This window comes from Gossypium arboreum, chromosome 6 (assembly GCF_025698485.1).
Source record: "Gossypium arboreum isolate Shixiya-1 chromosome 6, ASM2569848v2, whole genome shotgun sequence".
NCBI classification, from domain to species: Eukaryota; Viridiplantae; Streptophyta; class Magnoliopsida; order Malvales; family Malvaceae; genus Gossypium; species Gossypium arboreum.
Window position 1 is genome coordinate 43,773,739 of NC_069075.1, and position 72,089 is coordinate 43,845,827.

At 35.9% G+C, this 72,089-nt stretch overlaps 1 protein-coding gene and 1 long non-coding RNA gene across 2 annotated transcripts; one reads left to right on the forward strand and one right to left on the reverse strand.

Annotated features, from left to right (window-relative positions):
- Nucleotides 1–21,178: 21,178 nt before the first annotated feature.
- On the reverse strand, nt 21,179–22,219 carry LOC128294001 (uncharacterized). The gene is made up of 2 exons (XR_008284168.1): nt 21,980–22,219; nt 21,179–21,211 (listed from the first exon to the last, which is right to left on the reverse strand). It is a non-coding gene; the product is annotated as an uncharacterized LOC128294001 (long non-coding RNA).
- A 12,821-nt stretch (nt 22,220–35,040) lies between these two features.
- On the forward strand, nt 35,041–41,713 carry LOC108486457 (uncharacterized). Its single transcript, XM_017790517.2, has 18 exons — nt 35,041–35,400; nt 35,719–35,838; nt 35,927–36,055; nt 36,160–36,222; nt 36,531–36,638; nt 37,164–37,241; nt 37,419–37,511; nt 37,672–37,758; nt 38,358–38,459; nt 38,543–38,662; nt 38,792–38,854; nt 39,346–39,488; nt 39,730–39,811; nt 39,909–39,967; nt 40,050–40,095; nt 40,420–40,511; nt 40,626–40,695; nt 41,206–41,713. The coding sequence occupies exons 1-18, from the start codon at nt 35,128–35,130 to the stop codon at nt 41,275–41,277; spliced, it is 1,800 nt and encodes a 599-aa protein (XP_017646006.1). The 5' UTR covers nt 35,041–35,127; the 3' UTR covers nt 41,278–41,713.
- The last annotated feature ends 30,376 nt before the right edge of the window (nt 41,714–72,089 follow it).

Here is a 72,089-nt window from a genome sequence, read left to right on the forward strand (position 1 = left end):
CTTGTTGCGATTAAAAATGAGCATGACCATTGTGTATTTGAGCTAAAGGATGGCCATATGACCATTTAAACTCCTTGTCATATTCGGCCATAAACTATCATAATAAGACTTTAATAAGTTAAATTTGTGTGAATTAAGCTCAAGAGCAAAGGGAACTAAATGCGATAAAGGAAAGGAAAAAGTAGTCGAGTAGTCAGTCGAAGCGCTCGACCACGTCCGAGGTAAGTCTTCGAGTAATGACCCTACTTGAATTATATTGAAATCATGCTCCTTGTGTGTGGCTATTGAGCCGAAATTGTAAAGGTTTGATAAATATTTTGTGTTTGAGCCTTAGTAACGAAAATGAAATATGGATGTGTCGTGATTATTGATATATGTGTACATGAGCAATTGAATGAAACCCGGGCTAAGTCCTGAAGGCATTTATACTAGTGATTATATCCGGGCTAAGACCGAAGGCATTCGTATGAGTTGTTAAATCCGGGCTAAGACCAAGGCATTCGTATGAAGTTGTTATATCCGGCTAAGACCAAGGCATTTGTGCAAGTTACCAAATCCGGGTTAAGACCGAAGGCAATTGTGCTTGTGGTTATATCCGGTTAGATTCCGAAGGTACGTGATTCGGAAATGAGCAATCTTGCTGCAAAAATTTCAGTTGATGCGCTTGCAAAAATTCCAGCAATGAGGTATGTTCATATGTGCGTGAATTAGTGAGCCCTTACAAGTAAGAATTCGCTCGATCGATGAGCGAGCTAGCGACCTTTGGCTAAGTTGATCTTTTGTGTATGAATATAAGGGTGGTAATGTGAAGTAAGTATGATATTGAGGTTGTGTGCATATGAAATTATCCGTTTAGCTATATGAATGCCATGCTTTTGTTGTGCTGGAATTCCTTGCTCAAACTTACTAAGCATAAATTGCTTACTCTGTTTCTCTGTTTCTCTGTTTTATAGATTTTGCTCGTTAGCTATCGGATTCGGGATCATCGAAGTCGAAGTCATCCACACTATCAAAACCCGTTTGGTACTCTTTAGTTGAACTCTGGATATGGCATGTATAGGACTACCCTTTGCTGTTTTTTTTCAAGTATGTTTTGTGATGTACGTGTGTACAGCCATGCGAAAATGGCTCGTAAAAGTGGAGTATGGCATTAGACCATTTGTGTTTATGTATATATATATGTATGGTTTCATGATGTGATTATGGACTGAATGGAAGTGTTGGGCAAATGATCAGCCATTGGAATGGCTAAATATGTTTATATGTGGACCTATGTATGACAAAACTCTAGCTGGTCCATGAAAACCGCGAGATAGGTAAAGTTTACCTTGAAAACAGATGCTGGCAGCAGCAGTGGTGAGGATTTGAAAAATCATTAAAATTTTTAGGAATGGAATTAAATAGTGAATAAATTATGTAAATTATCCTTGATGAATCTACTTTCATATGGAAGAAACGAAACGGTCATATGAGTTATATGTTAAGAGATATTAAAGTTCTCGTGAAACAGGGCCAGAATGGTTTCTGGATTCCCTGTTCCGATTTTGGAAATTCATTGTAAATTAACCAGAGATAATTAGGAGTCATGCCATATATTTATAGATTCCTCTCTGAGTCTAGTTTCTATAGAAACAAACGGCATCAGTATTAAAGCCCTGTACAAGGAGATATTCAATTCGTAACGCACGAAGGTCAGTGTAGTCGAACCCTGGAATAGGGGAGACTTTAACTAATAAACTGTACTAATTGGCTTGACCAAAAATTCTAGAAAAAAATCTGTAGATGGACATATGAGTCTAGTTTCAGGGAAAAATTACGAAACTAATTTTCGAGCTTTGAAACTCAAGATATGATTTTTAAGGCGACAGTGATGCAGTAACCAGCTTGTCTGGAAATTTCTAAATGGACTGTGAAAATAGTTAAGTCTGTGTGCACCTTGTGTTCGATTCCGGTAACGGACTTGGGTACGGGGTGTTACAGGGAGTACATGTGTCGAGTTCATCATCATCATCAACTCTAGCCCCAAATTCTATATTGACGGGTACACCACCTCTCGATCAACATGCTTCATATATTTTTGGTGCTTTTACTAGCCTCATGTTTTTCACACAAGCACCACATTATGCACCATTATTCTTGTAACAACACAAGTATGTAATTCTTGTAACAACATAAGTATGTGAAGTGTTATTTCTTAATTGTCTAAAACTCCGTCTTCTTTCTTACAGATGCCAAGATTTTCCATGGACATCTATTGTAATGCATTGCGCACTTCGCCTTATTTTTTTGGCTCGTGATTTTCTAACATGGAAGTTGACCTCATGCTTTATGCTATACCACTTCAATGTAGCAACAAAAGCATCTTTGGGGGAAAAGTTCATTCCAACTTGTAAATCGTTGAAATTTGTAGAAGAACTTGGGTGACCTAATCTTTTATAAGGAAGTTCTAGAAATCCTAACCCACCTTTAACATCAAGGTCGACATTAAGCATGTGGGGTGGAGGTGCATATGTTGTAAAATTTGGTTCCTCAAGCATTGTCTTAACCTTTGCCGTCAGAACCACTCCCTTCAATAGGAGCAACCTCTGGTTCAGAAAATAATGCAATTTCTGAACCATTCGACCCAGACTCCCGGATTGAATCATGATCGATTTCAGACTCCTCAAGGTTTTCAACTTCCTCTTCGTTATCAACCATAGTTGTATGTCTTTCACCGGTACAGGTTGTAAAGAGTACATTATCCGTTGTTAAAACCAATATTACCTGTAACACCCCTACCCGTATCTGTCACCAGATTAGAGTTATGAGGCATTACCAATCAAAAGCACAATTCCAAACATTGACATATAACATGAACGAGTCCCGGAAATCAGTCAAAATTTATTTCATGAACTGGCATAACACTTATATATTTGAAACATTTCATATCATACTTATTCATACAGTTATATCATTCACATGAAATAAAATGTATTATAACATTCAAATACTAAAAACATTTATAGACTTCAACAAGCGAGTATGGTATAATATAAATGATTATTAAGCTATTATAAATACATGAGTATACACTGACTTTCCAAATTAAGCGCTAATGATATCATTACTCAACCCAAACTCAAACATCATTCAAATATGTAATATCAAATGAATTTATACTTAATATCAATGACAACACATTATAAAAATAAATATCCTAATAAATAATTGCAACATGACTAATCCAATTTGTACTGAATATTTAATTACAAAGAAAACAATCACATAAGTCACATAAGTTTTGCCAAACATTTAAGCATGTTAATACCATGAAATAGATCATTAATGAAACTAATCTTTAAAACTTAATGAATGTTTTATCTTAGTGACCGAATATTCACAACTATATATATAAACTTCATACTTATCAAAGAACATAAATCTTAACCAATTTCCAATACCCATATTGTAAATCATTTTATAGTATAAGCATATAATTCAAATGATACATCAAACCACTTCAATACATGCCTAATCACAATGCCGAACCATATATAGCTCAAAAAGAAATATTCATATCTCCTATCTCATAACCGAATGACCTTAATTCATTTACAGTCATTTAACTAACATATATACTTATATTAATAGCGTAAATATTATCATATCAAATAATAACCATATCATGACAAGATTATTTCATGTTCGAACATAATAATCAACCTGTAATTGCTGAAACAAATATAATTCATTGACTTAATACAACTATCTCAATCACATATAACCTATTCTATGAATACCTTAGCCGAGTCACCCATACATTCATTCAAAATCATTAACCATTTCCAAAACATAAAAATACCTATCATGAACAACATCACTTCATAACACTTAGCAATATAACCAAAACGGTTTCAAGCCACATCCAAACATAACCGAAATCAAACATAGAAATTAAGCCATTTTCGCATGGCCTTTATACAAAACCAAATCACCATTTCAAAAGTATGTTCCAGCCTATACATGCCATAGTTCAGGTTTAACTATATAATTACCGAAACAGTGGATAGTGTAATAAACTTTGCTGACGATCCCTGAGCTCGTACTTGATCCAAAATCTATAAAACGGAAACACACATATACACAGAGTAAGCTTTTATAGCTTAGTAAGTCATAAGCAAATAAACAATCCAAAATATATAATCAATTCATTTTAAACTAACCAAATTATAATAACATTATCATTACTTAAATTCAAACTATAAATTTCATATATAATATGTTTTATACTCAATTTTCCACCTTGACCGAATGCTCAAGTAATCAAATTTACCAAATGTTATTTAATTTTCATAGTCAAAATGTCATTAAATGACCAAATATACATATGCTCAAATACACAAACTCAAGGATCAATATATAACATCTTGTACATCTATTACTTATTTGGCCAAATATACATACTATAATCACATATGTCTTTTATTTGCATCAAATGTAATTTATAAGAAATAATCAAGTTATTCACTTACCTTAAATCAAATAAGTAACAAGCTAGCTCATACCCGGCCAATTAGCTCGTTTTACACATTTGATCACAATTATCGTTGCCTGATGAACCATTCAGAATTGGATAGGACACTCGGAAAATCACACATATCGTCCAATGCCAACATCCCAGACGTGGTCTTACATGTAATCACATATCGATGCCACTATCCCAGACAGGGTCTTACTCGCACACATATATCAGAATCACATATCGATGCCATGGTCTTACTCGCACACATAAGTCGGAATCCTATGTCATGACATATGTATCCTAACTATTCCTAAGGTTCATACGAGGTTTTCAGACGTCGTAACTCGATCGAAACGAACACGTGAACATGGTTACCAAGCTTATATACATTCGACATTTGCAATTAAATATTCTCATATTTCATTTCGTCATATATAATTTGCATTTAATTATAATTAAGTACATCTATTTGCTTATAAACTTACCTCGAACGATGAAAAACCGGTACGGATCGGCTAGTCGACAATTTTAGTTTTCCCCCGATCTAAATCCGATTTTCTCTTTTCTTGATCTAAATTAATATAAATTAAAATTATTAAATCAATTATTCAATCAAAATCATCCAAAAACACACAAATGGGAAATTACACTTTTACCCTTGATATTTCACATTTTTCACAATTTAGTCACTATTGCACAAAACACAAAATATGCAAAATCTCACAACAACATAGTTAGGCCGAACCTTCCTTATATACATACAAGTCCTTACATTTCATTTATTTCACATTTTAGTCCTTCAAATTATTATTTTTGCAAATTTACCCTAATTACTCCAATTCATCAAAAATTCCAATACAAAACATATTAATCCAAAACATATCTTCCAAAATTCATCATCAAACATCACAAAACACAAATATTCATCAATGACATAACTCCAATATTCATCAAAATCAAAAATTCTAGCATGGGTCAGATAGTATTCGAAGCAACGATCTCAAAAACGTAAAAATTATCAAAAACCGAAACCAAACTAACCTTGAATTTGAATCAACAATGGCCGAATACCTAACTTGTCTTTCTTCTCTTTTATTTTCGGCAAGAGAAAATATAAACACTAATATATGGCTTTGTTTTATGATATGTTTATAATATAATAACTTATTAACTAATTTACCTAATTAACCTTTGATTTAAAATATAAAATCATGTTATAATAAGGCCATTACCGTCCATTGCATGTTATCATGGGCTAATTACCACATAAATACCTCCATTTACAAAGAAAAAAACATTTCAGCCCTTACACATTAAACCATTAAATTTTTACTTTACGCGATTAAGTCCTTTTATTTAGTTGAGCACCTAAACGTCAAAATTAAATCACAAAAATTTCACGAATATAAATTCACACAAAATAAACACAGAAAATAATTTTTAAATATTTTTCTAACTCAAATTCATGGTCTCGAAAATATCGTTCCAATTAGGGTCTAAATCGGGTTGTTACACTACTTGCAGATTGCCCACCCTTGTAACTTGATGGCTGACTTGCTGCTAATTGTAGTGGTAGTTTAGATACATTTCGACATTTAAGAAGCTTTTTTTCCAGGTATTTTAGTATTAATTATTGCATTTCATTATTTAGTAGTTTAGAATTAAATATTAATAAAATAAGTGTTTTTCCACAGTTTTGAATGTTAGTGACCTATTAGGCTGACACAGGCCTTAGGTAGTTCTAATTTGTGTAATTGAGTGTGTAGGACACTGAATTTAGGGCCAAACAGATGTAAGGATTTGGGATGAGTGATGTACAAACTTCCCGAGCCGCGAAAGCATGACAAGGATTTCCAAGCCCACAAAATGCATGTCGTGTTGCGCCATAGCTTGTGTATGGCGTGACATAGGACCAACGTGAAGCCAAGCATTACAAGACTATTTTCGTTCGTGCAATCAACTTTATGTGAAGACCTAGGATGTGCTGAAGACCTAATTCAGGCTGCTAACACTTCTATAAATAAAACCTTAGGGTTTTGATGTAACTAAGTCGTCTTAGATGCATCCAAAAACCTTCGTAGATTAGGAGTAGGATTTAGACTTAATTTTCTTTTATTTTTTTAAACGCTTTGTTCTTTTCTCTTGGAATTGATTTTGATCTAAGATTTATTTTATTCAATCAAAGATATTTGATTTATTTTCCTTTGCAAGTGACGATTCTTGTTATCTCAAGCGAGAGATTTCTTACTCCACGCTTCAATCGACATCAACCAGATTATTTCTTTATCTCTTTTCTCTTTAGATTTAATTGTATTTATTTACATGTTTATTGTAACACCCCTTACCAGTATCCATCGCCGGAACAGGGCACGAGGTATTACCGAATCATAATACATACCATTAAATAAAACCAAAACAAAAAAATATGGCATACAATTAGATCATGAATCATTATAACATATGTCTTTAATAATATTAGCCAATTTCAAAATAATCGGTCAAATACTATACTTAATATTTTAAAACCTAGACAATTATGACACGTAACAAAATAACTAAGTCTACTATACATGCCATAATTCAAAATGTTTAGTTCAAATACCCAAAAATATTGATAGTGCAGGCAGATCTTCAACGATCCTTGACTCCTGTGCAAGCTGGACGACACTATAAGACAAAAGAGAGAAAAGAGGGTAAGCTTATAGCTTAGTAAGCAAGTATGTAAATAATGAATAAGAATCTAATATGTTTACACAATAACTCAAGTGTATCTACTTTTAATTTCACCATTTACTCCACTTTGGTCAAGCTGACTCTACTGCGTCATACTCACTAAATAAATCATAACTCGAGTTACAAAACTCGAAATTCAATTCCGTAAAATTTTCCTGAAATTAGACTCATATTACTTTTTACTAATTGTTTTCTAGAATTTTTGGTCTAGCCAATTAGTACATTTTATTAGTTAAAGTTTCCCCTGTTATACAGCTCGACTAATCTGACCTCTGTTCACTACGAATTGAATTTCTCCCAGTACACAATTCAAATAGCCATGAAATCTATTTCATTTAAAACTAGACTCAATAAGGAATCTAGACATATAAACTATATTTCTTAATTAGTTTTTTACAATTTTTAATGATTTTTCAAAGTAAGAACAGGGGATCACATAGTCATTTTGAGCAAGTCACACGCAATTATAAATATCTCCAATTATAGAGTTCCTTTACTTGTTCTGTTTCTTTTACATGAATATATACTCATTAAGCTTTAAATTCATATCTCATTCAGCCTCTAATTAAATTCCTACTATTTTTGGTGTTTTTTCAAATTCACGTCACTGCAACCGTCCAAAACAGTATTATTGCTAATTCACTCTTTCCACTTTCTTTATATTTACCTCATTTAGCCTACATGTCACAATCCACTTTCACCACATCTCATACATCACAAGTGTAGGTTCATGATTACAATGTCACTATAAAATCATCCCGTTGAACAATTCGGATCAATCCTCGATACTTAGTGGTTTCAGCACACATCTCCACCATCATATTTCATATAATTCGGCTCTCTTGTACACATGGTGAACACTTAGTACCACCCATGTGACCTATCCAATTTATCTCGTAGCTCTCTTGTCTACATGGTGTCCTTCACTTGGAATCACACATGCGACCTAGCTACATTTATCCTCTCCCGTAGCTCTCTTGTCTACATGGGATACATCCCATATCACACATGTGACCTAGCACCATACATGTGACCTAGCTACATTTCATCTATATTATTCAATCTTCCGAAAGTTCAACCGGGATTTCTCTCACTATTACTTATTTCCATTCTTCCAATATTTGGTTTATGATTCAAAATCAACTAAAATCTATAAAATAGGCTGAAATATAGAAATGTAAATGAAGTTAATGTATTATTTACATACAAACTTACCTCGGTGCAAAATATGGAAATTTTGCAATTTAGTCCAAAACCTTTTCCTTCCCTCGTTCGAGGTCGATTCCATGCCTTGCTTGATCTATAACAACACATTTAGCTCATTTAACACTCATAATATTTATTTCAATCCAAAAATCACATTATGTAAAAATTACATTTTTGCCCCCTAACTTTTACAAAATTACAATTTTGCCCCTAGGCTCGGAAATTTAATTTCAGCCCTTATTCTTATGTTTTCTGACATGCTGAACATTTTTCTCTTCTATAACAACATCAAATTCTCACTCTAACATGTACTTATGAGCATTAGATATTTTTAGCGATTATACCGTTTTGCTCGTTTTCGCTAAAAATCGCTTAGAAAAGATCGTTCTCCTAACCTCAAACATTCATATTCTACCATAAAACATCAAAATACATGCATATCATTCATGGGTAAATTTTTAAACATAAACCCTAACTCGAAATAATGGTAGAAATAGGTAAACCGAGCTACGAGGATTTCAAAAATGTAAAGAACATTAAAAACGGGGCTTGAATGCAGTTACTATTGAGCTTGAAAGCTTGAAACAAACCCTAGCTATGGAGAATATGCAAGTTTCGGCCAAGTTAAATGAGGATGAACACATTTTTGTGTTATTTTTCCCATTTTATTTCATTTATTATGCAAATGACCAAAATGCCCTTACTACTAAACTTTCTAAAAATTCCTTCCATGTCCAAATTTTTGTCCATATAAAGTATAATGGTCTAATTTCCATTTAAGGACCTCTAATTAAAACCCCCATTTCAATCAAGTACTTTATGAACTAGAACACACACATTTTTCACCTATTTCAATTTAGTTCTAAACGTCAAATTAAACACCCAATCGATAAAATTTCGTAACGAAATTCTCACACGATTATGCAATCATAATATAAACACTAAAACTTAATCAAAATAATAAATTCTCGAATTCGTGGTTTCAAAATCACTATTCCATTTTGGCCCTAAATCGGGCTACTACAACTCTCCCCCCTTTAGGGATTTTCGTCCCTGAATATCTTACCGGTAAAAAGGTTTTGTAACACCCCGAACCCGAGACCGTCGCCGGAGTCGAACACGAGGTGTTAACAGACTTCAACCCACTTATTGAGAGTTTCCAGACAAGCTGCCAATCTGTGTACTAGTCGCTCCAAAATTCATAACTTGAGTTTTACAACTCGAAAATCAGTTTTGCAATTTTTCCTGAAACTAGACTCATATTTCCATCTACATATTTTTTCTAGAATTTTGGTCAAGCCAATTAGTACAGTTTATTAGTTAAAGTCTCCCCTGTTGCAGGGATCGACTACACTGACCTTTGTGCATTACGAATTGGATATCTCCTGTACAGGGCTTCAATACTGATGCCGTTTGTTTCTATAGAAACTAGACTCAGAGAGGAATCTACACATATATGGCATGACTCCTAATTATCTCTGGTTAATTTACAATGATTTTCCAAAGTCGGGACAGGGGATCCAGAAACCGTTCTGGCCCTGTTTCACAAGAACTTTAATATCTGTTAACTTATAACTCATATGACCATTTCGTTTCTTCTATATAAAAGTAGATTCATCAAGGTACATTTACATAATTTATTTACTATTTAATACCATTCCTACTATTTTTAGTGATTTTTCAATCTCACGTTACTGCTGCTGCCAGCACCTGTCACTAAAGCAACTATGCCTATTTCATGATTTCCCTTTGATCTAACTAGTGATTCATCATACATGTCACAAATCATGATCATGACTAGCCATACCAGAGGCTAATCATTATCCAACCTCTCCCTACTACACTATTGCCATAACATGCATTTTAACACCAAAATAATCAACCATGGCATAAGGCATGGAAATCGAATTACCAAGACTTGTGACTTAACATTGGAGAACTAAATCCAACCGAGCATTTATGCCATTTTCGCATGGCTAAAAGTTTACATACCAAAGTTCAACAAAGCATATTAGCCTATACATGCCAAAATGTTCTCCTAAACTGACTACACAAAAAAATACCAAAAGTTGCTAGCCGGTGTGATGACTCCAATGACGATCACGAGCACGCAAAAAGGACGAGTCAGAAACCTAAAATGGTGACAAGCAAACACCGGGTGAGTATATAACTCAGTAAGCCATAAGCATTATATTGCCGTTCAGTAATAATATACCATAAAAGAAAATAATTAATGCGGATTAAAATCCTCCATCCACACCCCAAACGGTACTATAATTCTTTAGGCATTTCGGTTTGGTCACATACCAAGCCCTACTTGATATTTCATACATTACGCCATATGACATTGCATGCATTTATTTTCGAGCATAATCACCACATAGATCAAGACTTACCAAACCAAAATTCCAAATATAAATAAAATGTCCATTCCTCATGAGCTCAAGGTGTTTACTCGTACCGCTGTCCATGATTGACTCGGTAAGGCCGCGCACATAGAACATGTACGTTTATTAGAGGATGTGCAATAAGCCCGCACACTTAGTGCTTAATAGTCGAACTCGCACACTTAGTGCTATATAATCAAACTTGCACACTTAGTGCTGTATAATTTGAACCCGCACACTTAGTGCCAATTTGTGATTATAAATGTTTACACCCGCACACTTGGTGCGAAACCGATCATTCAATACATCTCACATCTTTTCTTTCAATTCAATATTTTATCACCACATACATACATGTTTATATATATATTCTACCATTCCATTCAGCATCATTACTTGGACATTACGACCCTTTAAATTAGTACAAAATAAGTGCTTAATGACTTACCTTATATCGGATGAAATGATTCCCAATCTACTACTCGATTATCTTTGCTTTGCCTTTGCTTGGTTCTCCCTCTTTGATGTCTTGATCTAAAATGAATACATTTAGTAGTTTAATCTTCTTGCTGGATTTTTATGTGTATAACTTAATGGTTTTCACCCCATTTCACAACTATCTTTGTTCAAAATATCAAAATCTCAACCAACATTTGTTTAATGCTTCAAGGCCGAATGTAACACCCCAAACCCGTGACCGTCACCAGATTTGACCACGAGGTGTTACCGGGCTTACTTTACTTATTCCTCTCTTGGAAAATTTTTTTTTTGTTTTCCTTTTTCTGTTCCAGGCAGGCTAGTTAACTGCGTCACTGTCACCTTAAAAATCATATCTCGAGTTCCAGAACTCGAAAATGAGTTCCGTCAATTTTTCCTGAAACTAGACTCATATATCCATCCATGGATTTATTTCTAGAATTTTTGGTCGGGCCAATTGGTACAGTTTATTAGTTAAAGTCACCCCTGTTTCAGGGTTCGACTACACTGACCTTTGCGCATTACGACCTGGATATCATCTCGTACAGAGCTCTAATGCTCATGCCGTTTGTTTCTAATGAAACTAGACTCAAAGGGGAATATATGCATATAAGGCCTGACTTCTAATTGTTTCTGGATAATTTATGGTAAATTTTCCAAGTCGGAGCAGGGGATCCAGAAACCGTTCTGGCCCTGTTTCGCGAAAACCTGAATATCTCTTAAAATACAGCTCATACGGTCGTTTCGTTTTGTCCATATGAAAATAGATTCATCAAGGTTCAATTTCATAATTTATTCACTATTTAATTCTATTTCTACTATTTTAGTGATTTTTCCATCTCACCTCACTGCTGCTGGCAGCATCTGGTACTAAAGCAAACAATGACTATTTCATAATTCTTCCATGGCCAACTATTTCATCATACATAATACAAACTATGGCCACCCTATCAAAATTAAGGTTTCTAAGGCTCGTGCCTATAGGTTTTAGATTCACACTCAACCGACCACATAGGCCATCTTCGCATGGCTTAAAGTTTACAACCGAGATTCAACAAAACAAAATAGCCTATACATGCCAAATGTTCTCCTAGTTCAACTACGAAGACAATACCAAAAGATTTCCAGCCGGTGTGATGACTTCAACGACGGTTCCGAAACACGCATAAACGATACGAGTCCAAGAGACCTAAAATGGGTGACAAGAAAACACCGAGTGAGTTTATAACTCGAGTAAGTCATAAGCATTCGACAACCATCCATTAATAAAATTATCACAACATGAAACAATAAGCGAGGCTAGGTACTCCATCCATATCGAAACTATACCATAATTCCTCGGACCTTTCGGTTCAATCTCATACCAAGTTATACATCCACATTTCATATTCTATACAATACGATATTTGAGGCATTTTACACACCAACTCATTTTCACCACAATCATACAATTGCAATCATCACATAGATTTAAAGCTTACCAAGCTCAACCCGAGCATGAACATATTGCCCATTCGTCATGAGCTCAAGGTACTTACCCGATCCGCTGTCCGGGATTAACTCGATAATGTCGCACACTCAGTGCCAATTGTAATGCAAGAGCATATAGTGAATCCGCACACTTAGTGCTATATATATTCAGCTCGCACACTTAGTGCTATATAATCAAACTCGCACACTTAGTGCTGTACAATTTAAACCCTTTTTTCGGTGCCAATCTTGTCACCGTGTCCATTTATACCCACACACTTAGTGCCGAGACCAATACCTTATGCATTTTGCTGCCTTTATACATTCAACAATGACATCATTCCATACACATACATTTGAATTTACACATCAACTCATTTAAACACAATTGCATAAATATTATGATCATTTAAATCAATACCAAATATATGCTTAATGACTTACCTTGTGTTGGGTAAAATGGTTCCAACTCGGCTATTCGATGTTCTTTCCTTTGCTTTTGCTTGATTCTCCCCCTCTAGCTTCTTGAGCTAATCAATAAATTAACTAGTATAACCGTCTTGCCAAATATTTATACATATATACATGACATCAACAATACTATCATCATTAATTCATCAATTCACAAAGTTTTATTTCACGAACATTTGACCCATTTTTACCCCATATGGCCGAATGCTACATTCATTACCCAACTAGCCATTCAACAATTTTCAGCCTCATTACCACCCTTTTTATGTCTAATCGTCTAAATGAGATCATAAACATGCCTAACTATAGCCGAATGTGCAACATTAATCTAGCATTTCCATTGCATTTAACGCTTAACATTTACCCCATCTAGGCCAAATTTTGCTAGCACACAAGCCTTTGGCGAATGTCCTTGACCTCTAGTCACCCAAAATTTCTTTGTTCTTTAAAATTCATCCAAGACTACATTCGCACTTCCAACTAATAATTTAGGTGCTCTCAAGCTCATTCACAAGTACTATTATATATCACATTAAGCATTAAATCATTTTGCAACATAAATTTTATAGCATGGCGAATACTCATGCACATACACACATAACAACAAGAACTCAATGGCACAAAATCTCCTTTTTGTTAAACATTCTAACTCACTCATCTCCATGCTTTCATCACAACAACATCAAAACACTAATTAGGAAATACAACATTCTTGGCTGAAATTTAACTCACCTAACAACTTAGTTTCGATCCAAGATTCAAGGAAAAATTTGAACCAATCCTCCAAACTATGCATGCATTTTCAAGAGTGGCATAAAACATACCTTCTTGTATCAAAACACCTTAGTCTAGTAAGCTCCCATGGCTGATTTTCTCAAGCTTCCCCCTTTCTTCTTAGTACATTCGGCCATGCAAAGAAAAATGAGAGAATGGACACTTTTTTTTCTTCTTCTCAAGTCATGGCAATTGTAACAAAATGAGAAAGGATGAACAACAAAATTTTTCTCCTTTCTTTTCCTCAACTCACGGCAACAAGGAGGGCCATCCACACTCTTTTTTTCATCATTTTCCTTTTTTTTTTCATTTCTTTATTTTCCTTCCATAATGCACTAGGCCAACATGTCTAGGACATGTTTTCTTTGCCCATCATCATGTCATGGCCAGCCACTAACCTTAGGAAATGGGTTATTTGACATGCAACTCCACCTTTGTGTTAACATGCACTAATAAGCCATTTAAAATTAGCCTATCATATTTCACCATGTTTCACATTGATCCCTATTTAATAATTTCTCATAAAATTGGTAAAATTAGAGAATGAAACTTCCACATATGCATGCACACACATAGTAAGCATAGAATATAACAATTAATTATTTTATGACTTCGGTTTAGTGGTCCCGAAACCACTTTTTGACTAGGGTCAATTTAGGGTGTCACAACTCTCCCTCACTTAAGAAATTTTCGTCCGAAAATCTTACTGATAAATAGGCTCGGTATCGCTCTCTCATAGAGTCCTCAAGTTCCCAAGTGGCTTCTTCAATTCGTGTTTATGCCACAACACCTTCACTAATGGGATTTTCTTATTGCGCAACTCTTTTACTTAGCGCATCAGAATGCGAACCGGCTCTTCTTCATAACTTAAATTAGGCTGAACCTCGACCTCAGATGGAGTAATTACGTGTGTCGCGTCAGACCTATATCGTCGAAGCATCGAGACATGGAAAACGTTGTGAATCCTTTCAAGCTCAGGGGGTAACATTAATTGGTACGCTACTGGTCCAACTCGTTCGGATACTTCATACGGACCGATGAACCTCGGACTCAATTTTCCCTTACGGCCAAATCTAAGCACCTTCTTCCGGGTGAGACTTTGAGAAATACCTTGTCTCCAACACGATATTCAATGTCTTTCCTTTTCAAATCCGCATACGACTTTTGGCGATCCGAAGTAGCCTTCAAACTTTCACGAATTACTCGAACTTTCGCTCGGCATCCTTAATCAAATCAACCTCAAGATTTTACCTTGATGAAGTTCATCCAGAATAATGGGGTACGGCATTTACGACCGTATAAAGCCTCGTAAGGCGCCATCTTAAAACTTGATTGAAAGCTATTGTTGTGCGAATTCAATCAAAGGCAAATATCTTTCCCATGAACCACTAAACTCAAGGATGCAACATCTCAACATATCCTCAAGGATTTGAATTATCCGTTCGGATTGACCATCGGTTTGGGGATGAAAGCGAGTGCTAAAATGCGACTTGGTACCCAAAGCCTCTTGCAATTTCTTCCAAAATCGCGATGTAAATCTTGGGTCTCTATCCGTCTGATAGAAACAGTACCCCATGCAATCGAACAATTTGGGAGACGATAATTACGCCAATTTATCGAGCAAAAATCCGTGCGACAGGATAAAATGAGCGAGACTTGGTCGATCTATCAACAATGACCCAAATCGCATCTTTCTTACTTGCAGACACTAGTAATCCAGATATAAAATCCATTGTCACTCGATCCCATTTCCATTCGGTATCATGATTGGTCAAGTAATCCCGATGGCACTTGATGTTCGCTTTCACTTGTTGACATATCGACACCTTGAAACAAATTGAAATGTCTCGTTTCATACCGGCCACCAAAATTGGCGTTTGGTCATTTTACATTTTAGTACTACCCGGTGGATTGACATTCGACTCTCGTGAGCCTCGCTCAAAATCATCGAAACAAGTTCAATTCCTTGGAATACATAATCGACCCTTAAACGTCAAGCAGTCATTGTCGTCAATCTGAAATTCCGATTCTTCATCCGAAACACATTCGGCTCGCTTAGTGACCAATTCAGCGTCGACCTTCTAAGATTCAAGTATTTGATGAATCAATAACGGTTTGGCCTCTAATTCGACTACTAGCACCTCCTCGGGTGAAACGGATAAATGAGCATCCATCGCTCTCAAAGCAGACAGTGCCTTGCGACTTAAAGCATCGGCCACCACGTTGGCCTTTCCCGGGTGATAATCAATGATGAGTTCATAGTCTTTCAACAACTCAAGCCAACGTCTTTGTCGCAGGTTTAAATCTCTCTGAGTCATCAAATATTTTAGACTCTTGTGGTCCGAATAAATATGACACCTTTCTCCAAACAAGTAATGCCGCCATATCTTCAAGGCGAACACTATGGTCGCTAGTTCAAGGTCATGGGTCGGATAGTTTCTCTCATGCGGCTTTAGTTTTCTCGACGCGTAAGCCACAACTCGACCTTCTTGCATCAACACACAACCTAACCCAAGCAAGGATGCGTCATCAGATATGACAAACTCTTTCTGGGACTCACTTTGTACTAGCATGGGGCCTCGGTTAAACAAGTTTTAGTCGATCGAAACTTTCTTGACAGCGTTCGACCACTCGAACTTAACATCTTTTTGGAGTAGTTTCACATCGATGCAGCTATCATCGAAAAACCTTTCACAAATCGTCGATAGTATCTCGCAAGCCCCAAAAGCTCCTAACTTGGTAACATTCCTTGGAGGTTTCCAATCGACTATGGCTAAAATTTTGTTCGGGTCCACCTCGACACCGATCACGGACACCACGTGCCCCAAAAAGCTAACCTCTCTCAACCAAAATTCACATTCTTGAACTTTGCGTATAATCGCTTATCTCGTAAAATTTGCAACACTAGCCTCGGGGTTCAAGATGTTCGGTTTCATCTCTCGAATAGACAAAATGTCATCGATAAATACAACTACGAACCGATCCAAGTATGGCCTGAAAATTCTATTCATTAAATCCATAAATACCGCAGGGGCATTAGTGAGCCCAAACGGCATCACCAAGAATTCGTAGTGACCGTACCTCGTTCTAAAAGCGGTTTTGGGTATGTCCGATTCTCGGACCCTCAACTGATAGTACCCCGACCTCAAATCTATCTTTGAAAACACTGAGGCTCCCTTTAATTGATCAAACAAATCGTCAATTCGTGGCAACGGATATTTATTCTTTATCGTCACTTTATTCAAATGACGATAGTCGATGCACAATCTCATAGTTCCATCCTTCTTCTTCACAAACAATCTTGTGCGCCCATGGAGAAAAACTCGTCGAGCGAAACCTCTATCCGTCAATTCTTGCAATTGAACCTTCAATTCCTTTAATTCCGTTAATGCCATACGATACGGGGCTATTGAAATCGGCGTAATCTGGGTACAACCGATGTCAATTCCACTTCTCGAACCGGTGGCAATCCCGGTAACTCCTCAGGAAAAACATCTGAATACTCACAAACCACTGGTACCGATTCGAGTTTCCTTTCCGTCTCTTTACTTTTAAACACATACGCAAGGTATGTTTCACACCCCTTTTTCACATACCTCCGAGCGGTCATAGAAGATATTATCACTGGCACTCCTTTTAAATCAGTAGACTCGACTCGGACTACCTCGTTATTTACACTCCTCAAATCAATGGTTTTCCTTTTGCAGTCCACCACTGCATCATGTACGGTCAGCCAATCCATACCAAGAATAACATCGAATTCATCAAATGGTAGAAGCATCGGATCGGTAAAAAAGCAGATTCTCGAATTATTAGGGGCATCTCTTGCACACTTTATCAACGAATGCGTATTGACCCAAAGGGTTTGACACCGATTACGAACTCGATGACTCAACAGTAGAGTCTTCTTGGATGCTAAGGTTTCACATACATACGAATGAGTAGAGCCGGGGTCAATCAATGCAATCACACTAGTATCAAAGAGAGTAAAAGTACCAGTGATAACGTCAGGGGAGGATGCCTCCTCTCGTGCGCGGATGGCATATGCTCTAGCAGGAGCACGGGTCTCGGATCGGACAGCCAGATTAGAGGTTCCTCTCGATTACCACCCCTACCTCCGAAATTCTCGGGTCCTACCTCCAAATAGTCGTTCCACTAGGTCTTGCACCTTGCGTCTTATTCCTCTCATCTAGCTCGTGCAATCTCTAATGAAGTGGTCCCTCGAACCGCATCCATAACAGCCCTATTAATGAGACTTACCCCAACATTCACCTAGGTGTCGTCTTCCACATTGGGGCATTCAGGTTTCTCTTGACGATTATTGCCCACACTAGCTACCAAGTAGCTCGAGTCCGTCGATGGTCGGGCTCGATGGAAATTCCCGATCGCCTCGACTTACTAGTGTCCTCCCGAATTTCTTTACGGTCGAGAATGGAGCTTTACTCACGATCTTTTACGATAATCTCTTGCTTCAAATTCAGCCTTCTTCTTCTCCTTTCCAAGTTCTTCCGCCTTGCGGGCTCGTTCGACTAGTGTTACGAACTCCTTTATCTCCAAAATACCCACTAGCGACTTTAAATCTTCATTCAATCCTTCTTCAAATCTTTTGCACATAGCAACCTCATCACCACACACTCCGAGCATACCGACTAAGTCTTACGAACTCATGTTCAGATTCGAATCTTGTCATACGACCTTGCTTGAGCTCCAAAAATTCCTTACGCTTCGATCGATGAACCGTTGACTAATATATTTCTTCCGAAATTCCGTTTGAAAGAAATCCCAAGTAACTTGTTCCTTTGGGACTATGGAAATCAAGGTCCTCCACCAATAGTAGGTGAGTCTCGCAACAAAGATATAGCACACTTAAGACATTCATCGGGTGTGCGTGGCATTCATCAAACACTCTAATGGCGTTATCAAGCGAACTCGGCCCTTCGGCATCATCGGTAACTATGGCCTTAAACTCCTCGACCCCACGCTTCCTAATCAAGTCCACGGTGGTTTACTCAACCTCACGGGATCGATGAATCGATGGCATTATGGGCTCTTGGGGTGGATTATTTAAATTCGGGAATGGTTGGACAGCCGGATTGGTTCGCATATTGCGCGACCTACTCATTCATCATGGTGAAGAAGGCTTGTTTAGCCCTTCATTTTGATTATTCGCGGATGAATGAGGCTCAACAGCGGTGTCCCTTGCGCAGAGCAGCCGCTACACTTTCAACGTTATCGCCAAGGGTCTCTCTACCGGGTTCCATTGCTAATCAAAACAAAGTTTCAACCGTCAAGTCATCACATTATTAAGCACTAACGATTTGGCATGTATAGCTAGACTCACACGCGCTATGGTAGTCCTAGAACCGACTAAACCATAGCTCGATACCAATTAAATGTAACACCCCAAACCCGTGACCGTCACCGGATTTGACCACGAGGTGTTACCGGCTTACTTTACTTATTCCTCTCTTGGAAATTTTTTTTTTTTTCCTTTTTACATTCAGGCAGGCTAGTTAACTGCGTCACTGTCACCTTAAAATCATATCTCGAGTTCCAGAACTCGAAAATGAGTTCCGTCAATTTTTCCTGAAACTAGACTCATATATCCATCCATGGATTTATTTCTAGAATTTTGGTCGGGCCAATTGGTACAGTTTATTAGTTAAAGTCACCCCTGTTTCAGGGTTCGACTACACTGACCTTTGCGCATTACGACCTGGATATCATCTCGTACAGAGCTCTAATGCTCGTGCCGTTTGTTTCTAATGAAACTAGACTCAAAGGGGAATATATGCATATAAGGCCTGACTTCTAATTGTTTCTGGATAATTTATGGTAAATTTTCCAAGTCGGAGTAGGGGATCCAGAAACCGTTCTGGCCCTGTTTCATGAAAACCTGAATATCTCTTAAAATACAGCTCATACGGTCGTTTCGTTTTGTCCATATGAAAATAGATTCATCAAGGTTCAATTTCATAATTTATTCACTATTTAATTCTATTTCTACTATTTTTAGTGATTTTCCATCTCACCTCACTGCTGCTGGCAGCATCTGGTACTAAAGCAAACAATGACTATTTCATAATTCTTCCATGGCCAACTATTTCATCATACATAATACAAACTATGGCCACCCTATCAAAATTAAGGTTTCTAAGGCTCGTGCCTATAGGTTTTAGATTCACACTCAACCGACCACATAGGCCATCTTCGCATGGCTTAAAGTTTACAACCCGAGATTCAACAAAACAAAATAGCCTATACATGCCAAATGTTCTCCTAGTTCAACTACGAAGACAATACCAAAAGATTTCCAGCCGGTGTGATGACTTCAACGACGGTTCCGAGCACGCAAAAACGATACGAGTCCAAGAGACCTAAAATGGGTGACAAGAAAACACCGAGTGAGTTTATAACTCAGAAGTCATAAGCATTCGACAACCATCCATTAATAAAATTATCACAACATGAAACAATAAACGAGGCTAGGTACTCCATCCATATCGAAACTATACCATAATTCCTCGGACCTTTCGGTTCAATCTCATACCAAGTTATACATCCACATTTCATATTCTATACAATACGATATTTGAGGCATTTTACACACCAACTCATTTTCACCACAATCATACAATTGCAATCATCACATAGATTTAAAGCTTACCAAGCTCAACCCCGAGCATGAACATATTGCCCATTCGTCATGAGCTCAAGGTACTTACCCGATCCGCTGTCCGGGATTAACTCGATAATGTCGCACACTCGGTGCCAATTGTAATGCAAGAGCATATAGTGAATCCGCACACTTAGTGCTATATATATTCAGCTCGCACACTTAGTGCTATATAATCAAACTCGCACACTTAGTGCTTGTACAATTTTAAACCCGCACACTTTCAATGCCAATCTTGTCACCGTGTCCATTTATACCCACACACTTAGTGCCGAGACCAATACCTTATGCATTTTGCTGCCTTTATACATTCAACAATGGCATCATTCCATACACATACATTTGAATTTACACATCAACTCATTTAAACACAATTGCATAAATATTATGATCATTTAAATCAATACCAAATATATGCTTAATGACTTACCTTGTGTTGGGTAAAATGGTTCCAACTCGGCTATTCGATGTTCTTTCCTTTGCTTTTGCTTGATTCTCCCCCTCTAGCTTCTTGAGCTAATCAATAAATTAACTAGTATAACCGTCTTGCCAAATATTTATACATATATACATGACATCAACAATACTATCATCATTAATTCATCAATTCACAAAGTTTTATTTCACGAACATTTGACCCATTTTTACCCCATATGGCGAATGCTACATTCATTACCCAACTAGCCATTCAACAATTTTCAGCCTCATTACCACCCTTTTTATGTCTAATCGTCTAAATGAGATCATAAACATGCCTAACTATAGCCGAATGTGCAACATTAATCTAGCATTTCCATTGCATTTAACGCTTAACATTTACCCCATCTAGGCCAAATTTTGCTAGCACACAAGCCTTTGGCCGAATGTCCTTGACCTCTAGTCACCCAAAATTTCTTTGTTCTTTAAAATTCATCCAAGACTACATTCGGCACTTCCAACTAATAATTTAGGTGCTCTCAAGCTCATTCACAAGTACTATTATATATCACATTAAGCATTAAATCATTTTGCAACATAAATTTTATAGCATGGCCGAATACTCATGCACATACACACATAACAACAAGAACTCAATGGCACAAAAATCTCCTTTTTGTTAAACATTCTAACTCACTCATCTCCATGCTTTCATCACAACAACATCAAAACACTAATTAGGAAATACAACATTCTTGGCCGAAATTTAACTCACCTAACAACTTAGTTTCGATCCAAGATTCAAGAAAAAATTTGAACCAATCCTCCAAACTATGCATGCATTTTCAAGAGTGGCATAAAACATACCTTCTTGTATCAAAACACCTTAGTCTAGTAAGCTCCCATGGCTGATTTTCTCAAGCTTCCCCCCCTTTCTTCTTAGTACATTCGGCCATGCAAAGAAAAATGAGAGAATGGACACTTTTTTTTTCTTCTTCTCAAGTCATGGCAATTGTAACAAAATGAGAAAGGATGAACAACAAAATTTTTCTCCTTTCTTTTTCCTCAACTCACGGCAACAAGGGAGGGGCATCCACACTCTTTTTTTTCATCATTTTCCTTCTTTTTTTTTCATTTCTTTATTTTCCTTCCATAATGCACTAGGCCAACATGTCTAGGACATGTTTTCTTTGCCCATCATCATGTCATGGCCAGCCACTAACCTTAGGAAATGGGTTATTTGACATGCAACTCCACCTTTGTGTTAACATGCACTAATAAGCCATTTAAAATTAGCCTATCATATTTCACCATGTTTCACATTGATCCCTATTTAATAATTTCTCATAAAATTGGTAAAATTAGAGAATGAAACTTCCACATATGCATGCACACACATAGTAAGCATAGAATATAACAATTAATTATTTTTATGACTCGGTTTAGTGGTCCCGAAACCACTTTTCGACTAGGGTCAATTTAGGGCTGTCACACCGAATGCATGGTCACCATTAAGCTAATCTAGTCTCAAGTATTTTAATCCTAACATACAACATCATGAATCAACTCAACCTTATAAGCCAATATTACTCCTACAACCGATTGTAAGGAGTTAACAAAGAAAATATATTTTTTACAAACATATACACCCATATGGCCGATTTTACCAAATCAAATTTAACCTTACTTATCTCAAATTTTCATTTCATACTATCATCCCCATGACATAGCAAGGTTTTGAATCATGGACTAATTAGAACTAAAACTAGCAACTAAGAACATGCATGAATCTCATGGCACCATATTAAACATACCTTAATCTAGCTACAAGGATGGCCAACCTATTCCAAACCAACCATGAGCAAGGACCCCTTTCTTCTCCCTTGAGATTTTCGGCCAAAAGGATGAAAAAAAGATGAACAAAGCTTTTTTTTGTTTTTCTTTCTCACTTGCACGGCAATGGGGAGGGGAGGGGAAAGCCTTCACACACACACTTTTTTTTTATTACTCATGCACCTTATTTTATTTATTTCAACATAAAACACTCACCCAACATGTTTCATGACATGTCTTGCCCATGCTTCCTTGTCATGGCCGGCCACTAGCACTTGGGGGGGGATTTTGACATGCAAGTCCTCCCTTTTGACTACATGTACTATTAGGTCCTTATAGATTAGCCTATCATTTTTCAAAAGTGACATACAAGTCCTACTAACTAAATTCACATGCAATCGACTAAACCGAAGCTTGAAATTTTCACACATTCGTAAATACATATTCTAGACAATAAATATTACGTTCAAACATTTCGGTGACTCGGTTTAGTGGTCCCGAAACCACTTCCCGACTAGGGTCAATTTTGGGCTGTCACAGGTTTGGGTACTGTTTTCTCATGGCTTCCTCCGGTTCCCACGTAGCTTCTTCTACTCCATGTCTTTGCCATAACACTTTCACTAAAGCTATACTTTTCTTTCTCAACTGTTTTACTTCTCGAGCCAAAATCTTAATCGGTTCCTCATCATAGGTCAAGTCGAACGAATCTCAATTTCTGTTGGAGAAATCACATGTGAAGGATCAGAACGATAACGTCGCAACATTGATACATGAAACACGTTATGAATTCTTTCTAATTCTGCCGGTAATGCCAACTGATATGCCACTGGTCCAATCCTCTCAATAATCTCGTACGGCCCAATAAAACACGGACTCAACTTGCCTTTTAGGCCAAATCTCAAAATCTTTTTCCATGGTGACACATTCAAGAACACTTTATCACCCACCTGAAATTCAATCTCTTTTCTTTTTAAATCTACATATGACTTTTGTCGATTTGAAGCAGCTTTCAAGCAATCCCGAATTACTTTTACTTTCTCTTCGGTTTCTTTAACTAGATCAACTCCGTGAATCTGTTTCTCACTAAGGTCGGTCCAATATAAAGGAGTCTGACACTTGCGACCATACAAGGTTTCGTATGGTGCCATCTGTATACTCGACTGAAAACTATTATTGTAGGCAAATTCAACCAAAGGTAGATATTTTTCCCAACTGCCTTCAAATTCTAAACACAGCATCTAAGCATATCTTCGAGTACTTGGATTACTCTTTTCGACTGACCATCTGTTTGTGGATGAAACGCGGTACTAAAGTTCAATTTTGTGCCCAAAGCTTCTTGTAACTTTTTCCAGAAACTCGAGGTAAACCTCAGATCTCTATCTGATATTATAGACATAGGTACCCCATGCAACCTCACAATTTCAGCAATATATAATTCAGCTAATTTATCAAGTGAGTAATCGGTACGTACCGGTATAAAGTGAGCCGACTTTGTTAACCTATCAACTATTACCCAGATAGCATCCTTCTTTCTAGGAGTCAGTGGCAAACCGGTTACAAAATCCATGGTAATCCTATCCCATTTCCACTCGTGCACCATTCTTGGTTGGAGTAATCTCGAAGGCACTTGATGCTCGACTTTTACTTGTTGATGATCAAACACTTAGTTACAAATTCGAAATGTCCCTTTTCATGCCCGCCACCAATATAACTTCTTTAAATCATTATACATTTTGTGCTACCAAGGTGAACCGACAAATGACCATTATGCACCTCATGTAATATTTTATGAATCAATTCATCATTTTTCGTACACATATCCTCGTCTCAAACATCAAACAGTCATCCGTCCAACTCGAAAATATGAGTCGAACTTGATTCAGACCGAGTTCTCTTGGTTCGTAACTCACTATCGTTCTTTTGAGCATCACAAATCACCGGAGAAATAACGATTTAGCCCTCATCTCTGCTAAGATTGACCCATCATCAGACAATGCTAACTCCGTATTCATGGCTCTCAAAGTAAAAAGAGATTTCCTGCTCAAGGTGTCAGCAACTACATTTGCTTTTCCCGGATGATAATCAATCACTAGCTCATAATCCTTCAATAATTCAAGCCATCTCCGTTGTCACAGATTCAAATCCTTTTGATTCATCAACTATTTCAAACTTTTGTGATTAGTAAAAATTCGGCATTTTTCACCATACAAATAATGTTGCCAGATCTTCAAGGCAATGACAATAGCGGCCAATTCCAAATCATGTGTAGGATAGTTCTTCTCATGCGGCTTTAACTGTCTCGAGGCATAAGCTACAACTTTACCCTCTTGCACCAGTACACATCCAAGGCCTGTCAATGATGCATCACTATAAATTACGAACTCCTTCCCTGGCTCGGGCTATACTAAAATTGGTGCTTCAGTCAATCGTGCTTTCAGCTTTTCAAAACTCTGTTGACATTTATCAGTCTATTCAAACTTAACATTCTTTTGCAGCAATTTAGTCATAGGAGAGGCAATCATCGAAAATCCCTCGACAAAACATCTATAATACCCGGCTAAGCCTAAAAAGCTTCTAACCTCGGATACATTCTTTGGCGGTTTCTAGTCAACGATCGCGGAAATTTTGCTCGGATCCACCCGAATACCATCACCTGAAACTATATGCCCCAAAAATCCGACTTTACGAAGCCAGAACTCACTTTTACTAAACTTAGCAAATAGTTTCTTTTCTCTCAAGATCTGCAATATGGTTTTCAAGTGTTCGGCATGCTCAGACTTGTCCCGAGAATAAATTAGAATGTCATTTATGAACACTACTACAAACTTATCCAAATATGGCCAAAAGATTCAATTCATCAAGTCCATAAATATAGCTGGAGCATTTGTTAAGCCAAAAGGCATCACAAGAAACTCATAATGTCCATACCTTGTCCTAAAGGCAGTGGCACATCTGACTCCTTAACTCTCAACTGGTAGTAACCGGACCTCAAATTGATCTTTGAAAACACTGTTGCCCCCTTTAACTGATCGAATAAATCATCAATCCTCGGTAACAGGTACTTGTTCTTTATAGTCACCTTATTGAGCTGACGGTAATCAATGCAAAGTCTCATTGAGCTATCCTTCTTCTTTACAAACAATACAGGAGCACCCTAGGGAGAGAAACTCGATCTCACGAATCCCTTGTCTGTTAGCTCTTGCAACTGAGCCTTCAATTCTTTTAATTCAGTTGGAGCCATTCTATATGGAGTAATCAAGATCGGTACAGTCCCCGGCAACAAATCAATGGCAAACTCTATCTCTCGTTTGGAGGCAACCCGGCAATTCCTCCGGAATACATCCGAAATTCACGGACTATCGGACTTGATTCAAGCTTCAATCCGGACATCTCAAGATTCATTACATAGGCAAGATAAGCTTCACACCGTTTCCTCATGTATTTCTGAGCAGACATGCACGAAATCACCATAGGCAATTTATTTGATTCATCTGTTTCAACCCATAGAATTTCACCATTTTCATATTTCAACTCTAGTGTTTTTTGTTTACAATTTTCCTTAGCATCATACAATGTCAACCAGTCCATTCCCAAGATAACGTCAAACTCATCAAATGGTAACAGCATCAGATTAGCCAGAAAACAGTGACCTTGAATCATTAATGGGCAATTCTTGCAAACCTTATCAACTAGCACATATTGGCCTAAGGGGTTTGACACTTTAATCGTAAACTCAGTATATTCAACAGGAAACTTCTTATTAGATATTAAATTCACACAAATATAGGAATGAGTAGACCTGGGATCAATTAATGCAATAACAATTGTATCATAGAGAGAAAATGTACCAGTAATGACATTAGGAGATGATGCATCCTCTCGGGCACGTATGGCATAAGCTCTAGCAGGCGCTTTAGCAGGCACTCTAGCTTCTGATCTCACCGCTGAATCTTTCATTACAGTTTTGCTGTTAGCTCCACTTCCAGTATTTCTCGGTGGTCTACCTCTGCTAGCGGTAGTACTCTATCTAGCACTCTGAAATTTTTCTTCTTTACCTTTCTCCGGACAGTCTCTGATAAAATGCTCGCGAGAACTACACCTGAAACAAGTTTGCTCGTTTCCCCAACACTCACCATAATGTTGCCTGCCATATTGTTGACATTCGGGCTTTCTAGGCCGCACATTACCCACACTTGCCACTGAAGTAGCTTGAGCTTTAAACCCCGAATATGCCCTGCCACGATCTCTGTGTGAATCCCTAGCTGAAACTGTCATTCGAGGGTTTGTCTCTTTGAACCTCTTTGATTGAGATTGAAATGACTTGCTTATCGACCTCTTTGCGACATCTCGAGCCTCAATAGCAGCTTTTCTTCTTTCTTTGTTCAATTCTTCAGCTTTAAGAGCTCGGTCAACCAATACTACAAATTCTTTCAGCTCCAAAATTCCCACAAGCACTTTAATGTCCTCATTTAGCCCATCCTCAAATCTCTTGCACATAATAGCTTCGGTGGACACATATTCCTAGGGATACTTGCTGAGTCTTACAAATTCGCGTTCATACTCTGCCACAGACATCTTGCCCTGCTTCAATTCAAGGAACTCCTTCCGTTTTTTATCAATAAATCGTTGACTTATGTATTTCTTTCTGAATTCTTCCTGGAAGAAATCCCAAGTAACCTTTTCTTTTGGCCCCACTGCTACCAAAGTCTTCCACCAATGGTAGGCCGAATCTCTCAAAAGTGATACAGCACACTTTAAGCACTCCTTGAGTGTACATGAAAACTCATCAAATACACGGATAGAATTTTCAAGCCAAAACTCCGCCTTCTCGGGATCATCATCGATCTTTACTCTAAACTCTTTGGCCCCTTGCTTTCGAATCTTGTCAACCGGAGGCTTGTTCATTCTTACCAAATCTATGCCTTAAGCAGCTACAGGAACCGTCTGAGGTATGGGAGGGGGTGGAGGAGGTTGAACATTTGGGTTTGCTCGAATAAACTTAGTATACCAATTGTTTATCATTTGGAGAAAGGCATCCCGAGCCTCATCTCCCTGTCTTAATGTCTCAGGTCTACTTTCTACAGGCGCGGTCCCTTGTGCGGGAGCCGGCGCATTACTAGCAGCATCATCAGCCGTAGTTCCGTCAAGATCTATTACTATATTAAAATAAAACACAGTTTAGAATAATCAGGAGTCACCACACTATCACAGTATATTTATGGCATGTATAGCTAGACTTTTACACACACTTTATTAGTTCGAGAACCGACTAAACCATAGCTCTGATACCACTAAATGTAACACCCCTTACCGTATCCGTCGTTGGAACAGGGTACGAGGTATTACCGAATCATAATACATACCATTAAATAAAACCAAAACAAAAAAATATGGCATACAATTAGATCATGAATCATTATAACATATGTCTTTAATAATATTAGCCAATTTCAAAGGCTTCGTACAAAATAATCGGTCAAATACTATACTTAATATTTTAAAACCTAGACAATTATGACACGTAACAAAATAACTAAGTCTACTATACATGCCATTATTCAAAATGTTTAGTTCAAATACCCAAAAATATTGATAGTGCAGGCAGATCTTCAACGATCCTTGACTCCTGTGCAAGCTGGACGACACTATAAGACAAAAGAGAGAAAAGAGGGTAAGCTTATAGCTTAGTAAGAAAGTATGTAAATAATGAATAAGAGTCTAATATGTTTACACAATAACTCAAGTGTATCTACTTTTAATTTCATCATTTACTCCACTTTGGTCAAGCTGTCTCTACTGCATCATACTTACTAAATAAATTATAACTCGAGTTACAAAACTCAAAATTCAATTCCGTAAAATTTTCCTGAAACTAGACTCATATTAATTTTTACTAATTTTTTTCTAGAATTTTTGGTCCAGCCAATTAGTACAGTTTATTAGTTAAAGTTTCCCATGTTATACAGCTCGACTGATCTGAACTCTGTTCACTACGAATTGAATTTCTCCCAGTACACAATTCAAATAGCCATGAAATCTATTTCATTTAAAACTAGACTCAATAAGGAATCTAGACATATAAACTATATTTCTTAATTAGTTTTTTACAATTTTTAATGATTTTTCAAAGTAAGAACAGGGGATCACATAGTCATTCTGAGCAAGTCACACGTAATTATAAATATCTCAAATTATAGAGTTCCTTTACTTGCTCTATTTCTTTTACATGAAAATAGACTCATTAAGCTTTAAATTCATATCTCATTCAACCTCTAATTAAATTCCTAATATTTTTGGTGATTTTTCAAATTCACGTCACTGCAACCGTCCAAAACAGTATTATTGCTAATTCACTCTTTCACACTTTCTTTGTATTTACCTCGTTTAGCCTACATGTCACAATCCACTTTCACCACATCTCATACATCACAAGTGTAGGTTCATGATTACAATGTCACTATAAAATCATCCCGTTGAACAATTCGGATCAATCCTCGATACTTAGTGGTTTCAGCACACAGCTCTACCACCATATTTCATATAATTCGGCTCTCTTGTACACATGGTGAACACTTAGTACCACCCATGTGACCTAGCCAATTTATCTCGTAGCTCTCTTGTCTACATGGTGTCCTTCACTTGGAATCACACATGCGACCTAGCTACATTTATCTTCTCCCGTAGCTCTCTTGTCTACATGGGATACATCCCGTATCACACATGTGACCTAGCTACTACATAGTGTCTCGTAGCTCTCTTGTACACATGATGTGCACTTAGCACCATACATGTGACCTAGCTAAATTTCATCTATATTATTCAATCTTCCGAAAGTTCAACCGGGATTTCTCTCACTATTACTTATTTCCATTCTTCCAATAGTCGGTTTATGATTCAAAATCAACTAAAATATATAAAATAGGCTGAAATATAGAAATTTAAATGAAGTTAATGTATTATTTACATACAAACTTACCTCAACGCAAAATATGGAAATTTTGCAATTTAGTCCAAAACCTTTTCCTTCCCTCGTTCGAGGTCGATTCCATGCCTTGCTTGATCTATAACAACACATTTAGCTTATTTAACACTCATACTATTTATTTCAATCCAAAAATCACATTATTTAAAAATTACATTTTTGCCCCCTAACTTTTACAAAATTACATTTTTGCCCCTAGGCTCGAAAATTTAATTTCAGCCCTTATTCTTATGTTTTATGACATTTTGAACATTTTTCTCTTCTATAACAACATCAAATTCTCACTCTAACATGTACTTATGAGCATTAGGTATTTTTAGCGATTATACCGTTTTGCTCGTTTTCGCTAAAAATCGCTTAGAAAAGATCGTTCTCCTAACCTCAAGCATTCATATTCTACCATAAAACATCAAAATACATGCATATCATTCATGGGTAAATTTTTAAACATAAACCCTAACTCGAAATAATGGTAGAAATAGGTAAACCGAGCTACGAGGATTTCAAAAATGTAAAGAACATTAAAAACGAGGCTTGAATGCAGTTACTATTGAGCTTGAAAGCTTGAAACAAACCCTAGCTATGGAGAATATGCAAGTTTCAGCCAAGTTAAATGAGGATGAACACATTTTTGTGTTATTTTTCCTATTTTATTTCATTTATTTTGCAAATGACCAAAATGTCCTTACTACTAAACTTTCTAAAAATTCCATCCATGTCCAAATTTTTGTCCATATAAAGTATAATGGTCTAATTTCCATTTAAGGACCTCTAATTAAAACCCCCATTTCAGTCAAGTACTTTATGAACTAGAACACACACATTTTTCACCTATTTCAATTTAGTCCTAAACGTCAAATTAAACACCCAATCGATAAAATTTCGCAACGAAATTCTCACACGATTATGCAATCATAATATAAACACTAAAACTTAATCAAAATAATAAATTCTCGGATTCGTGGTTTCGAAACCACTGTTCCATTTTGGCCCTAAATCGGGCTGTTACATTTATTTCAATTGAGGTTGAGATTTTGAATAAAACTACAAGTAGCTAATTCCCTTAGGGGAGATTAACGAGTGGATGGGGAAGTGATTAACGGAGGAATAAGGGTTTTCCCACAAAATTTATTGGTATAAATTACGTCTTCTTAAAACCCTAGGCTTGATAACCTTAGGAAGTAATCAAAGGTTAAACGAGGCCGGGAGATAAGTTTGCCAAGTAAATCGTAATTTATCCTAGTTGAGAAAGTGAAGTCAGGAGATAAATGAGTATTAATCAATCAATTAGTTAGTTAGAGACTAAAAGGTAATAATTGGTTAGTTAATAGTTAATTCACCCTAAAACCCGAATTCGAAGTTAATTACAACCTTTGAAATGAGTTAATCTTCCTGATTGATTTAATCGATTTAGTTGTTTGTTTATTTTGTTGTTTATTTATTTTAGTTATTTAATTTATTATATTCATCTCTTTTATGATTTATCGTAATATAAAATTTAATTATTACTATTTAGACTTATTATTGTAAAGATGTTTTCAATAGATTTAATTCATCATCTATTGGGTATGATCCTCGGAAAACTTCCATGTGTTCCATTGTAACACAATACTATCATACAATTTGACTCGTATACTTGCAGACATCGCTACTTTAATTTCATATATATTTGATGTAGTATTTTTCAATCAAATGTTTGCACGTTTGGTAGCGGTAAATAGCATATCTACATAAGTGTTTCCAGCATAGAACATCGATGTTCAGAAGTTGAAATCAAAAGCACTCACAAAATGTTGTGCTAGGGTCTCCAAGTTTGGGTTACTAACTAACCCCGAATGTATGCTAAAGTTGAAATCGAGAGCTAAAACCAAGGAATGCCTTCCCATTGATGATTACGACATTTCCTGATAGGAGCTTTGTAACAACACCATGAAACCACCGTGCAACCGTGTGGTTGGACTTTCTACTTCCTACTCCTAAAACAAATTTACTGGAACTATTGTCGAACTTGGACCACCTTCTTCAACATCGACAAAGTGGACATATAACTCTAGTAAAGTATTTCCACTAGTGCAATGCGTATCGAGAATTGTGCTGACATCCATGTTGCCTTTGAGCTCAAATATATCATATCTAATAGGGTTCAGTGACATTGGATATCTATATTTCAAGCTTGAAATTATCCTCTTGCTTGAAGCCAACACTTTTTTTCTATTCTTAATCGAAACTTGTTCAATTTTATGCTTCGGATGAAAACCAATTTTGTAAATTGGGCTGATACAAAAACGATCCCAATATCGATGTCACAAATTTAACCGTCGTAATAAATAGTAGCTTTAATTCATCTACTCATCTTCGCCTAAAAAATATGTTTCACATGTTTAAAACAAAAACATTATATAGAAAAAATAAGTATTCATTATCCAAATTCAAACAATGACACTTACTTAAACTAATTTACTTTGTTGGGTCAATTTTTGAACTTCAGATTTTTAACATCAACAATCTTCTCCTTATGCAAATCTCCTTATGAAAACAATCTACTTGAAATTTAACTATGAAAACCTCTCCACAAAATGTCTTCATTTTATAGGAAACTCTAACATCAAATATGAAACATAATTTAAAAATATTGAAAAAGATTGGATATGACATATCAAAAAAATGTTTCTAACAAAAAGCATTTTTTTGAAAAAGTTTTTAAAGATAACATTATTATTTGTCACGGAAAAGATGAGATAAGATGTATAAATTTTATCCCAAGAATTCTTGGATTTCAAAAATTTTATCCCGAAATTCTCGAGTTTAGGATTAGGGTCACGATTTTTAAAAACGTGCCATGGGAGACACGATTCAGTTGGGATAAAACCGCTCCTTGCAAGAGGTAGTTTTGCCTTCTATCTCCAAAAAGGATTTATTTTCCTAATATTTGAAATACGAACCTAAAACTTTAAATTTTTGTAAAATTTATATATATCCCTCATTAACCCAAAATTAATAATTATAATTTATTATTGACATATTTGATCTAAAAGGTATTTGTGCTCGAGTAGCTTAATCACTAATTAATTAATTTAATTATTTTTATTTAGGATAAAATCATGAAGTTATCGAATGAATAAACTTGCTTAAGTGAATTAAGTGTTGTTAGATATTATTATATTTTAATTATTAATTATTTTTAATTTAATTTTATGATAAAATCAAGAAGTTAATTATCACATCAATTATGATTTTATCAAAATAATTAGGCGTTATTTTACTTCTTAAATTATTATTGTTTTTAATAGGGACGTTAATCAACACATTAATCATTAACTTCCTAAAGTGCTTGTTTAATTATTCATATTAATCCCTGATAAATAAATTATTATTAAGATTTTATCTAAATAATTATTATTTAAATGTCAATTTAGTTTATTTCATTATTATGATTTTATGCAAATATTATTTTTAAATGTCAATTCTCTAATATAGTATAAAATAAATGGTATTTTTGTCGATTCAAAATTTTTTCTAAATTTGTAATTTTTGAAGAGAAATTCATTAATTTATTCAATTAATAAGACCATACAATTCGAGGGAAAAAATAACAAACACCTATTGTACGTGCTAAAGGACAAGCTCTATCAACACAACAAAAACTTCAGCTTCAACATCAATAGAACATTATGGCACGTTGACAATCGGTTCTATCACAACTTAAGTACAACATATCACGAGTGATTGCAAACACTTAATACAATAAGGAAATCAACCTTAGATGGTCCAAAGCAGCGGGCATAAATCAGCAAAAGAATTGAACATCCACCAAACTAGAGGGGACGGTGACAAAACCAACCCTAAAATTACTCTCAAAAATAAGACTACATGCATAAGCAAGACTAAAAAGCATTCTATAAGAATAGACAAAAACTTCTAAAAGTGAGACTTATTAAATAATGGAAAAACAAACAAAAAAACAAAAACTTAAGATAACACGAGTCCAAACCGACTCATGAAATCATTTATTATTCTGAAATTCTCAAAATAGAAACAGATTAAGAAGTCAACGAAGAGCTACTCATTTTCTAAAAGAAATTGTCGGTGGTCGATAGTGTTTCAACTATTATAAGCACTGTCATCTATCCATCACAACTTGTAAAGACAACAAAGATACCCACAAAATAGAACTGCAAGCTGAAAAGAGAGAAGACGCATGGAGTGAATGTAAAGGAGAAAGAAAAAGAGGGTTGATGGGCAAGAGAAAAATGTGGGCGATAACTAGCTCGGAGGCTAACACTGCCGCTAGGCAAAAACAAAAAGAAACAAATGATTTGGAGAAAAAAAAAATAAGGTTTCCCAAACTCTACTTTATATATATTATAGATAAAAAATTAAAATTAATAGATAATGAAATGTGCTTGTGTTATGAACTTGGACTTTAGTTGAGCTAGCCTCGTGGCGTTAATATTCAAGAGTTTTGAATAAATTTTTTCAATTGCATTGATAATTCAAGTTATGAATGATTCAAAGAATGCTTTTATTTATAGTGGAGCTCATCTTACATCAAAAGTACAAAGTAAATTATGTCAATGGTTTACATTTAAACCTATCTATAATTAAGGGCGAATTTAAGGAATAGGCAGAGTGACTTTGGTCCCCAAAAATGAAAATAATGTAATATGGTACCTTTATGAACAATGAAAATTTAAGTTAATATATAGTAAAATTACATTTTAGTCTAAAAAATTTGTTCAATCCATTTAAAAATGATGAAATTAAAATTAATAAATAATAAAATTATATTTTAACTTATTAAAATTTATAATTTAGTTCCGATTTCCCGTTGATATAAAGTGATAAAAAAGTTGAACTCTATTACTCATAAAATATAAATTATTGGAGTGTTTGTTGAAGAGTTTGATTTCTTTCTTTTTAAATAGCGGCCCAACCCGGCCTAGGAAAATCTGGAACTTATATTTCAGTAAATACAAAGGTCCATTAAAAATTAGGCGGAATAAAATAGACAACTTCAAAGCCCAACTTCTCTCAAGTCCGACCATAACTATATAAAGGCCCAGCTTTTGTCACGTGCGATTATATCCACACGTGGGTATCCCTCGCTATATTTAGGCCTCCCTTTCATCTTCCCCATTTCCCACTCGCTCTCGAAATCAAAAACCCTTGCCAATCCATTCCTCGGATTAAACAAAGAGAGATGACCGCTGAGATACTCCCCAACCAGAACGGCTCCGTCGTTTACAACGGAGATCTGAATAAGTCTAACTCTAACCCTAACCCCATCTCCAACCCTTCCGCCGCCTCCAAGAAGTCCCGCGAGAGCGAACGACGTCGTAGAAGGCGCAAGCAGAAGAAGAATAAGAGTAAGAATACCTCCCACCAAGAAAATGACGCCGCAGACGGTCCCGTTTCCGAAGCCGGTGACAGCGACGCTGCCGAAGATGAAAAGAAGAATTCCTATCAGCAGCAGGTATCCAGCTATTTTTCCTTCCCTTCTTTTTTGTTTTGAGGTTTCTATGTTTTTAGTGAATATCGATTGTTTCGTCTGGTTTTTGCATGTCTTTGTGCATAATACAAGTTCTATAGTGACTTAAGAATTTTCGATTTTCTTTAGATGGAATAGAATTGAGCTTTTATTTTTGGGTTTAACTGTAGTTTGAAAATTTTCTTATGGCTATTTTGTTATTGTTGTTTTCTTAAATTCAGCATATTTCACTCTAATCTTACATAATGTAAGTTGCATTTGTTTATAAGTAAACTAAGCATTTTCTTTTGTTTGACACTGTAGGTAATGGAAGAAGTTCAGGTAGAGTACGTTCCTGAAAAAGCTGAGTTAGATGATGGCATTGATGAGGAATTTAGGAAGGTTTTTGAAAAATTCAGCTTCTGGGAAGCTGCTGGTTCTGAGGTGAAATGAAATTCAGTTTTATATGATCAATTAATTTTCGAATTTCCTTGTTAGTTCTCTAAAGAAACTTTTAATTCTATTTTTACAGGAGAGTGACAAGAAGGACGAGTCTACCCAAGATGCTGATGCAAAGAAGGGGGCTGATTCTGATTCAGGAGAGGAGGACCAGGATAATCAACAGAAAGAGAAAGGTGGCTTATCAAATAAGAAGAAGAAGGTTTTTGGTTTCTCCTTATATTTTCTGAGATTATTTGTGTTATTATATGTAGTTCATTTTGATGAGACTGAAACTGAAAATACTTGTTTTGATATTGTTGACAGCTGCAAAGGCGGATGAAAATTGCTGAGTTAAAACAGATTTGCTCAAGGCCTGATGTTGTAGAAGTATGTTTCTCTTACTGTTTATTTGATGTTTGCTTCTTTTCTTGTTCCTCTCTTGTTTGTTTTTAAACCAGTGTTAAAACAAATTTTTATTCCAATGTTGAATCAGAGCACATTTGCTATGAATTTTTTATTTTTATTTTTTGAAATGAAGTTTTTTTCCCATGGCTATTAAGGGATCTTATTTTCTAATCTTTTGTTATGAATTTTTTCATGCAATACTGTTGGAATATTGCGACTCAAATGGAGAATAATGTTCACTTCTGTTTTTATAACTCAATAGCTCATAATAGATATGATTATTTTGTCAGGTTTGGGATGCAACTGCTGCTGATCCCAAGTTGCTGGTGTTTTTGAAGGCATATCGAAACACTGTTCCTGTGCCAAGGCACTGGTCTCAGAAAAGGAAATATTTGCAGGTTAGTAATTCTTGCATCCATGACGATTAATATGGGTCAAATATGTGTTCATGGTTCATAGGCATAATCTTTAGTGAGTGATATAGGAAGACGGTGAGGGAAGATCAAGTCGATAAGGCTTCTCTTATATGCATATATGTGCTTCTTGCAGGGGAACAGCTGATACAACCCTGGAGCCTGGACTTATAGGTGTTTTGCAGAAAGGACTCTTGATTGATTTCTCTTATATTATGACTGCTTTTTTGGTTGGGATATAGATATTTAATAAGGTCTCTGGTAGTAGCATAACTTGCATGCTAGATGGTGGGGGGTATTTGTTCATTGTTAAGGTGCTAATTAATCTGTTTTGGATTTTCAGATGCCTTTCCATTTGTGCTAAATGCTCGGGCTAGATCCATCTAAGATTTATTTATTTTAAGTGATTTGAGTTGGATACAGAAGCTTCCTAGCTGTTATTGTTAATAATTGTTATTATTTGGGTTTGTTAACTTCTGTAACTCATCGCCTTGTGGATCCTCTCTGTAGGGGAAGCGCGGTATTGAGAAGCAACCTTTTCAGCTTCCTGACTTCATTGCTGCAACAGGAATTGAAAAAATTAGACAGGTAAATTTAATTCATTATAATAGCAATTGTGTAACGTCTAGGAGTTAATGTCAGGAAAATCTATCTATTGCTATAAAGTAATAAATAGTTTTGAATGGAAAATGACCTTTTTTCTTTAACTGAATGATTCACTCTTGTTCTCAACTTGTCTCTTCTACTTCTCTTTTTCTCGTTTAGGCTTACATTGAAAAAGAGGACAGTAAGAAGTTGAAGCAAAAGCAACGTGAGCGAATGCAGCCAAAGATGGGGAAAATGGATATTGACTATCAGGTTTCTTGCTTCATTGATTCTTTCTTTTATTTTTGGAGGTTTGAATTTTGTTTCAATCCATTTTAAGCTGTCATGAAAGGTTACTTCTAATCTTGTCATTCCTTTCTGAAATTATATTGTTTTGCTCTTGTACTAATGATGTTCTGGCTTATGTTTTTAGGTTCTTCATGATGCATTCTTTAAATATCAGACAAAGCCAAAGCTGACAACTCATGGAGATCTGTATTATGAAGGGAAGGAATTTGAGGTACTCTTATGCTATTTCTACATCGATATTAGGTTTTATCTTATATTTCCTCAACATAGTGAATGTGTACGTTCCAATTAACTTTAGATTGATATGCCATTGAACAACGCAAGGCTGTATGTTGAATTCTTAAGATTATAGGGACCTTATAGAATAACAATGTACTTCAAATTTTGCTGATGATGGGATCTTACACTGGACCCTAAGGATACAGTCTAAGCTTAATTTAAATCAAGAAATTTTGTTTCATAAAACCTTTGGGTTACAGAAACTGGACTTCACAGTGAACTTGTCTTGACATTTTTGTGGAATAAATGCTCGAGAGAATACACGTCATTATTTGTATGTAGTCTTCCGTTGCTATTCCAGTCTTGTGTGTAAATTCAATGGTCATCTAGTTGACACAGTAGCTTGTTGTTTTGCTGAAACAATCAACCTTTAGATGTAGTACGAGGTTGCAACTGGCTATTGTGATATACCTGAATGGGATGATTTTGATACTTCTGTAATTAATCTTGAATGATTCGTGTCTAATGATTAATGTCTTTCAGTTGTTTTTTTCTGTTGTCTTAGATTAATATTGTTTGTTTGGAATACAGGTAAAGTTGAGGGAGATGAAGCCAGGCTCTTTATCACACGAGTTAAAAGAAGCTCTTGGTATGCCAGAGGGTGCCCCACCTCCATGGCTTATCAATATGCAGGTTAGTTTGGTTAATGTCAGTTTATTTTTTCATCTGGTGTTTGAATATTATTGGTGTTATTGAACGGCAATTTTTGCTTTCAGAGGTATGGTCCTCCACCATCATACCCACACTTGAAAATACCAGGGCTAAATGCACCTATTCCTCCTGGAGCAAGCTTTGGTTATCACCCTGGTGGTTGGGGCAAACCTCCAGTAGATGAGGTAAGCCTCTTTGAAAATTTCTGTGTTCTGTGTGTTCTACTAAGCTTGAAACCTATCTTTAGATGAGGTATGCTGTTTAATATCTCTCTTTATTTAACTTCCTTGCTTTTTCCAACTTGTTGTCAATAGTATGGACGGCCTTTGTATGGAGATGTATTTGGAGTTCATCAGCAAGAACAACCTAACTATGAGGTACTTCCAAGGTTTTAATGTAGTTTTTTATTTTGGATATTCTATTTTATAGCTTGACTAATATGCTAACTCTTAGGCTTTTAGCTTGTGTTATGTTCCATCATTGGTATTAGTCTTGTGCGATTAAATTTTACTGAAGTGGGGTAAAAATAACTATTAAGGGAGAAGTAGCATCTTAACATTAAACTTGATCCACATAAGTACCCTCACCATTAATTTCTCATTCTAGGAGTTGAGCCGCTTCAAAAGATTGTTATTGCATTCTACATGGCAATGTCTAAATTTTTGTCAAATTCTTTGAAGCAATTAGACTTTGCTGGTAATATTCCACTAGATTCAAAACCATTCTTGGTGTGGGTTGTGTACTCGCCATTTGTGTTAAAATGAATAGTATTGATAGCTTCAAATTTTTTGGATGGAACTCTTATTTCTTGAGCCTATGATTTAATTTTGCACTTTGTTATTCCTTTGTATCTGATGATAAAATCCAGGAGGAGCCTGTTGATAAGTCTAAGCATTGGGGTGATTTGGAGGAAGAGGAGGAGGAGGAGGAAGAAGAAGAAGAGGAAGAGGAAGAGCAGATTGAAGAAGAGGAGTTGGAGGATGGAATCCAATCTGTCGATAGCCTTTCAAGGTAATAACATTCTACCATATCTTTCTGTTTAGGATTGTAATATGTTTTACTGCCAAAATAATCAGGCTGGGTGCTTTATCAGTTTGGTTTTTTACTGATTAATAGCCGTGATTGTTCTATGTTGTTAGTGGAGTATTAACTATTTTATTGATGACTAATTTTTCCCTTTTGACTTCAGTACCCCCACTGGAGTTGTATCAATTATTTTATTGATGACTAATTTTTTCCTTTTTGACTTCAGTACCCCCACTGGAGTTGAGACACCTGATGTCATTGACCTTCGTAAACAGCAGAGAAAGGAGCCTGAGAGGCCTCTCTATCAAGTGAGTATTGTATTTGAAACTTTGCTGTCTGCAATTGTTATTCATATCTCCTGTATATTATTCAATTGATTTTCTTCACATTGCTTTGTGTTTGAAGGTGCTTGAAGAAAAAGAAGAGAGGATTGCCCCTGGGACTTTACTTGGCACAACTCACACGTAAGAATCTGATTTGGTATTTTTTATTTGTTCCTATAGCTTCAAATCTTTGACTGATATCATGAAACTTGTTTTTTTACAGATATGTAGTTAACACTGGCACCCAAGACAAGTCGGCAGCCAAAAGGGTAAGAGAAATTCCTATTTTTTGATTTGTAGTTCTTTTCTGACTAAAGTTGCACTTAGACTTGGAATAATATCCCGGTTTGCTACTTTAGGCTGTCTTTTGAAAAACGTTTGGGCCATTTCCAGTTGTCCTGCTATAATAACGCTTGGCATTTGCTAGAGTTTCATCACCAGACTTAGAGATAAAGTAGCAGCAGTTGGGGATTTTTTAACTCCCAATTATTTGGGTTGATGGAATCTGTTACTCAATGCCCAAATTAGATGTGTTTTTAGCCTTAAGTTGTTGAAAATAGTTTGGCATTTAATTGTAAAATCTCATTTTGCAGGTTGATCTTCTGAAGGGTCAAAAATCTGACAGGGTGGAAGTCAGTTTACAGCCAGAGGAGTTGGAAGTTATGGACAATGTGTTGCCTGCAAAGTAAGTGGGAGTCTTGAACTTTTACCATCTAAGTATATGTTGTCCCCAAAGTTTTTTTTTGGGTGTACAACCCAAAGTTCAATCTAGTTCACTCCTCTTCGGTTGATTTTGCAGGTATGAAGAAGCTAGGGAGGAGGAGAAGCTACGCAGTCAGCGTGAGGACTTTAGTGATATGGTGGCTGAGGTAAGCCTTAGTGGAGTCTTTTTGATGATATATGGGGTGTCTCCAAATTCATCCATCATCATCATAATAATAACAATAACAAAAATTTGTCTGCTTCAAATATGATATTATCTAAGAAAAGCTTATGTGATATTTGGCCAAAACCCACTACTGATTCCTTGGCAAGTATAAGCAGTTAAAGTATAGTGTTGCAACCTTTGCAGCCTTCTCAGTCATAATTAGATCTCTTAATATGTCTTTATGTTTGACCATGTTGGATTTATTAAGCCTACCTGAACTTCCAGTCTGTTTGTAAAACATTTGATGTGCTTGCTACTGATTTTCTGATTTTGTGATTTGATTTAGTAATGGAAGATCTATATATTTATGTATGTATGTTTCTTGAAAACACTTGATATTTTGGAGTTAATATTGATTTTAACTTGGCATAATGGGATGCAAGATAATATATGGTTGGGCGTGTATGATGTTATGCCTCGAAGAATTGTTAATTACATGTACTGAATGCAGAATGAGAAGAAAAGGAAGCGAAAGATGCAGGAGAAAGAGGGAAAATCGAAGAAAAAGGATTTCAAATTTTGAGTACGCAAGATTGTGTTGGTGGTGTCAACATGAAGCAGCAGCTGACTTGCCATTTTCCATGGAGAATGAGGTTCTTTTTAACGTTTGTGCTAGATGTGTTGTACTTGATCCGATTTCCCGTATTAACTTGTAGGCTGTATAACTAATATATAAAGATATATGCCAATCTGTCATGATAATACATATGATTTCCACTGGCACTGGTTCCTACGCTTTTTGACGACTGGGAGTTTTGTCGACCGATTGTCCTATGTTATATAACTCGTCGAAGCCTCAAAAGGTGTTGGGTTGCATTTGTATCTGTAGAATGAGTGCTAAGTACTGTTATTTTCCCATTTCTGATCCGACATACTCGTTACAATAGAGGCGGAAATCAGTTAAATCGCAACGTGTTAGCTCAATCATCAATAAATCTATCGATTGGTTGAAAATAAAATGTAAATTGCTTGCCTTCCTGTGGATGAGGTGTGTTGAGAGGCTAATTTATTTTATGCATGCTAATTGGCAATGTGATTAGTAATAATTAAAAGCGTAGAGCCCATTCTTTTTCCTTACGTCTTTAATCTACTTTTTAGAAAATCGATAAATCAACTCGAGTCTACGAAGGAAGAGATCAAGTCAGAATTTGTTTTTTTTTTTAGTCCTGTTAGACATGAAAATCAACCTTTGTCCATGTCCAAAAGTAGCTTTGTTTTCATTTGATTATACAAGGTGGAACCTAGTCACTATCTGTCTCTAACAACAGACTTGCCTATATTAGACTTCCATATTTTATTTTTCACCCTCTTCGAGGTTAAGGAACGTGAAGTGGGGACTTTTAAGATAGCGTCAGGTCATGGAATTATGTAACAGACTATTGGAATACAAGGGTAAACTATTAAAAAAGTTATTTTGTTTATTTCATGATATATTTTAGTTATTTATATTTAAAATGTTATATTTTTGTCATTAAGTCGCTAATTTCTGTTCACGGTATAATGGTAAGTGACATTGATATGACATATTAAATAATCATTTTAAACAAAAATTTAGATAAATTTATATAATCGATCTCAATATTTATTCGCTTTTGAGTAGTTTAAATTTTTATTTTATGTTCTTTTAACTTTTTTTTCATTCTCTTTTGTTTCTCTTTGTTTTCCTCTTTTTTTTCATTTTTTAGCATAGTTTTTCTATATTTTTTTTTGTTAAAGTTAGTCTCTATACTTTATTTTTTTGAACAATTTAATTTTTTGAATGAGGCAAGCTTGTGGATTTGTTTTGATAGATGAAAAATATAGAAAAATTACGTTAAAAAGAAATGAAGAAGGGAGGAAAACATAGAGAGAAGCAAAAGAGAATGAAAAATAAAGAAAAGTTAAAAGAACATAAAAGAAAAAAATTAATTACTCCAAATGAAAAAAATATAGGGACTAATTATAGAACTTAACCTAAAATTTTTGTTTGAAATGATGATTTAACTTGTTACGATAGCTTACCGTTAGACTGTTAATGATAATTAACGGCACAGTGACTAAAATGTTACAGTATGATAACGTAAGTGGCTGAAAGTAGTTAAGACGTAATATTTAAAATATAAATGATTAAATGTAATTTGAAGTAAATAAAAATGATTGTTTTAATTATTTATCCATTATTAAGTAAGTTGGAAAAAACAGAGGGTAGTCTCATGTCATTTTGGGTTTGATTGTTTCGATGCAATCTTTCTCTTGTAATTCGGCGGGTTTGGCTTAGCGATTGGTATGAATAAACAGAAAAAAAAAATGGGGTAGGAAAGGCCGAGAGGGACGACTTGGGGGCCCTCGTTGCTTTGGTTGGTAATAGGGCGGCAGGGCAGATGGGGGCTGCCAAAGCCTACCTAGACCTATTGAGTCTCCCCAAAGTTTTATACGCTAAATTAGTATTATTCTACACTACACTAACTTGAGCGTGTAAATTTCTTTTTATTCAGCCAACCGTAAAGCCTTGCCAAACGCCTTTCCCTTTTCTAATTTATGTATAAAGATGCCTTACTTCTTCGTTACGCTCTCGCATATTTACCATCTGCACCATCTATAATCACTGAATTAAGTAGCAGTTTGGATTTTGCTTGAATGGGTTGTTGATTTGAAAGGATATGCTACAACATTAACACCCCAATTTCAAATCGAGGAAACTTGGAGAATTTGTCTTGGTATACACCTTTTAAGGGATAACAAATTTCTTATCACCTGTTGAACTTGTCATTATTTGTTTCACTTCTTTAAAATGCCTATGAAAACAATAGATTCAAACTTTTAATCATCAAAAGTGTTGCCTAAATTTGCTGTTGTATAAATAACTTAAACTTTTAATTCATGTAGGAAATCTTGCAATAATTATGGTACTAAGTAATGCTGTTTAAATTCAGATTGCAGATTGGATCGAGAACTAATTGGGATTTTGATCTAGAGAGGAGTTACGAATTGATTAGATTAGAAATTGATATGGACCGATTGAATCAATTAAGAAATTAATTCAACCAATGGTTGAATCATGTTCTTTTATTTTTTATTTTTAAGTTTTAATAGTTTTTAATCAAGTTGATTAGATTAATCTAATTGATGAATTGATCATTCAACTACCGGTCTAGTTTAAAAAATATTGATATTAAGAGAACTTTTTCTCAAGGTATCAATATGGTTTAAATCTTGATCATTAGCGTATCAATAAAAAGCCTTAATCACTACTTCTTTATGTTATCCATTAACTCTAATTCTAAATTTTATAAACTATATGGATTTGAGTTGTTAATTTTTTATTAAGTAATTTAAAGTATTGAAGAGACTGAGTTCTAATTTTAGTCATTTCCACCGTCCAAAGAGAAAACTAGAGCCCTTTTGGATCCTATCAGTGGCGAAAATCTTATTGTAATGTCAGACTGGTCAGCTTGGCGTGTAGTCTTCAGTTAGCTTTTAAATTGGTGAGCTTGAACTTTGTCATTTCAAAGTTCTAATCTTAAGAATAGGCAAGAAAACAATATCAGATGTTGATTTCTCTGCAAATTTTGCTTGATTTAATCCTCACAAGTAGTAAAAAGTTCATATTTTAACTACTACAAGAAAAAAGAAAACAGGGTAAAGAAAAGGATTTAAACTCCCTTTTTACGTAACGGCCTTCTGAGACAAGGGTTATGAAATGTGTTAGAATTAAGTGACCCAAATTCTTATTTAAATAAAATACGATGGAAAATAAAATAAAAGTAAAATCCATATAGAACTAGACTTCTTTTATTTTATTTTACAATAAGGTTCTTTAAACCTTATTAAACTTCATCTATTTTATATTGATTAGGATAAGGTGTTTCAATCCTACTAGAATATGGCTTTACAAGCCTATAAATAGACATAGTCTATTCCTCTTGTTTTGATTAAAATTTTTGACATAGTGAATTTTCTTCTCCTCTGCCCGTGGTTTTTTTCTCGAAAGGGTTTCCACGTAAGATTTGTGTTTTTTATTTTTATTTTTATTTTATTTTTCACAAATTGGTATCAGAGCTTCCGGGTTATTCATCTCGATTACGGTAATGGCGTCTTTGAAGTATGAAATTTCGCTGTTGGATCGCAACACCATATTTGCGTTGTGGCAAATTAAGATGCAAGCTGTTCTTGCACAGATGGATCTGGAGGATGCCCTGCTAGGGATAGATAAGATGCCTTCGACATTAACAGATGAAGAGAAGAAGCGTAAGGATCGAAAGACGTTAACACAATTACATTTGCATTTGTCCAACGAAATTTACAGGATGTGATGAAAGAGAAGACTGTCGCTGCATTATGGAAGAGGCTAAAACAAATATGTATGTCGAAAACTCTAACAAGCAAGTTGCATATGAAGCAGCGTCTTTATGCTCATCATTTGGAGGAAGGTGCATCTGTACACGAACACTTAACAGTGTTTAAAGAAATTCTCTCAAACTTGGAGGCCATGGAGGTTCAGTATGATAAGAAAGATCTAGGGTTGATTCTACTTTGTTCATTGCCCCCGTCTTATTCAACCTTTAGAGACACGATTTTATATAGCCGCGAGTCTCTCACAGTTGATGAGGTTTATGATTCTTTAACCTCGTATGATAAGATGAAGTATCTTGTGGTTAAACCCGACTCTCAGGGAGAGGGTCTCATTATTCGTGGGAGACAAGATCAGAATGCTGATGATGATCGTGGTAGGACATTGGAATGGAATCCTCGTGGTAAATCTAAAGGTAGATCAAAGTCTTCAAACAGAGGTAAAACTTGTAACTTCTGCAAGAAGAAATGGCACATTAAATCTGAGTGCTATAAGCTACAAAATAAGATTAAAAGGAGGTCATGAATCAAAAGGGAAAACAACCAGAAAATTCCGGTGAAGCTGATGTTGTAGAAGATTACAGCGATGGTGAACTTCTAGTTACTTCTATCAATGATTCTAAAGTAAGCGAGGAATGGATACTTGATTCAGGCTACACCTTTCACATGAGTCCTAATCGAGATTGGTTTACAACTTACGAAACAATGTCTGAAGGTGTTGTTTTGATGGGAAATAATGCTTCGTGTAAAATCGCAGGTGTTGGAACAATTAAAGTTATGATGTTTGATGGAGTTGTCAGAACACTTAGTGAGGTACGACATGTTCCAGAATTGAAGAGAAATTTAATTTCGTTAAGTACTCTTGATTTAAAAAGGTACAGATATACAGCTGAAAGTGGGATTTTAAAGATTTCCAAAGGTTCCCTTGTTGTGATGAAAGTGTAAAGAAAAACTTCCAAGTTATATGTTTTACAGGGTTCTACTGTTACTGGTGATGCAGCTATCGCTTCCTCTTCCTTGTCAGATGATGATATTACTAAACTTTGGCATATGCGCCTAGGGCATATGAGTGAGACTGGCATGGTAGAATTGAGTAAAAGAGGACTTCTTGATGGGCAAGGAATTTGCAAACTAAATTTCTGTGAGCACTGTGTTTTTGGGAAGCAAAAGAGAGTTTGATTCACTAGAGGAATCCATAACACGAAGGGAATATTGGAGTATATTCATTCTGATTTGTGGGGGCCATCCATAGTGCCTTCGAGAGGTGGAGCTAATTATATGCTAACCTTTATTGATGATTTTTCCAGAAAAGTTTGGGCGTTCTTCCCAAGCAGAAAAGTAATGTGTTTTCCGCATTTAAGTCTTGGAAAATTATGATTGAAAAACAGACTGGAAAACAGATAAAATACCTCCGCATAGACAATGGCTTAGAGTTCTGTTCTGATGAGTTTAATAGATTGTGCAAGTCAGAAGGGATTATGAGACACTTGACAGTTCGTCATACTTCACAGCAAAACGGCGTTGCAGAACGAATGAACAGAACGATCATGGAGAAGGTTCGATGTATGTTGTCAAATGCCAGCTTATCGAAGTCATTTTGGGCGTATGTTTCATCTGCATGTTTTTAATCAACCGATCTCCATCCGTTGCTATTGAGAAAAAAACTCCACAAGGGGTATGGTCTGGTAATCCTGCTAATTATTCTGATTTAAAGATTTTTGGGTGTCATGCATATGCTCATGTTGATAATGGAAAATTGGAACCGAGATCCATTAAATGCGTTTTTCTTGGTTATAAAGCTGGTGTAAAAGGGTATAAGTTATGGTATCCTGAAAATAGAAAAGTTGTGATTAGTAGAGATGTTGTTTTTGATGAAACTGCTATGCTACCTAACTTATCTTTTAAAGACTCTTCCAATAAAGAAAATCAAAAGCAGGTGGAGCATCAGATTAATATAGAATCAACTCCTCAAGCCAGAATAAAAGTTGAGAATAGAGTTGCTTCTTCACCATAATACTCTATCGCCAAAAATAGAATTAGAAGAGAAATTAAACCTCCAAAGAAGTATGCCGAGGTTGATCTAGTTGCTTATGCTTTAAATGTGGCTGAAGTTATAGATGCGAATCAAGAGCCATCTAATTATTCTGAGGCGGTTAGCTGTGAAGACTTAGAAAAGTGGATGTTTGCTATGCAAGAAGAGATGGAATCACTCCACAAAAACAGAACATGGGACCTTGTGAAACTTCCTAAAGGTAAAAAGGCTGTTCGTTTTAAATGGGTGTTTAAAAAGAAAGAAGGGACTCTAGGAGTTGAAGAACCCAGATATAAAGCAAGGCTTGTTGTAAAGGGTTACAGTCAAATTCCAAGAGTGGGCTTCACAGATGTGTTCTCTCCAGTTGTTAAGCATAGTTCGATTCGAGCTTTGCTTGGTATTGTGGCCATGCATGATTTGAAGCTTGAGCGCTTAGATGTAAAACGCATTTTGCATGGAGAACTTGAGGAGGATATTTACATGCAACAACCAGAGGGTTTTATAGTCTCAGAAAACGAGGACTATGTTTGCTTGCTGAAAAAGTCCCTTTACGGTTTGAAACAGTCACCAAGACAGTGGTACAAGAGGTTTGATTTCTTTATGACTTTTCATGATTTCAAAAGAAGTAGTTTTGATAGTTGTGTTTACTTTAAGAAAAACCGTGATGGTTCTTTTGTGTATCTACTTCTTTATGTTGATGACATGTTGATAGCAGCAAAAGATAAATGAGAGATAAGAAATGTCAAAACCCAACTAAGTAAAGAATTTGAGATGAAAGATTTAGGACCAGTAAAGAAAATACTTGGAATGGAGATTCTCAGAGATAGAAAAACAAGTAAATTGTACCTAAGTCAGAAGGGGTACATTGAGAAAGTTCTTTGCAGGTTCAATATGCAGAGTGCTAAGCCTGTTAGTACTCCTTTAGCAACCCATTTCAGACTTTCATCAGTTTTGTCTCCATAATCAGATGATGAGATTGAGTACATGTCACATGTTCCATACTCTAGTGTAGTGGGATCTCTCATGTATGCTATGGTTTGTTCACGTCCAGATTTATCATATGCAACAAGGTCACGCTTAGCGATACATGGTGAATCCCAGAAAGAACATTGGAAAGCGATTCGATGGATTTTAAGATACTTACGAGGTACTACTGATGTTTGCTTACAGTTTGGAAGAACTAGAGATGGAGTCATAGGGTATGCTGATGCTGATTTTGTTGGAGACCTTGGTAAAAGAAGATCTCTCACAGGTTATGTCTTTACAATCGGAGGTTGTGCAATCAGTTGGAAAGCCACTTTGCGCTCATGATGCTTTGTCTACCACTGAAGTTGAGTACATGGAGATTATTGAGGCTTGTAAAGAAGCTATTTGGTTGAAGGGACTCTTTAGTGAACTCAATGAAGACCTTCAAATCAGCATAGTATTTTGTGACAGTCAGAGTGCCATCTTTCTTACAAAAGATCAAATGTTTCATGAGAGAACAAAACACATTGATGTTCGGTATCATTTTGTTCGTGATATTATTGCTCATGGTGATATTGTTGTGAGCAAAATTAGTACTCATGAAAATCCTGCAGATATGATGACTAAGTCACTTCCTATAACCAAGTTTGAGCATTGCTTAGACTTGGTTGGTGTTCATTGTTGAAGTTAAACCCTTAAGGGGTTTTATGGAAGAGGTGGAGAACTTGTTTATTGAAAGTTTGCGATGAAGAACTTGTTCATTGAGAATTTGTGTCAAGGTGGAGATTGTTAGAATTAAGTGACCCAAATTCTTATTTAAATAAAATACGATGGAAAATAAAATAAAAGTAAAATCCATATAGAACTAGATTTCTTTTATTTTATTTTACAATAAGGTTTTTTAAACCTTATTAAACTTCATCTATTTTATATTGATTAGGATAAGGTGTTTCAATCCTACTAGAATATGGCTTTACAAGCCTATAAATAGACATAGTCTATTCCTCTTGTATTGATTCAAATTTTCGACATAGTGAATTTTCTTCTCCTCTGCCCGTGGTTTTTTTCCCGAAAGGGTTTCCACGTAAAATTTGTGTGTTTTTTTATTTTTTATTTTTATTTTTATTTTATTTTTCACAAAATGCTTGAAAACTATCTCAATGTTGTTATAGTATTAAGGACAGTGGCATGTATTCTTTTGGATTAAGTTATTTTGCAATTATCCTTTTATCAATTTTAGCCTATAATGGTTGTTAGAATAAGACTGAATAAGTTGGTTGAACTAGAAATGGGAGGTTCAACCAGTATTATAAAATTGGGGGAAGATTGAACTGATAAAAAAAATAGTTGAACTAGATATAAGATAGTTTAAAATTTTGATTTTGGTGTTATAATTTGTAAAATGAATGTTTATACTCGTATTATTATTTATTTATGTTTATTATCTTTTCCCTTATTTTTATTATTTTTAGAAATTTTAAAAAATTTCTATTTTGTAACGATTGAATTAATGGTTGAACTGGAAATTATTGATCTGATTGGTTGTCCAACCGATCATGTTCTTATAGCATAGGTTGCCATGCTTGAAAATAAATGCATGAATAAATATAAAACATCGATTCTAAGATGACACAATCCAATTTACAAATTTCAATTCAATTAAATTAGAATAAATTTTTTTATATAAAAAAAGTGAAGGTGAATTATGAGTGAGGGGTAAAAGTACTATAAAAATCTATTGATACGTGGTTTGAGGTTGATGATTCAGGGTTGTTTACATTGTAAAGGTGGTAGTCACTAATAAAGTTATTTTTTGAATATATGAGAGAGTTGTGATGGAGATGGGTTGTGTTCTTGTATATTCTTAAAGAAAGGAGGTCAGCCCCTTTTATAGGCCAAAGGGAGCCTAAGGGTCCTGTATACACATTTAACAAGCTATACATTTACTTTGTAGGCTATCAAATAAGGTTATAGGTGACTTGGCCATGGAGTATGAGTTTTGATAAGGGTGGTTGAGGTAAGAGATAATGACACTTTAGGTGTGATGGATGTGACTTGAATGTCTTTAAATGGGATATGAAAAGCTTTCTAGTCAGGAGGATGATTGTAATGATAATATAATAGCTCGTTTTTTAGTAGTGTCGAAAATAGTGATTTTGGGCCACAAATCTGACGAGTAAGTTTGTAAATATTATTTTTTTAATATTTACGAGTCAAATATGGTTTTAAAAAGGTTTTTGATTTAGTAATTTATGCTATTCGAATGATTAATTAAGTTTAAGTGGTAAGACTCTTAGGTCAAGGATTTTAGAAAATGAGGTATCAGGACCTCGTTTCTAAAAACTAAGTCGTCAATATTTTTATAAATATTTACTGAGTGTTATTAGGATTGTATTAAAGTTTCGTTAGTTAATTAATTAATAAGGACTAATTCGTAAAAAGTGTGAAAATTGAATTCTATTAACTAAAGATGTTTAATAGCTATGAAAAAGTAAATTCATGGACTAATATGGTAAATATACCATATTATATTTTGAGTGGGTGGTTGGCTTTATTTTATTATGAGTATATATGTTTTATTAATTAAAATAAAACTAATAAAATGTAATAAAACAAAACAAAGCACAATCATTTTGGTATGTCATTTTGGCTCTGTTTCTAATAACTTTTATGTTTTTGAGATCGTTGCAACTAGGTCTAACTAGTCCGTACCTTTGTTTTTGAAATTGTTAAAGATTTTGAATATTTTCATTGGTGAATTTGAAGTGTTAGTTGGTATTTAAAAGTATCTTGTTAAGTAATTTTTGATGAATTTGCTGATTAGGGACTAAATTGTTGAAATAATAATAGTTCAAGGAATTGATGTAAAATTATTACAGAAATGGGCTGAAATGGATGCTATTAACATTTGGTTGACATGGGTTTAAAATAAAATGGTTAATTTGCATGTTTTAGGATTAGGGACTAAATTGAATAAAAGTAAAATATTAGGGGGCAATTTTGTAAAAATGTTAAAAAGGACTAAATTGCATAAAATGAATTAGCTTTTCCGTCTGAATTAAGGAATTTAATGAAATTATTGATTTAGATCAAGAACGAGTGAAAAATCGAGGAGAAGAGAAAATTACCATATAACCTCTATACTTTGATATTTCTACAATTTAGTAAGGAAAGTTCATACGGTTTAAAATTTAACATTTATATGAATTGTTGAATAATTTAGATGGTACAAATGATATATTTAATTGTTTTTGATGAAAGAATGTTAAGATATGTTATTGAATTTGATGTTCGGATTGGATTGAACACGGGATAGAGTACAATCGTAATATGGTGTGTTGTGGGGGATTGGAGTGGAGATCATTTGAAGGGATGTATATAATTATTTCCTGAGTAAACTGAGGTTTAGCATTTGTTGCGAACTCTTGTGCTATACTCTCTATTGGTGTGTTTCAGTTGGACTAGCTCTTATGAGCATTGGCGTGTTTCAATTGGACTAGCTCTTATGAGCATTGGTGTGTTACGGTTGGACTAGCTTTTGTGAGCATTTGATGTGTTTTGGAAGGATTTGCTCGTATGAGCATCTGATGTGTTATGGTTGGACCTACGATGTGCTCCTATCCGTAAGTTGTTATTCGAATTGAAAATCTCGGTAAGGTAATGTTCAATGAAAGTATGTTTATGTTCATGAAATTGGTGATTTCAAATTATGTTGTTCATGTATACGACTTACCTTATGTTATTTCAAGTGATTTATGAGTTGATGCTCTAACATGTGTTGTGGATGATGCTTAGGCTTGTGCTAAGCTTATGATTGGATTATATCATGCTTAATATTAATGAAATACATTGAAATGATAAGTGTTCAAATGGATATATGCTTATGTTTATGAAAAGGTGGTAAAAATAAAAAAAATGTAATTTCTTATGAAATGGTTTATCATGTAGTTGATTCCAAAGCTTGTAGTTATGGTTGATGTTTATGCTTATGTCTTGTGTGTTATGCAAATGAAATGGATGAAAATAGATAATGAAATGATAAGTTCATAGTTGAGACGAAATATGATGAAATAAAAAGGATTTTTTAGTTAAAGGGCTTACTTGTAAGGAAGGAGTTTACTTATGATATATGTGAGTTTACTTATTTCATGAATAAATACACTAATTCGTGAATTGATAACGTAATTAAGCTTATGCTAAGTAAATGAAATGATAAGTAAGTGAATGAAATGGTTCACTGTTTTAAGAAATGGTTGATGATTACGTAATTCAGCTTATAAAACCTTATTATGTTATAAATGGAAAGTATTCGAGATGTTAATGAACCTATTCATTTGTGAGTTGATAGTTATATAGTTTGATAAATCTTGAGGCATTGGTATAGGTTTATTTATAACTTACAAAGTTCATATTTAAAATGGAATATTATGATTAAATTTTATACGAGCTTACTAAGCATTCATTGCTTATGTGTTTATCTTTCTCTTACTTTACAGATTATCAGAAGCTCGATTGGGTTGGAAGCTAGTCGGAGATCAATCACACTATCTAATAATTATATCGGTAGATTTTGATGTTTTGGTCATGGTTATAATGGCATGTATAGGTGGATTTATGTCTAATGTTTAGTCAATGTTTATAGCATGTAATGTTGCTTTGGATTTGTGGTACTTATGGTATTTTGATGCTTTGTTGGTGGTTGTTAATATAGTTAAATTGATGCATGTTTGGAATGACCATGTTTTGGTATGTTTATAATGTGGCCAAGATGGATTATGTAACACCCTTAACCCATATCTATCGCCAAGACAGGGTTACGGAGCATTATCAGAGTTTTCAAATCAAACGGACATAAATTTTAAAAATTTCAAGTCATATCAATAAAAATATTAAAAACAATTCAAAACATACATATTTCCCCTTATACGAGCCCTCGAGAACCTAAAAACGTGTTAGAAACAAGTCGGGACTAAATCGGAAACTCAGAGAATTTTTCAGGAAATAAGGAAAATTTTCAACACTGTAGCACGGCAGTGTGGCCAGACTATGTGACTCACACGACCAAGAGATACGCCTGTGTCTCAGGATATATGGGCATTCGAAGTAGGGACACATGACCGTGTCCCAGCTTGTGTTCGTGCTCGCGTAACTCACTGACTTGGGTCACACGGCCAAGCCTGTAACAGCTCGATTTTGGGCCTAATCAGAAAAGTGGTTTTGGAACCACTATTCTAGGGCCAAGGAAATTATTTCTAATGTTATTTTATGTGTTATAGCATGATTATATGAGTGCATGAAAATTTTGGTGAAATAATTTTAGCGATTCCATGCTTAATTGCAAAAAAGGACTAAATCGCATAAAGGGCAAAAGTTTTGTTTTGCTAGCTAAATATGTTAAATAGCTAGAGAACCAAAATTTGGGGTGTTTAAAGTGAAAATAGACCCTAAAAAAGGTGCTTAGCTGGCCATAGAGAGAAAGGAAGTAGAAAAGTAAAAAATTGGTGTGGTTGGTGACTTAATTTTGACTAGAAATAGAATAAAATAAATCAAAAGGTATCATATTTTTATCTTTCTTCTTCCTAAAAAAAATGGCAGCAAACAAGGGGGTTTTAAAAGCTTAAGCTTTCAGCCACTTAGTTCTCTTGCAAGTAAGTGATTTTGATGACTTTTCTTGATGATTTTTACACTTTTGGAACCCTTGTAGCATGAGCTAGCTAATGGGGGGACTATTTTACAAAATGGTTGAAAGTTTATGGTTTTTCCATAGAGAATTTATGTTGTTTGCTGAATTTTTATGGAAGAAAATGAGTCTTGGTTGTGTAATAAACAACTTTTGTGAAAGAAGTTTGTATGAAAACACCTAAAAAGGGCTATTTTGTAAAGTTGTAAAATAAGTTGTAAATGTGTGAAATAATTGAAATTGTGAGTTGCTATAGTTATAAAAAGAATTCGACTAGGCTTTTTAAATGAGAAAATTCGATAAAAATCGATTTACGAGCCTAATGGCAAAATCGTAATTTTTGTAAAGCCTAAGGGCAAAACAGTCATTTTGCAAAATTGTGAAGTATAGAATGCTTTAATTAATGTAATGATTAAATGAGTAAATTTCATCATGTTAGATCAAGAAAATCGAGATTTGGGCTTAAATTAGAAAGTACGAGGTTGTGGACTAAAATTGAGTAATTAGCCGAAATTGCATTCGAGGGAAGTCTGTGTGACTAAATAAGCATGTTATCCATATTATTGTTAATATACTTAAAATCTATTTTGTTATAATTGTATTGAATTATATGTTGATGGAGTTATGTATGAGAAAGTGATGCCAAAAGTTAATAACACTCATGTGATGGTAGAATACATTATAAATTTGATGGAGTATGATATTCCATTGAAACGAGTAAGTTGTATGTTAATAATGCAACTATATTGCTATAGTGTGTGATTGAATTGCTATTGCATAGATTGCTTTGATTGTGAATATGAGAATGCATGTTGAGAAATTAATGTAGTAAAGACTTCCGTGTTGAACATTTGGATTGGACTTGGATACTCATACCATGAAATTAGGTGGTATGTGAGCTAGTGTAAGACATGTCTGGGACATGCGTCGGCCACATTATGAGAGCCAGTGTAAGAAATGTCTGGGACATGCATCGACATTGAGACGAGAGCTAGTGTAAGACATGTCTGGGACATACATCGGCCTCGGGATATACAAGCTAGTGTAAGACCTGTCTGGGACATGGCGTCAGCTTGTTGTGTGTCAGTGTAAGATCTGTCTGAGACATGGCATTGGCCTCGATATATGAAAGTCTGTGTAAGACCTGTCTGGGACATGACATTAACTTTAATGTGCTAGCCAGTGTATAATGTACATTTGGTGAGGATGTAAATAGGTAAGTCATGCCTATAAGAATGATTTTGTGATGACCTTATGATTATAGGTCTATACTTGTGATGTATAAACATGTATTTTTACCAGTGTGGTGAAAATGAATTAATAAGGTGTGATAAACTTAGTATCATAAATTTACACTAAAACAGTTTTGAATAACAGTAGCAGTGCAACTTTGAAAATCCACCAAAAATTGTGGAAATTGATTTAAAGGTTGAATAAAATATCAAATTAAAGCTTAATAAGTATAGTTTCACGTAAAAGAAATAGTGTAAGCAAAGGAGTTTCATACTATGAAATATTTAAATTGTTGTGAGACAGAGTTAGAATAATTTCGAAATCCCCTGTTCTAATTTGAGAAAATCATTGGAAATTGTAAAAAAATAATTATGGGTTATAATTTATATTATGAGAATTCTTAATGAGTCTATTTTCAAAATAAATATATAGGAACATCATCCGAGCCCCGTATTATGAGATAATTAATTTTTAGTGAAGAGGGGTCAGAACTATCAGTTAGAAAAAAAGGGTAATTAAGGAATAAACTGTACTTATTGGCTAGACCAAAAATTCTGAAAATTTTATGGTAAGAAGATATATGAGTCTAGTTTAAGGGAAAATTAGCAGATCTTAATTTGGAGTTCCATAGCTCTAGATATAAATAATTTAGTGACCATGACTCGAGAAAATAGCTTGACTGGAACATAAGTAAAAAATGCAAATAGGGTTGTATTACCTTGAGAAGCAAGTTGATAAATTGCTTATTATTTACATACGGTCTTACTAAGCTATAAAGCTTACCCTCTGCTTTTCATTTCTTTAGTGTTGTCAGGTTAGCTCGGGGTTGAAGATCGTCAGAGACAGCATCACACTATCAAGCCATCACCTTTGGAGTATTGACATATGTGTATTAAGCACCTTCAAGTGAGTGGCATGTATAAGGACTTAGGGTCCGTTTGTTTACATGTAAAAGGTTTTACGGAAAATGTTTTCTACATTTCCTGTGTTTGTTTCACAGAAAATAGTTTGGTCAACGGAAAATGACTTACAGGTCAAGGTAAAATAAGCCATTTTTCTTGCAAAATGACTTACCATTTTGAAAAGCGTAAGCCATTTTCTGGAAAAGAGCTCATCTATAGATAATTTTATTTTTATATAAAAGTTAACTTAAATCAAGCTTAATATTATTATATTGATAATAGATTTTATTTTTATTTTTAAAATATTTAAAATATTATATTTTTCAATATTATTAAACATACATATTTAATTATTTATATTTAGTCTTATAATAAATTATTAATATAATAAATATAATTTATTATTTTAATAAATTATTTAATATTTCAATTTTATTTTAATAATAAATTTTAAAAATAATAATTTTAAATAATATTGTTGACATATTATTGAAAATATTCAATATTGAATATGTTAATAATAAATATTTATTACAATTATAAATATATTAATAATAAATGTTTTGTAGTATAAAGATTAAAATATGTCAAACACTTCACGATTTGTAATTTAGTCTTTGTACTTTTATTTTCAAGACTTTAGTCCCTTTACTTTTCAAATTTGAAAATCAAGTCCAATAGTTGACATCGTTAAAATTTTTTGTCACTTTTGTTGATGTCACATTTTAAATAAAAATACTTACTTAATAGTCATGTAATTAAAAATGACGTTGTAATGAATATGAATTTAACATAATATTTTTAATATATACAAAAACAATGTAAAATATAAAATTATAGATAAAAATAAATTTAATTAAACAATGAAAAATAAGAAAATCTCAAATGTATGTTTGTTTAATTGAAAACAACTTTTATGAAATATTTTTAAGAAATCTACCAAACAACGTAAAATATTTTACACAGATTCCTCCAAACACCAAAAAATATTAGCTTTTCCAGAAAAGTAAATCATTTTCCAAAAATCATTTTCCGAAAATCATTTTCAGTGAAACAAATGGAGCCTTAGTTTTTATGATAGATGTTGTTATGATTAGCCAAATGTATTGGCTTATATTGATTAAGTGTATATAGCCATGAGATGTGGCTTATAATGATTGTGGCTTGTAAGCCTAGTTATTCATGATAAGTTCTAATGCTTGCGATGCGATGATGTTTTTATGCTTGTGGGACATGCATGATTGGTGTTAAGACATGTGTGTATGATAAATGCTTCATGACCAATCAAAATGGTTATAGCCATGAAGTAATTGTATGGTATAGAAATAAGACGATGATGATTGAACATGAATGTTTAATGTTTAAATAAAGTCACTTGACAAGGTCAATGAATATGGATTAATGTGTCTAGACTTGAGATTATATGAGTATGTGAAACTTGTGAACGATAGCATGTTAAAATTAAGAATATACCTTAGTGAAGTCTACTAAATCATTAAAATGATGCCATGATGTATAACTTTGATGTGTGTAAAGATGTGAGAGATTAATGGCAACAAAAGGCTTGGAAAATAACCTTAGTGTTAGCCACACGGGCAGAGACAAGGTCGTGTGTCTCAGCTGTGTGGATGACATGGCCTAGCACACGGGTGTGTGGTTTGGCTGTGTGGTTAAATTTTGTTTGCTGACATCATAGTCAGAGAGTTACACGGCCTGAGGACACGGGTGTGTCCTGGGCACACGGGCGTGTGACCCTGTTTCATGGAAAGAAATTTTCCAAGTTTTCTCAAAACTTTTTAAGGTTCTCGATTTAGTCCCTAACTACTTTCAATGCATGTTTAGGGCGTCGTAGGCCCATGTATGAGACATTATGCATGTGTATAAAAATTTTTGAATTAAAAAGAAATTTTATGGCCCGATTTTTGCACGTATGTGTATGTTTAAGTCCGGTAATACCTCGTACCTTGCCCTGTCGCCGAACACCGGTAAGGGGTGTTACAAAGCCACATGCCCGTGTACCTTTCGAAGTAGCCCTACATGCCTGTGTGTCAGGTCGTGTGCTAAGCCATGTAATAGCCTGAATTGTAGCCCTTAAAAAGCTATAGGGGACACACGACCATGTCACCTGACACACGGCTGAGACATACGCCCGTGTCTCTGCCCTCGTGGATGAAAATAGGCCATTTTACTAGCCATTTTTCTTACCTAACTAGGCAAAATTTTCACATATACACAAGCCATAGCAAGGCATCAAAATCATGCATAAAAAAAGTCATATACATATGGTATAATATCATACAACCAATGTGCCCTTAGGCATCTCAAATGACAATATGTAAACATGTAAAATCATGCACTCATTTTGGTCAAATAATCAACTAACTTTTAGGCATATTTGTATCAATACATACAATTAAATTTACTAACCAAAAGCTTACCAAATGGTGCCAAATATACCATTCAAAAAATAACATCAATAACCATATAAGCCATTCAAAACAAAGTATTAATTCTCAACATTTTCAACAAGTTACAAGCTATATATAATATGCATATTTAAACCATAATTTCATCTTCCATAATTCAAGCATTTCAAGCCAAACATCATCCATATCAAGGCTATCATTTACATGCCATTACATAAGCCAAACCAATTGGCTATTTCAACAACCAAAACACATAGGCCAACATTAGCCAAAATACCTATACATGCCATTATAACCAAAATTAAACAACCGAATGTACGAAAAGAGCCAATGGATAGTGTGATATAGCTCCGACAAGATTCCAACCTGAACGAGCTTCCGATTCACTATAAAACATGCAAAATAACACAGAGTAAGCATTTAAGCATAGTAAGTTCATATAACATAGAATAAAACTTACCAAATGGTCACATAATAGGTAAGTAAACATAGCAAATCCCAACATAATTTGGCCAAATGCCTAAGCACATATACATCAACCATGCTAGCTATGTAAATACATATATACACCAATAATCATGGATGAGCACATCTATTGGTTAAGTTTCATATACGTGTATCATCCAATTCAATTTTCCATATACCATGTAACAACATTTCCATGTAATTCATATATGTCCCTTTAATAGTTTGTATTGAACTTTTACCATTTCGTATCAGAATATTGCCCGTTGAACCATTAGAATATGTAGGATACCTGGGATAGCTCACACATAGTGTGCTAACTCATATACCTATAATCTGTCAAATCTTGTACATGTATGCTCACGAGCTGTAAATCGGTATGTTTACACGAGTTGTAAATCAGTATGCTCACATGAGCTGTGAAAATGGGCTTGCTCACACGAGCTGTGGGTCAGAACGTAGCTACACTATGCTGGTCAAACGAGTTGTGGAGTATCTAGAACACATGGCATACCTCAGCCATCGACAGAACGTTTAGGACCAACACTCGAATCATGTAAACCCTAATGACATGTCATTTGTATCCTACGAATTCCTAAGGTACAAACGAGGTTCGGTAATTGTCGAACTTTGTTGGATGTGCAATTGTGTATATATATCTCAATTCATAATTCATAATAATTAAATATAAAACATCTAAACACAATTTAATCACCCAAACTTACCTCGATGAGAATATGTAGATACGAAGATGATTAATCCGAGACTTTCTCTTTGCCCCGATCTAAAGCCGTATGAGGTCTGTCTTGATCTAAACGGATAAATTTAGCTAAATTTAATATGTTGTAACACCCCAAACTCAGCCTAGACATTATGACCGGATCTGACGTGCCACATCAAAAACGTTAAAAACATTTTTCCGTTCTAAGTTCAGAAAATCGTACTTGATGTTCAAAGGATTAATTCATTAAGGGTTAAAGTGAATGGAAGCTATGCATCAGGTAGGAAACCAGAAAAGAGGAGGTGAGTCATTGGACTGCATAAGTACCAAGCTCTTTCGGATCCAATCCTAGACATGCACACCGCTATTGCCACACTCTAACATCGCGTATATTTTTAGGTTACCATTGTAATTATGTCTATTTTAGAATAAAACATATTTAAATTTGGAAAACATTATCATAGCAGAAGCCTTGTTTGTAATCATGTTACTTTGAAATCAGCTTATGTTTTTGGAAAACGAACCCTAGATCTAGCCCATTTTGATAGTTAATATAATTTAAGATCATCATAATAAGTTATAAATAAAAACCCAAATAAAAATAATCATAAGCGGCCTTATTACATAACAAAACCCAAATCATCAAAGTAAAGAAAATTTAAGTCCAAATCACCAGAAGAAATCCATATTGCAGAACGAGTGGCCACTCTGAATCCCTCGCAGCTCCAAGCCCACTATGGTTGGGGATTACCTGCATAGATGAAAATAGGGGATGAGTTTGGGGAAACTCAGTGTGTAAAATTAACCCAACCATAGCCCATATCAGCTTAAACCACAGAAACAGAATACAGAATTAAGCCCATAGGCCCATAACAGATCAGATCAGATATTTCATGTATATGCAAAATCCAACCCATATCCAACCATGTACACCCCCATACCATCCTTTCACCATGTGGGGAGACTACTCGACCCACCCAACTGCTACACGCCACAGAAATATGCAGCATGGCTGCCAGAACAGATAATGTGACAGAGTCACCAGAACAGAAATATGTGGCAGAGCCACCAAATCAGATAATTGTGGCATAGCCACCAGGACGCTTCCTCCAAAATATAACCCATGTCCCCATGCAACAAATATTCATTTATGGCATACATCATACAGATTTAAATCAACATGCTTTTCAGACAAAATCAACCCTAGGGCATATTGGTCATTTAAACCTAGGGGTATCATGGTAATTTCCCATACATAAGGGTATTATAGTAATTTAGCTACTTTTAGGGTTTTCATGCATATCCTAACCATTTACGTACTATTAAAACACTTATTGCGCATACTTACCGAATTGGGCCCGTTGGCCCATGAACCCGATTTTTGGCCTATTAAGCCCAAGTTATCAAAATGCACGAAATCGCACGTACTGCAGTTTATTAACTTCAGAACACCAAACATACAAACCCCACTATCTTATGAGCATTCGCATACTCGCAAATTCCCAAAATACCAACTTTTCGGCATTTCGGCTTTTCGGCTTTTGCCGATCTAGTCTATGAGAGGGTGTCAGTTACACACCTGTTTTATGACGATTCACTGATGAGATCCACGCATGAACTGCCTAAAATTATAATACTACCATGTTAATCTTACTATCAAAATGAACTACATATTAACTTCTTACCATATTCGGCCAACAACACCTTAGGCCTTAGCGTTCCTACCTTTGCCGAAAATAGTGTCTCGATCCAGATCCGTTAGCTCCACTTGTCCAAGCCCTTGATCAACAGCCTCTTAATCACACTATTACAAAAATAATACTATTATCACAACCCCTTAGGGCTACAAGTCCAAAAAATGACAACCTCACTAACCTTTTAGGGATTCCGGCTTTTCTTAAAATATGCAAGATAGACTAAGTTGGAAAGACTTACCACCGATTCTTCCACCAACGTTCCCCTTAGTTCCTACTTGATTCGATGCGTTCTAAGCCCTCAAACGATAACAAAAGTCGAGCCCTCAAGGATCTCAGATTCGGCTATGTCCCTAGGATAGTGTGGGAGTGTCAGCTTTTTGCAAAAGTGTAGAGAAAGATAAAATATGGGGGTTTTTACTTATGGTATTGTCGACAGAAACCTGGGGTTAGAGGTTGAAAGAATCGGCCAAAGATGATGAGAAAAATAAGAGATTTGGCTAGGGAAAAATCAGTACAAAATGAGTCAAGTTTTCGGGATTTCGGGATTTGAGGCAATCGGCTATAGTCTTAAAAATAATAGAAGGAAGATGGTATAGAGTAGGGTGGCTGAAGGATTCGGCTATGGGGAAAAGAAGAATAAAAGAATAAGTGGATGGAGAGAAGAGAAAAATAAAAGAAGAAGAGAATGGTCAGGAAACGGTACCACTTACAACTAATGCCGAATTTATACTGGCACTAACCCTAGCCGAAATTCCCATGCTAAAGTCCCTTGGCCGGCCACCTCTTGTTCCTTGATCAGCTCCTAGATTTCCTCCCTTATTTGCTCCTAAATCCTATCCTTTATCAACTCCTAAATCCTATCCCTTATCAACTCCTAAGTCCTATCCCTTATCAGACTTTCACTTCAGTTCCACTGCTTACCTTTTCTGAACATAAAAATAATAATTCCCTTAATATGTTGTCATTGTGACTTGAACCTCAGCTCTCCCTAGCATCCACATGCCACTTTTATAGCCTTGCCAATGGTGTCACATGCCACTTTGCCACTTGCTTCCTTATGTCTTATTTTACCCAAATAATATTTAAGACCCCTGTTAACCAGAGCCCTCCTTTTCCTCTTATGGATTAAAATCACCTAAAATTACCGGGTTTTAGCTTAAGCTTGGGCCTTCTAGAGCCCACTAACATAATTAAACCTACGCCAAACAGTCAAAACACAAAAATTCCAAAATTCACCAAAATTAACAGAAGTCCCGAAAATTGGGGCGTTACAACTCTACCCTCCTTAAAGAAATTTCGTCCTCGAAATTTACCTGATCCAAACAATTGAGGGTATTGCTGTTGCATCGCCTCCTCTAGCTCCCAAGTAGCTTCCTCTCTCCCATGATTACGCCAAAGCTCTTTTACTAATGGGACAGATTTCCTTCTCAGAATCTTAACATCTCGATCCATAATTTGCACAGGCTCCTCCTCAAAAGTCAAATCAGTTTGCACATCAATTTCTGCAACCGGCACGACATGAGTAGGGTCAGAACAATAACGCCTTAACATGGAGACGTGAAAAACATCGTGAATCCTGTCTAGTTCTGGAGGCAATTCCAACTGATAAGCCATTGGCCCTACTCGCTTCAAAACCCGATAAGGCCCAATGAACCGCGGACTCAACTTGCCTTTCTTACCAAACCTCAATATCTTCTTCCAAGGAGAAGCCTTTAAAAAGACCATATCCCCTACTGAGTACTCAATCTCCTTACGCTTCAAATCTGCATATTATTTTTGCCTATCAGATGCTTCTTTCAAACGGTCCCTAATTATTCTGACCTTAGCCTCAGTATCAGCCACCAATTTCGGTCCAAGAACTTGTCGCTCCCCTAGCTCCATCCAACAACTAGGTGTACGACACGTTCGACAATACAGTGCTTCATACGGTGCCATTTGAATACTCGTCTGATAACTGTTATTGTACGCAAATTCTGCCAATGGTAAGTAGTCCTCCCAACTACCTCGAAAGTCAATCACGCATCCCCTTAACATGTCCTCCAGAATCTGAATGACCCTTTTCGACTGACCATCAGTTTGGGGATGGAAAGCCGTACTGAAGTTTAACCGCGTCCCCAATGCCTCATGCAACTTTTTCCAAAACCGAGATGTGCACCTGGGATCCCGGTCAGAGATAATCGAAACTGGGACTCCATGAAGTCGCACAATCTCCGCCACATACAGTTTGGCTAACTTTTGAAGCGAAAAGTTAGTACGTACTGGTATGAAATGGGCCGATTTGGTCAACCTATCCTCAATCACCCATACCGAGTCTTTCTTCGATGGTGTCAATGACAGCCTACTCACAAAGTCCATGGTTACCCTCTCCCACTTCCAAAGTGGTATCTTTACCGACTGCAACAGTCCAGAAGGTAATTGATGCTCAGCTTTCACTTGTTGGCATGTCAGACATTTTCCTACAAACTCCGTTACTTCTCGCTTAAGTCCAGGCCACCAGTACAATGCTCGCAAGTCGTGATACAACTTATTCCCTCCAAGATGCATGGCACATATTCCCCCATGAGCTTCCTTCAATATTTTCTGCCTTAGATCAAAGTCCTTCGGAACACAAATTCTTCCTCGGAAACACAGAACTCCATCACCATTTAAACTGAACTCCGAAGTTTCCCCTTCCTTAACTTGTTGAAAACGAGTGACCAAAGACTCATCTTCCAACTGCTTTTCCTCAATCTGGTCCACCCAGGTTGGCCTTACTTGCAATTCAGCCAACAAACTGCCATCATCATACAGACTCAAACGAGCAAACATTGCTCTCAGATCAGATACGGTTCTACTACTCAAAGCATCGGCTACCACATTAGCCTTTCCTGGGTGATACTCAATTGAACAGTCATAATCCTTAAGCAACTCAATCCATCTCCTTTGCCTAAGGTTCAGCTCCTTCTGAGTCAACAAATACTTAAGACTCTTATGGTCTGTGTATATAATACACCTTTCTCCGTACAAGTAATGTCTCCAAATCTTAAGTACAAAGACCACTGCTGCTAATTCCAAATCATGAGTAGGATAGTTCCCCTCGTGAGGCTTAAGCTGCCGTGGCGCATATGCAACCACCTTACCCTCCTGCATTAACACGCAGCCCAAACCTACATGTGATGCGTCGCTGTACACAGTAAAATCCTTCCCGACTGGTTTGAATTAACACAGTGCTTCATCAAAACTTTCTTCAACTTTTCAAAAGCTTCCTCATGGGTCTCATCCATACAAATGGTACCCCTTTCCTTATGAGTTTAGTCGAGGTGCACCAACACCGAAAAACCTTCCACAAACCTTCAGAGTATCTTGCCAATCCCAAGAAACTCCGTATCTCGATCTCGACCTAGGCGGCTTCCTCCAAAAGCGCTTCAATTTTTCGAGGATCCACCTTAATCCCTCAAAGAGACCACATGTCCTAAGAAAGTTACCTTCCTCAACCAGAATTCACACTTGCTGAACTTTGCATAAAGTTCCTTCTCCCTGAACACTTGTAGCACTATACGGAGATGCTCATCATGCTTTGCTTCCGTTTCAGAATATAGCAGAATATCGCCAATAAAGACGACTACAAATTGATCCAGAAATGGTTGAAACACCCGATTCATCAGATCCATAAATGCCGTAGGAGCGTTCGTCAGCCTAAATGGCATAACCAGAAATTCGTAATGACCATACCGAGTCCTGAATGCCGTCTTACGGATATCTGTCTCCTTGACCCTTAACTGATGATATCCAGATCTAAGGTCGATCTAAGAAAATACAAAAGCCCCCTTAAGCTGGTCAAACAGATCGTCAATCCTTGGTAGTGGATACTTATTCTTAATGGTCAGTTTGTTCAACTGGCGATAATCAATGCACATCCGTATTGTACCATCTTTCTTCTTCACGAATAACACCGGTGCTCCCCATGGAGACACGCTTGGCCTAATAAAGCCCCTATCCAACAGCTCTTGAATTTGTGCCTTTAGCTCTACCAACTCCTTCGGTGCCATCCTATACGGTGCGATAGACACTGGCGCCGTTCCAGGCAATAAGTCGATTCCAAACTCCACCTCTCGGTTTGGAGGTAATCCCGGAAGCTCCTCCGAAAAAACATCTCGAAACTGCTTTAAGGTCCTGACCTTATCCACTGTCAATCCCTTCTCTCCCGCCTGGCTTACGAATGCCAAATAGGCCTCACAACCTTTTCGAATCCACTTTTCGGCCCTCAATGCCGACACCACATTAGACAAATAGTCCCTTCGCTCACCTATCATCATAACTTCCTCACCCTCTGTGGTCCTTAACACCATTCGTTTTGTAGCACAATCCAAAGTCGCCCTATGCTTAACAAGCCAGTCCATTCCCAAAATGAGGTCAAACTCTCCAAACGGCAACTCCATTAGATCTCCAGGAAAGATCCTACCTTGAGTTTCTAGGGGTACATCCCTATACAGTTTGTCTACCCTAACCGAGTGGCCCAAAGGACTTAACACAGATACCCCACTCACTATCTTTTCAGAATGCACTCCCAATAACCCAGATATGGCACATGCAACATAGGAATGAGTAGATCCAATATCCACCAGAGCAGTATACGGCATGCTAGAAATAAAAAACGTACCAGTTATGACGTCAGGTGCGTCGCCCTCCTCTCAACGATGAGCCGCATACACCAACGCTGGCTGTCGAGCCTCAGCATTTCCGACACCCCTGCTAGGCGCCCCTCGACCTCAACCATTTTCATTACCATTTCTGCCCCTACCTTATCCACGTCCTCTCGGTGGTTGTGGTCCACCTCTCGCGGGTTGAACAACCCTCATCAGACAAAGAACTGAGCTCGATCGGCTCTGTAGGCGATCCTTAACTCTATGCTCCATAGATCCGCGCGAAACAAGCACCGAACGTTTCCTACACTCACCCAAATGTACCTTTCCACAGTCTCCACAAATTGGCGGTCTAACCACATTCCCCAGAGCTGCTCGAACTGGCTCCTCCACTCTCGCCCTTTTGACATTCTTATTTGCTCCACCCGAAGGTCCAGAATCCCTCAGGAAATGGTTTTGATCTTTATCACGGTTCTGCCTCTCAGCACGCTTTACCTCCTCAGCTATCTTAGCTTTTTCCACCAGAACCGCGAAATCCCGCTCCCTCTACGGAGCAATCAGTACCTTAAGGTCATCTCTGAGTCCATCCTCAAAGCGAACGCTACGCTCATACTCCGTAGCGACTATCCCCACAAAGATACCAACTCACCTCGAAACTCAAATCATACTCAAAGAATGTTTTACATCCTTGGACCAGATTCAGGAATTCCTTCCTGCGGGCATCCACATAACTTGCCCCGACGTACTTTCCTTTAAAGGCTGTCTTAAACAACTCCCAAGTAACCCTATCAGCTGGGGTTCCATCCCTCACGGTGAGCCACCACTGATAAGCCTTATCTCGCAGCAGCGATACGGCCCCCTTCAGCTTCTGCTTCACCGAGCAGTCCAAGTCATCCATAATTCGTTCCGTGGCCTCCAACCAATATTCTGCCACATTCGGGGCTATACTAGATACGCCCCTAAAGATCTCCGCTCTGTTAGCTCGGAGTTGTTCAGAAATCGATCATCGAATTTCGTTGCCCGAACTTGCCCCGGCAACCCTTTCCAGAACTCGAAGCATAGCTTGCGACAGGGCGTCATCCCCGGCACCACGATCATGAGACTCCACTTCTGTTACCGATGGTACCGGTGCATCTGCCACCGGTATATGTCCCGAAGATGAGGATACCGCTCGAGCCCTTCATCGGCCACGTCCACGGCCTCTTCCACGAGTGGCTCTTGTACTCATATCGTATTACCTGATTATGAATTTTATGCATTAATATCATTCTAATGTTTATTACAGATGTTTTATGATTCAGACAGTGATTCAGAGTTGGTTTTTGCAGAATCGATGTCTAGCTACAGTTTCAATCTTTTAGCAATCTTTTCTAGGATTTCAAGAGCATCCTATCTAGAGTATTCTATTAAAGTTTCAAGATGACAGATAATTCAGAATATATTCAGAAAAATTCAGAATACTTACAGGCTTGGGCCGGAGATTCGGAATGCCACCTCCAGAAGTCCAGATTTTAAAAATCGATTTTTTTTGAAAATCTTCGTTTTTGTAAACCCATTCCACAGCCGAGTTATTGTAACTTGGCTCTGATACCACTAAATGTAACACCCCAAACTCGACCTAGACATTATGACCGGATCTGACGTGCCTCATCAAAAACGTTAAAAACATTTTTCCGTTCTAAGTTCAGAAAATCGTACTTGATGTTCAAAGGATTAATTCATTAAGGGTTAAAGTGAATGGAAGTCATGCATCGTAGGAAACCGAAAAAGAGGAGGTGAGTCCATTGGATCGCTAAGTACCAAGCTCTTTCGGATCCAATCCTAGACATGCACACCGCTATTGCCACACTCTAACATCGCGTATATTTTTAGGTTACCAGTGTAATTATGTCTATTTTAGAATAAAACATATTTAAATTTGGAAAACATTATCATAGCAGAAGCCTTGTTTGTAATCGTGTTACTTTGAAATCAGTTTATGTTTTTGGATAACGAACCCTAGATCTAGCCCATTTTGATAGTTAATATAATTTAAGATCATCATAATAAGTTATAAATCAAAACCCAAATAAAAATAATCATAAGCGGCCTTATTACATAACAAAACCCAAATCATCAAAGTAAAGAAAATTTAAGTCCAAATCACCAGAAGAAATCCATATTGCAGAACGAATGGCCACTCTGAATCCCTCGCAGCTCCAAGCCCACTATGGTTGGGGATTACCTGCATCGATGAAAATAGGGGATGAGTTTGGGGAAACTCAGTGTGTAAAATTAACCCAACCATAGCCCATATCAACTTAAACCACAGAAACAGAATATAGAATTAAGCCCATAGGCCCATAATAGATCAGATCAGATATTTCATGTATATGCAAAACCCAACCCATATCCAACCATGTACACCCCCATACCATCCTTTCACCATGTGAGGAGACTACTTGACCCACCCAACCGCTACATGCCACAGAAATATGCAGCATGGCTGCCAGAACAGATAATATGATAGAGTCGTGAATCTGAGATAATCATGGCGAGCCACCGAAGCGTAAATATGTGGCGAGCCACCAATCGAATAATTGTGGCATAGCCACCGGGCGCTTCCTCCAAAATATAACCCATGTCCCCATGCAACAAATATTCATTCATGGCATACATCATACAGATTTAAATCAACATGCTTTTCAGACAAAATCAACCCTAGGGCATATTGGTCATTTAAACCTAGGGGTATCATGGTAATTTCCCATACATAAGGGTATTATAGTAATTTAGCTACTTTTAGGGTTTTCATGCATATCCTAACCATTTAGTACTATTAAAACACTTACCGCGCATACTTACCGAATTGGGCCCGTTGGCCCATGAACCCGATTTTTGGCCCATTAAGCCCAAGTTATTAAAATGCACGAAATCGCACGTACTGCAGTTTATTAACTTCAGAACACCAAACATACAAACCCCACTATCTTATGAGCATTCGCACACTTGCAAATTCCCAAAATACCAACTTTTCGGCATTTCGGCTTTTCGGCTTTTGCCGATCTAGTCTATGAGAGGGTGTCAGTTACACACCTGTTTTATGACGATTCGCTGACGAGATCCACGCATGAACTGCCTACAATTATAATACTACCATGTTAATCTTACTATCGAAACGAACTACATATTAACTTCTTACCATATTCGGCCAACAACACCTTAGGCTTTAGCGTTCCTACCTTTGCCGAAAATAGTGTCTCGATCCAGATCCGTTAGCTCTACTTGTCCAAGCCCTTGATCAACAGCCTCTTAATCACACTATTACCAAAATAATACTATTATGACAACCCCTTAGGGCTACAAGTCCAAAAAATGACAACCTCCCTAACCTTTTAGGGATTCCAACTTTTCTTAAAATATGCAAGATAGACTGAGTTGGAAAGACTTACCACCGATTCTTCCAGTCAACGTTCCCCCTTAGTTCCTACTTGATTCGATGCGCTTCTAAGCCCTCAAACGATAACAAAAGTCGAGCCCTCGGTGATCTCAGTATTCGGCTATGTCCCTAGGATAGTTTGGGAGTTTCGGCTTTTTGCAAAAGTGTAGAGAAAGATAAAATATGAGGGTTTTTACTTGTGGTATTGTCGACAGAAACCTGGGGTTTAGAGGTTGAGAGAATCGGCCAAAGATGATGAGAAAAATAAGAGATTTGGCTAGGGAAAAATCAGTACAAAAGGAGTCAAGTTTTCGGGATTTGAGGCAATCGGCTATAGTCTTAAAAATAATGGAAGGAAGGTGGTATAGAGTAGGGTGGCTGAAGGATTCGGGTATGGGGAAAAGAAGAATAAAAGAATAAGTGGATGGAGAGAAGAGAAAAATAAAAGAAGAAGAGAATGGTCAGGAAACGGCACCACTTACAACTAATGCCGAATTTATACTGGCACTAACCCTAGCGAAATTCCCATGCTAAAGTCCCTTGGCCGGCCACCTCTTGTTCCTTGATCAGCTCCTAGATTTCCTCCCTTATTTGCTCCTAAATCCTATCCCTTATCAACTCCTAAATCCAATCCCTTATCAGACTTTCACTTCAGTTCCACTGCTTACCTTTTCTGAACATAAAAATAATAATTCCCTTAATATGTTGTCATTGTGACTTGAACCTCAGCTCTCCCTAGCATCCACACGCCACTTTTATAGCCTTGCCAGTGGCGTCACATGCCACTTTGCCACTTGCTTCCTTATGTCTTATTTTACCCAAATAATATTTAAGACCCCTGTTAACTAGAACCCCCCTTTTCCTCTTATGGATTAAAATCACCTAAAATTACCGGGTTTTAGCTTAAGCTTAGGCCTTCTAGAGCCCACTAACATAATTAAACCTACGCCAAACAGTCAAAGCACAAAAATTCCAAAATTCACCAAAATTAACAGAAATCCCGAAAATTGGGGCGTTACATATGTATTTTAATCAATTTAGCCTAAAATCATATTTTGGAAAAATTATCATTTTGCCCCTATACTTTTAATTTCTTTTCAATTTAGTTCCTAGCTCATAAAAATGGAAATTCATGAAATTCCACCCCAACCCACTATAGCCTAATATCAATTATGTCCCTAAGAAGCCTATATTTAATTTATTTCACAATTTCACCATGTAAAAAATATATTTTTCAATTTAATCCCTATTTGACAATTTCATAAAAAATCTCTTAACAAAAGTTGTTTATCTAACAACAACCATCTATTTTCTATCATCAGAAATCAAAAATCATGTATATTCATTAATGATAAAACCCTAATAGTTTAACAATTTCACAAATTAGTCCTCGGGCTAGCTAGATTAAGCTACAATGATTCTGAAAACGTAGAAATCATTAAAAATGAGACAAATTAATACCTAATCAAGCCAAACAAGCATGGCCAAACCCTAGCTACAAAAATGGCTACTTTATCTTGTGAAAAATTAGTTAAAGAAGAAATAAAAGATGAAAGCTTGCTTTACTTTATTTAATTTATCATTTAACTACTAAATTTCATATACAACCTTTTAAAACATTAATAATTACACTTATGCCAAACCATGCTCATCCAGTAACATATAAATGGTATAATTACCATATAAGGGCTCATAATTTAAGGTTCTATAACTATTTAATACTATTAGCTACTAGAACTCAGCTTTTGCACTTTACGCGATTTAAACCTTTTTACAAAATTGAGCTTGTAAACAGTAAAATTTCTTAACAAATTTTTTTATACAGATTACTATCATGTTGTAGGCAATAAAATAATAATAAAATAAATATTTTGATGTCAAATTTATGTTCCTGAAACCACTGTTTTGATTTCACTAAAAACGGGCTGTTACAGATTATGTTTTGAGGTAGTTATGAATTATTGGTAATGATATACGTAACAGCCTGATTTTGGGCCTAGTCGAAACAGTGGTTTCGGGACCACAAATTCGACGAGAAAAAATTTATTTACATGGTATACAATTTCATGGAATCATTTTGTGAAAATTTCGTTCGAAAATTTTGATGTTTGGGCACTCAATTTAGTCAAAAGGTCTAAATTGTAAAAATTGCAAAAGTTGAGTTCTACATGTTAGAGGTGTCCAATTATTATGAAATTTTAAATTGGAGGTCCTTAAATGGTAATTAGACCATTGGTTAATTTTTTGGACAAGAATGGACATAAAATAGGTGAAATAGAATATTTTTAAGTTAGGGGCATTTTGGTCATTTAGTAATTAAAATGAATTAAAAAAATAAAAGCCAAAATTTCTTGTCTATCTTCTTCCTTGGCTGGATTTTACATGAAGAAACCATGGCTATGGTTTTCTAAGCTTCCAAGCTCGATTGTAAGTTCATTCTTGCCCCGTTTTTAATGATTTTTACGTTTTTAAAATCCTCGTAACAAGATCTACCTATTTCTACCATTTATTTGAGTTATGATGAAGGTATAGGGTTTGACCCATGTTAGAAATTTTTTCATTTTGATGTTTAATGGTAGATTATGCATGTTTATGGTTGGAGAAACAACTTTTGCTAAGTGATTTTCGGTGAAAATGCTTAAAAGGACTAAATTGTAAAAGTTAAAAAATATGTAGTAAAAGTGTGTTTTAATGGAAATTGTGGGCTGTTATAGTTATGAAAATGATTCGAGAAGGCTTGTGTGTTAAATAAATTGAATAAAAATCATTTTACGAGCCTAAGGGAAAAAGTATAAATATGAAAAAGTTTAGGAGCAAAAATGTAATTTTGTCATAATATGATTT

Bases quoted from the DNA above. Each gene is read 5' to 3' on its own strand.
- LOC108486457 (XM_017790517.2), top strand. From the start codon at position 35,128: ATGACCGCTGAGATACTCCCCAACCAGAACGGCTCCGTCGTTTACAAC. The intron at 36,639-37,163 runs GTTAGTAATTCT...TCCTCTCTGTAG, and splicing joins AGAAAAGGAAATATTTGCAG to GGGAAGCGCGGTATTGAGAA. The intron at 39,968-40,049 runs GTAAGAATCTGA...GTTTTTTTACAG, and splicing joins TTACTTGGCACAACTCACAC to ATATGTAGTTAACACTGGCA.